This window comes from Nicotiana attenuata, unplaced genomic scaffold, assembly GCF_001879085.1.
Source record: "Nicotiana attenuata strain UT unplaced genomic scaffold, NIATTr2, whole genome shotgun sequence".
Lineage (NCBI taxonomy): Eukaryota > Viridiplantae > Streptophyta > Magnoliopsida > Solanales > Solanaceae > Nicotiana > Nicotiana attenuata.
The window spans coordinates 159,613-215,708 of NW_017672135.1; the positions used below are offsets into that span (position 1 = coordinate 159,613).

At 39.7% G+C, this 56,096-nt stretch overlaps 2 protein-coding genes across 2 annotated transcripts; one reads left to right on the forward strand and one right to left on the reverse strand.

Annotated features, from left to right (window-relative positions):
• Positions 1 to 16,884: 16,884 nt before the first annotated feature.
• On the forward strand, positions 16,885 to 21,628 carry LOC109211998 (U6 snRNA phosphodiesterase). Its single transcript, XM_019375602.1, has 6 exons — positions 16,885 to 17,230; positions 17,345 to 17,437; positions 17,627 to 17,876; positions 17,976 to 18,072; positions 21,084 to 21,149; positions 21,258 to 21,628. Exons 1-6 carry the CDS (start codon positions 17,065 to 17,067, stop codon positions 21,456 to 21,458), a joined length of 873 nt encoding a protein of 290 aa, XP_019231147.1. The 5' UTR covers positions 16,885 to 17,064; the 3' UTR covers positions 21,459 to 21,628.
• A 2,738-nt stretch (positions 21,629 to 24,366) lies between these two features.
• LOC109211993 (transcription factor WER-like) lies at positions 24,367 to 25,977 on the reverse strand. The gene is made up of 4 exons (XM_019375593.1): positions 25,827 to 25,977; positions 25,594 to 25,723; positions 25,015 to 25,494; positions 24,367 to 24,370 (listed from the first exon to the last, which is right to left on the reverse strand). Exons 1-4 carry the CDS (start codon positions 25,975 to 25,977, stop codon positions 24,367 to 24,369), a joined length of 765 nt encoding a protein of 254 aa, XP_019231138.1.
• Positions 25,978 to 56,096: the final 30,119 nt, after the last annotated feature.

The window sequence follows — 56,096 nt, forward strand, 5'->3', positions numbered from 1 at the left end:
TTTCATTAGTGTAGATAATCTGTTATTTGATCTTGCTTGAGCTTTGTTTGGTTTTGTTTTGGTTAACTGTTAATCTTGTATTAGTTGATTGGTTAGCTTAGTTTAGTTAGTAATCAGTATCTAGTTTAGTTAGTTTGTTCAGGTTTAGTTGAACTTGTGAATTCCTTTTAGTGTTTAATCCTAATTGCTGACTGAGGTAAAGGGATTGGGTCATTTGGTAAATTTTAGTCTAGATAAAGGATAGTTTGGATATTTAGGGTTGGGTAGTAATTTCAGGGAGCAAATAAGGGTAGTTTAGGCATGGAAAAGGGTAGTTTTGTTAAGGATAGTATTTTCAAAACAAAAGAAAGGGTAGTATAGACATTGTGTGGGTAGCAGAACACCCTAGGGCCTTCTAGAATAGGACTTTAGTGTAGGATTCAGTAAACTTAGGGCAGTAACTTGAGAAACAAGTCAGAAATTGAAGGACTAATGGGTGAAATCCGAAATTAAAAAAAGGAAAACTGTGTGAGTGCCATCTAGAACATTCTACCCTATTTGTTGCCTATAAAAGGCAACCCCAATGCATTCATTTAGAGGTTTTTTGGCCACCAAAATTTCCCCCAAAAACAATACTCTTCCAGTTTCAGATCTGGAATTCAAATTTTAGATTCAAATCTTCTTTTAGTTCTTAGTTCTAAAAAAATACAAAAACAAACAAAATCCAGTAAAAAAAAACTGTTTCATTCAATTTTCTAGCTGAATTTTAGTTTCGGTAGCTGAATTACATTCCTGAGTTCATTTTTGGTAATTTGAAGATTCAGAGAGTTTTCTGTTGGATTTCGAGTAATTTTGGGAGTTCATTCAATCTGTTCTGGCCAGTTTAATTGGGTTTTCTGATTGCTGAAGTTGTCTCTGGAGTATACTGTTGTGATTTCGAATAGTTATAGGCATAATTGAACTGGTTTTGTTGAAGTTTTGGGCTACTGAAAGTTGTAGAGGGTGCTGGTTCATTTGTGTTGATTTTGGTGCTGTTTTGGTTGATTAGCTGTTTGTGTTTGGTTTTGAATCCTTCCTGAGCTGTTGAATTTTCTGGTCTGCTCCTGATTTCTACTGATACTGCCGCTGACTTCCTCTTCTTCTTCTGAATTTTGCATCTCAGGTACACATTCTTGAATTCATTTCCATGTAACTGTGAATTGAAGTTGGAATAGAGAAATGCATCAGATCTATATGCGAAGATGATTTTCTGTTGTTTATAGTTAATTAGCTGCTTGTTAATTAGCTGTTTTGAGGTCATTTAGTCAGCCTGTGTTGGCATTACGTGCAGAGGGTATTAGGCCGCATAATTAAAACTGTTTTAGTTTGGTTTGGACTGTAATTAAGTGATTTGGACTGTTATTAGAACCTTCAGTTTGTAGTCATGGGTCAAACTCTATAGTTGTGTAGTCATTGAGATTCGAATATTTTGAAGTGTTTTACAAATTGTATTCATTAGACTGTGAGCTATAGTTGTATAATCCCTATCAGTGTATTTGTTAATCTGAGCATTGTTCGGAGGCCAGCTAGAATGAGCATTGACTTAGGATTTAATCAAATGTGTGCATATTTTTAGGGTCAATCAAAGTTTAGTTTACCTGTGGAAATCAGAACAACATACTAATGTAATAAGTTTGCGTCTCCCGCTTCAATAAACGTTGATCACGCTGATTAGTTCATTGGATTCAATAATAGATTGTATGAGATATGATTAAATTGAAGGTTGTTGAGTTGATTGAAGTTGGAGCTTCCTTCAGTTGGTACTCAAATTATGCATCTAATTGCGCAGACTCAGCCATGAGTACTAGGCTGACCCCAAAAGTTCTAAGCCTAAAACCCCACCCGGATGTTCTGGTGTCATTGATGCCCGGGCTGCCTGTGCCTCTGCTGTACCGCTCGACTTGGGCTATTAGGCTGGACTTGAGAACAAATACACTAAAGACTTTCACTCCTTTAAATCATGATTTAGTCCAAGCTTTGGGCTTGTTAATTAAGACTCTTTAGAGATAATCCCTTAACAAATAATGCTTCAATAAATGAGATGAGCCTCGCTAAACAAAACTCATAAATTGCGGGGCCCTCATCCAGTGTTTATACAAAATACTTAGACTTCGGGACGGGCCGTTTAGAAAATTTCACGGCCTTCCCCAAATAATAACGCGTTAGTCTCTTTAGGCGCGTATTTTAATAATATTACTTTCCTAAATTCGGGTGCACATTTATGTGACCCAAATTCAAATCTCAACGAAGTCGAAATGTGTTAACAATCACGGCTGCACTGGTGCGACGTGGTTCGAGACGCATTTTCACGACGTTGCAATTCTTATTAAACATAAAAATAAAAGCGGTTTACTAATAAAAACACATAAATTAGAACATGTTTTAAAATCAGATAATTTAAGCCGAATATGACAGTTGAGCGACCGTGCTAGAACCACGGAACCCGGGAATGCCTAACACCTTCTCCCGGGTTAACAGAATTCCTTACTCAGATTTCTGGTTCGCAGACCGTTAACAGAGTCATAGTTTCCTCGGTTCGGGATTCAACTGGTGACTTGGGACACCATTAAATCTCCCAAGTCGCGACTCTGAAATCTTAATAATAAATCCCATTCCGATTGTCCTTTAATTAGAAAAACTCCTTTACGCCCTTGCGGGTGTGGTGAAAAAGGAGGTGTGACACTCACCATGGTATTTGCCTCTATCACTTTGAGAAAAATTTAAAGCAAAGACATGCAAAAGACACGGTAATAAATATTTTTCAAAGTGCTGCAAGGTCATACAAACATTAAGATTTTAATCAGTTAATGTCTCAACTCAAAAGTATTGACAAGAAAACATACAATTACATAATGGAAGAGCCTCCCGAGAGATGGGCTCGATCGTGGTTCCCACGGCGACGTTATGATATGCTAACAACAAACATGGTAGAATCAATGAATTCCGCTTTACTAAAAGGGAGAGAATTGCCGATTTTAAGAATGTTAGATTTCATCCAAGAAAAGTTGGGAGAGTGGTTTTACGAACGGAGAAAAAAGGCAAATGAAACTTTTAACAGAGTATCAATATGGGCAGAAGAAGAGATGACTAAGAAGATGGACTTGGCTTGCAAAATGTTTGTGAGTATATTTATTAACTTCAGCTTTTTATATCTGTTGCACTGATTTACTGCTTACATTTAAAAAATTTCATACTTTTTCTTTTTGAAGCAAAACTACACTAATATAGCTTGTCTTAATTTTTTATTCCTTGTTAGGTGTTCAACCTTGACTCAATGTTGTTTAGAATAAATAGTGCAGGAATCGAATTCATTGTGGACTTAAAGAAGAGAACTTGTGACTGCCTGGAATTCCAACTTGATGAATTACCCTGTCCACATGCAATTGGTGCTATTAATTAGAGATATTTGCAGAAATCTGATTACTGCTCAAATTGGTATTCAAGGGAAACATGGTTGAAAACATATGAAGGACATGTGAATACCGCGGGAGATCAAAAATTATGGGAAATACCACAAAATGTACAATCTGAGATCACAAAACCTCTCGATGTAGAGATTTTACAAGGAAGAAGACAAAAGAAGAGGCATATACCTGCGACTGAATCATCAGTACCATTCAAGTCTACCAAATGCAGTCGATGTAAACAAGTTGGGCATAACAGAACAACTTGCTTGTCTTCTCCAGCACCTCATCCATATTCTAAGAAACACGCTGAAAAATACTCCAAGATTCAATAATCCTTGGTCTGAATTTAGACTTTCTTTATTATATGACGTAATTGAAATGTGATTTTTTTCATAGGAATAAAAAAAATAACTCTTGGATAATTTTATATACTGCTAAAGTACAAATCACTCATTTTTGTTGCGCAGGCTTACAGGTTTGGTTGCATATTAAAAAAGTACGCAATGACTTCTGCGAGAAAAAACTTCAGTTTACAGTATGTGAAATACATATCCTTAAACAAACACACACACACACACACACACATATGCGTATAGCACACAAAAAGAAACGCATGCACAAACAAAAGCTGTAGCATCTCTAAGCAACTAAGAAGTATAAAGCAAATATCAACAAAGAGGGTGACAATTACATTGATACAAAAAGATGTCAGAACAACACACATATTACAAACAAAACTTCAGCTCTCTGGGCTGAAGTTATACAAAATTAACCTAAAAAACTTCAGCTCTATGGGCTGAAGTAAACAAAAAGCATAGCATTGGAACATAAAAAAAGGATTACAAACACTAACAATCATCACCACCACCACCACCACCACCACCACCACCACCATCATCATCATCATCATCACAGTACTCCTCAATTTCTCTAAATATCTCACCATCATAACTATCGGAGATAACTATAGGGTAGTGGGGCAAAAGACCACTGAATCCAAGAAGATCAATCTTCAACTTGTTGAATTCATCACGCAGCTGACTTTGTTCGACGATTACTCTGTCCACAAGAGGAAGAAGAGTCTTCAGGTTGTTTTGCAGCTTGGAATAGTCGTTCCAGCTGGGAAACTGAAAACTATCAAACTGCTGCACAACCTTGTCGAACGAGGTTGAATTATCTCTACAACTACGTTCCATGTTAAGCCTGTTCTGGAATGATTGATTGGCACAAAGCTTTGGTCTGGTTCTCTCCCAATCAGCCTTTATTTCATCCCACAAAAGCATAAGATTAGCCATCGATTGTTATTGTACCACTCACACTTCAAACTCTGCCACTTCATCATAATTTCATCCATATTAGGCTTCCCACTTCCGCTTGCACCACACATTTTTTCTTTAAACAAAAGACTAAGGATGAATATAAATTTAAAGAAATATGATAGAAGTCTATGAATGACTATGAAATTTTCAAGTGAAGAGATTGTTAATATGGACAAAGAGTTCACCTAATAAATTTAATATCTATAAATGTAAAAGTAACTTTTCAGCTGTTTTTATTGTTTTACGTTCAGAGAAATTGAATGTAACAAGATAAGTAGGTGGTAAAAACAAGTATGTTGTAAATGCAAAAAGAAATGTAACTTCAGCCCCACAATTTTTTTATAGTAAAAAGAAATGTAACTTAAATGAAAGATGAAGTAGTTGATAGTAAATGCAAAAAAGTAGATAGTAAATGCAAAAAAGATAAGTATCAACTTAAAAAAATACCAAAACATGCTAAAGTTTTTGTCTTAAAGCTTTTTCAAGAAACTTCGGCCAATTTGCTGAAGTTTTGTAGTACATTTCCAAAAACTTCAGCACATGCTAAGCTGAAGTTTTTCTATTGGATTCAATAGTTTTTGTCTTAAGCTTTTTCAGACAACTTCGGCCCAATGTGCTGAAGTTTTTTAGTATATTTCCAAACACTTCAGCACTTGATCAGCTGAAGTTTTTTGTTGGATTCAATAGTTTTTGTCTTAAAGTTTTTTCAAAAATCTTCGGCTCAATGTGCTGAAGTTATTTAGTACATTTCTAAAAACTTCTGCACTTGTTAAGCTGAAGTTTCTGTCCTGCACTCGATAGTTTTTGTCGTAAAAGAATTTTCAAATAACTTACGCAGATACTGCGAGCTGAAGTTTTTGTCCTACATTTCACACTTTAGTTATGACTTTTAACCAAAACTTCAGCTTATAAAGCAAAAGTTATTTACTTCATGCTCAAGTTTAGCATACTGAATTTCAACAAAAATATACTTGAAATTCATGAAAAAAGACATAAACATATTTGAATCAATCCAAGTCACATAATTCACACAAAATAATGTATATTCACAAAATACAATTTTGTTTTCACTTACATCCTTGGAAAAAAAAATTAATTCTTTATTTACAAGTTATTCTCTATTCTAAAAATTCACAGAGAGTCTTCATATTCTCCATAGTAAAGTCCTAGTTGCTCTTCTTGGTTTTCTTCACCACATTCCATGAAACTTCACTATGTCTTCCACCAAAGCGTTTTCTGTCAGACACAGGTTGACGAAGTTTAGTACTATAATTTTTTTAGCAACTACCGTCTACTTTCATAAGAAAAAAACAAGAAAAGGTTGGCCAAAGACATGCTTACTGGTGTGCATATGGGAATTCGTGGGAAGCAAAGATAGTGAAGTAGAAGTCCAAAATACTTCATATGTGACGGAGACTGGCCACATCAAAAACTCGAGCACCAGGAAATTTGCTCTTTTTCCTAAAAGTTAGATTTATCAACTAGTAAAAAGAGCAAATTGTCTTGTGCTCGAGTGTTTGATCTGGCCACTCCCCTTCACATATGAAGTATTTCGACTTCTCCTTCACTATCTTTGCTTCCCACAAACTCCCTGCTACACCCAATAAGCATGTCTTAGCCAACATTTTCTTGTTTTTCTTTGAATACAAATTTAAAGAAATATGATAGAAGTCTATGGATGACTAGGAAATTTTCAAGTGAAGAGATTCCTAATATAGCCAAAGAATGCAGCTAATCAATTTAATATCTATAAATGCTGAAGAGATTGTTACCAATTTTTTGTTCAGAGAAATTGAATGTAAGAACATAAGTAGTTGGCAAAAGAAGTAAGTGGTAAATTCTAGTAGTTGGTAAATACAATAAAAAAAATAGTAAAAAATAAGGCCACAAAAAATTGTTGATATACGTGAGAAATCACAAAAGTAGCTAGAAAATGCAAAAAACTTCGGCCCAACGTGCTGAAGCTTTTTAGTATATTTCTAAAAACTTCGGCACCTGAGAAGCTGAAGTTTGTGTGATGGATTCAATAGTTTTTGTCCTAAAGCTTTTCCAAAAAACTTCGGCCTAAATGTGCTGAAGTTTTTAAGTATATTTCTAAAAAACTTCGGCACCTAAAAAGCTGAAGTTTGTGTGATGGATTCAATAGTTTTTGTACTAAAGTTTTTTCAAAAAACTTCGGCCCAATGTGCTGAAGTTTTTTAGTATATTTCCAAAAACTTCGGCACCTCAGAAGCTGAAGTTTTTGTGATGCATTCAATAGTTTTGTCCTAAAGCTTTTTCAAAAAACTTCGGCCCAATGAGCTGAAGTTTTTTAGTATATTTCCAAAAACTTCAGCACCTGATAAGCAGAAGTTTTTGTGTTGGATTTAGTAGTTTTTGTGTTAAAGCTTTTTCAAGAAACTTTAGCCGAATGTCCTGAAGTTGTTTACCATATTTCCAAAAACTTCAGCTTAAAAGCAGAAGTCATGCTTAAGTTTTTTCAAACAAAAAATGTACTTAAAATTCTAGATAAAGGACACAAACATATTTGTATGACACAAAAGTGAATTAAAAAAATAATTAATGTATATTCACAAAATCCAAATTATGTACAACGAATCCTCTAATCAAAAAATTCACACACAGTCTCTTCAAAATCTCCATAATCATGTCCTTCTCGTTCTTCTGGAGTTTCATAGCGGCTATCTTTTTTCCACTTTCCATGAGCCCAAAGATTGGCAGCCAATTCTCTCCTGAATGCAAATGTTTGACTTTGATTGAAATTGAAGACATCTTCTCTCTTCAATCGCAAATCAATAAACTTAAGAGCAAATATACCACAATCAACACTGCAAAAAACACATGAAAAAGAAATTAAAGAATAGTTAACACAAGGTCAAAAAATAATAAATATAAGATGCATGGTAAAACATATGCGAAATACATACCTGTTAGTTTGTTCCGGGGTGTTCATCCACATAATATTGAATTTTTCCACAGGACTTTGCCCATAATATTTATTATGTTCCCCAAAATTCAAGCATTTGAGACAGTGTGGGATCAACCGGGCATAAATTCTGACATGTTCAATCGCACGATCATATGTTACACTGCCCATGGAATCATACACAGATATAGTTTTATCTTCGAAGTCTAGAATTCCAAAAAAGTAGTGCGTAGATTTCTGGCCCTCCCTTGGCTTAAGTCGAAATGGAAAGAATACTTTTTTGGCAGATGCCCATGAGATACCACAGGAAAGGTCGAGGCCTTTTACGTAGTTCGCCACCTTTTCATTCGTTGATTCTTCCTCATACCAACTATAGTCCGTAAGTGGCTTAATAACCGCTTCTTCTTCTTCTTTTTCAATCTATTCTTTGGATATCCTCTTTCTCTTTGATTTGCTCTTAAGAACCTCCATTCTCTTTTGCTTCCTTTTGTTAATTATCTTCATCTTTTCTTCTGAAGGATGAATACTATCCAGGATAGTCATATAGATCGCAAAGCAAATCTGTTACTGCACATCTTGATTTTGAATAACGTGGAAGGTGATAGCAATATTTTTTGCGCAAGTAATATACGCCCACATCAATATGCTGCAAATGAACAATGACAAATGATAACATGTGAAATTACCACTATGAAGTTTAGAAAAAATAGCATGACAAAAACTTAAGCATATTCAGTTTGAAGTGTTAGGCTGAAGTTTTAGAAAATAAGCTAAAAATCTTCAGCAGTTTACTTTGAATAAAGCTATACTATAACAAATAAGCTGAACTTTTGGGAAATACAGTTGAAAACCAATTCAAAAAGACAAACTTAATAACTTACTTCATCCGCAAGATCAGAGTTATGATCCATAAGCTCGGTAAAGAATGATTTTGGAATATCAAGTCCAGCTAATCTGAAAGGATTGGGATCATATTCACTGGCATCCATCTCCAACCACTCTTTAAATCTTTGCATTAATCCACTGTCTTGATTAACATAATGGAAGGGACACCTTCTTCTATTCTTTCCTACTTTCCAATCTTGCCCCCTTTGCTTTTTCTTATAAACTACATAAGGAGATCTCAACCAAATACTCTCAATACGAATCCTTTTCCCTTTTTTATCTGGTGTTCCTTTTGGTTGCTCTTCCTGCTGTTCCGTCACAACTAACTGCTGTTGTTCAGCAGCAGGGGGGAAAACTACAGCCATCGTGGCAGATGCTTGATCAATTCCCTGTTGTTCACAACGTTCTTTTGTCTCTTCATGAACAACAACAGCAGTAGAATTACCTTCTGAATCAGCCCCTTGTGTACTACCAAGTAAAAATGAACATAAATTGAAGTTGGGGATATCGCTGGTGTCACACATAGGAGAACTAGAAATCTTCCTTCTCTTAGGTTTTGGAAGAAGTTCCGAGGCATCAGATGAGATCTGCAAAAGCAAGGAAAATATAAACATAAATAAAACTGATAGAGAACACACATTAGGCAAAAAAACAGTTGTAATTGAATTGCAGAAAATAACTACCTGGTCTAAGTGTTGCGACACAGATGGTGTTTGCATTCCAACAGATCCTGTATCTTCATGCAAAAAAAAATAATACTGACTAAATTTTATAAAATAAAACCAACACACTTCACACCTGTCTGTGAGTTAACAGGTGTGAATATATGTATTTCTCCTTTTTGATATTGCTGCATAATCTCACCAAATTCTTTTTGAGCTGCCTCCAGTCTTTCTGAAAAATCATTCAAAAACACAAAAAAGAAAATAAAATATGTAAAATTTCAAACTGTAAAAAATATACTTCAATCAAATATAATAAACTCAAGATCTATAGAATACCTTGACGTTTGTCTTCAGCTGTGGCTTCCCCAGGCTGCATGTCTTTCTCAATATCAACATTTCAAGCATCATTCAATTTTGAACCAATGTCAAGTACCATTGCAGTATTCTCTGGAAGGTTTTTCTCAACTCTACCTTCATTCAATTGAGCATCATCAGAGAGTTTTTGAGTTGAACCACAACTAGTTTCAACTTCCACTGCATATTCATAAAACAGGGGGAATAGATCAACTAGTTTTTCTATATATAAAACATAGAAAAAATTTATACCTGTAGTGAAAATTTCACTACAGAATATTATAAAAAAAATAGTTAAAACTTCAACTCTAAGAAGGCTGAAGTAGCCAGTCACAAACAAAAACTTCGACAGTTACAAAAAAAAACTTCAGCTCTAGAGCTGAAGTTCGACAGTTATAGAAAAAAACTTCAGCTTTAAAACTGAAGTTCGAAAGTTATAAAAAAAAACTTCAGCTCTAGAGCTGAAGTTCGACAGTTATAAAAAAAATTTCAGCTTTAAAGCTGAAGTTCGACAGTTATGAAAAAAAACTTCAGCTCTAGAGCTGAAGTTCGACAGTTATAAAAAAAAACTTCAGCTTTAAAGCTGAAGTTCGACAGTTATAGAAAAAAAATTCAGCTTTAAAGCTGAAGTTCGACGGTTATAAAAAAAACTTCAGCTTTAAAGCTGAAGTTTTTACAAAACATTCACCAAAAACACATGCTGTAATTTTTACAAAAAACACAAACACATGAAACAAAACTTCAGCTCCTATCTAAGGTATAATTGAAATATTATAAACTTCATAATTTGTACCTGTAGTAACAATTTCCTGTGTATCACCAGCTACAAGTTCTTTGCAAATAGCTAGTGCTCCTGCATATCGATCGTCTTTCCCAAAACATTCATGAACAGGTGCTTGATCTTCAATGCCAACAACTTCATCATCTGCACCTTTCTCTCCACCTTTACTCTGTCTACAAACACTGGATTGTTCCTCTCCACCTTGTTGTTGAACATGTTCAACGCCTTCAACAGCCGCTTCATGAGCAGTATGTTCTTCAGTATCAACAACTTGATTATCTGCACCTTGCATGCTTCCAATATTCTCAGTTGATAAATGTGCTTCATCATTTACATCTCTACTCAATCTATTAGCACTTGAACATCGCTCTTCAAATTCTTCTTGACCATGTTCATCGCCTTCAAAAGCCGATGGAGTTTTGTAACAGTCATTCATCCTGTCATATCCTCGATGCTTACTCAAATCATTTGATTTGTTGACAATCGTAAACAACTGTTCAAACTTCTCATCGAAATATTCCAAGAAAAAGAATTACTAACAATGATTAATCTGAATAACATCAGCACAAATAAAAAGACTTCTCTATAAATTAGCTTACCTTCACTTTTACAAAAACCGCATCCACAATAGCAGTTCGCTCCTCCTTTTTAAACTTATAAAAAACTTCATTCACGATCGCGCTTCTTTCTTTTTCTGCATGCTGTTGAACCTCTATCGTTAACCTCTAGAATAGATACAGAACAAAAATTCAGATTTAGAAGAAAACTTCAGCTCAAAAAACAGGTTGTACTTTTACAAAAACAAACCCAAAAAACTTCAGATCAAAACTTACAGAGCATATTGTGTTAACTAATTCATTGTCATCAAAGTCAGATGTAGACGAGGTAGAACGACTCTTTGTACGAGATGCTTCGCCAATAAAAGGAGTTGGATTCGGTTCTTTTGGTTGATTCCGACTACGTGGTGATTCACCAATGACATGAGTTTGTTTTGGTTCTTTTGATCGACTCAGAGTAGGTGGTGATTTACCAATGACAGGAGTTGGATTTGATTCTTTTGATCGACTCAGAGTACGTGGTGATTCACCAGTTGAAGGAACTGTATTAACTACATTTGAACGAATCCGGTTGCACGGTAATTTCCCAGTTAAAGGCATTGAATTCAATTCCTCTTCTGTAGGAATTATATTTAATACCCTAAAGTCGCGATATCTCTGTTTAATACAAAAAAGTATATTATGAGGAGAAAAAAACTAATACATCAGCATATTAACACAAAGACAAAAAAAAATAAAAGTAACTTACTTCATGAGTTTTGAACATATAATAAATTTCGAGAAATTTAGGCTCTCCCACGCATACATAACGTAACATCCTGGGGACTTGAGGGGCATCAAGGTACTCATCATCTCTTATATACTTCTCCCAAACATCTGGGAAGCGCTCATAGAACCAAACACATAACGGATATAGAAATCCACCAAGTTTATACTCAGTTGTATGGTGTTTGTTCTGCTTGTCCAATGCATGTTTCAGGCAATAAATGAGCTTCTCATAAGCCACATTACCCCAAGGATATTCAGCGCAAACCTTATCATCTTCAAAAATAGATGTATACTCCTCCGCCACACATAACTCAGTATTTTTCCCAAACAGAATAGACTCTACAACAAGAATTTCCATAAGCTTAACTGCATCATTATCACTCTAGCATACATGTACATGATTCACAACATTCTTTGGAATTTCATTGCGAGTCGTAAAACTTCGAATACGTCACGACCCCAGTTCACTCTCCATGAACATGTCATGATGGCACCTAGTCCCTATAACTAGGTAAGCCTAACAATGCGAAAATAACAACCTAACTTGCGGAATAATTAATTAAAACTGATCATATTAAAATAATAACTGCATATAAGGTCGGCCTATACAACTCAAAAGAAATGCGGAAGTCTACAACTCAATCCCAAAACCCGGAAACTCACGGGAACCACAGGCTAACAGAAAACATAGTACGCTGCTCTAACTCCAGAATATCTAAACAACTGAGAGAAAAGGGGATAAACTAAATACTGAAGCTGGAACAGAATAGAGACTCTTGGTCTGCGGACGCGGCAGATATACCTCGAAGTCTCCGTGTATCTCCTCGCCTCAAGGATAGTGCGCCTGAGTAGAGGTACCTGGATCTGCACATGAAAAGCATGCGCAAGAAGGGCATGAGTACACCACAGCGGTACTCAGTAAGTGCCAAGCCTAACCTCGGTTGGGTAGTGACGAAGAAGGTCAGGGCCCTACTGAGGTTAAAGAATATAATATAAATCAACAGTATGAGAATAGGCAGTAACAGTGAGTGCAGCAGTGGAATAAGACAGACTAAACAAAACAATAACATATACGCAAGGAATGGAGCAAACACAAAATAAGTACAGCTCAATACCAATGGTAACAATGAGGATCCCCCAGGATACCGTCTCGTAGTCCAGCTATCAATGTGCAGGGGGATCTATCGGGAATCTAACCCGCAGTCCCAAAGTAAATGTGCAGGGGGATCTATCGGGAATCTAACCCGCAGTCCCAAAGTAAATATGCAGGGGGATCTATCGGGAATCGAACCCGCAGTCCCAAAGTAAGCAAACAAGGGGGGGGAGCTACCGGAATCCCACATCCGTAGTTCCAATGTAAATGCGCAACCACAACCAGAAGATATTCAGAAATGAAGTACAAAAGACAAACATCAGGTAGTACTAGCCTAGCATGCTTCACGTAGTACAGTCAAGGCAACTTAAACAATCAGGCAAGTTAAATCAACTAAACATGCTTTTCTAATATAACACAGGTTATAACTGCAAGTAAAACAAGGCAAATATGAAGGAAACTCAGTCTCAATATCTTAAGTAAAAACCGGATTTTTCAACAATTAGCTCAAGTACGCGCTCGTCACCTCACGTACAAGGCACTCGATTACCACATATCATATCCTAAGGGGAAAAGTCCCCCACACAAGGTTAGACAAGCCACTTACCTCGAACCGGCACAAAATCAACTAGAAACCACGCCTTTGCCATGAGTATCCGACTCCAAATGGCCCAAATCTATTCAATACAATTACATATCGTAAAGAACATTGCAAAGCAACTGATTATACTATTTAATTCAAAGCTAAGGCGCGAAAATAGGTAAAATGACCAAAACGTCCCTCAGGCCAAAGTCTCGGAATCGGATAATTTTCACATTTTCAGAACCCTCGTACTCTCACGAGTCTAAGCATATAAAAATCTCCCAAATCGGAGGTCAAATGCTCACCCAAAACTCGATGGTTTAGTCTAAGAAGTTTTTCTCCCATTTTGATGCCAAATTCGAAATTAGATGATGGATTAAGCTATATATTGATGGAATACAACTAAAAGGGATTAAGAAAACGTTACACAATGATCTTCACTTCAAAACCCACTCAAAATCGCCCTCTCCCGAGCTCTCAATTGATTTTTCCAACTTTTGAAACCCAACCCTCGAAATTCCCTTTTCTGAATAGGTGTTTCCGCTTCCGCGGACAAGGGACCACTTCTGCGGTCCCGTTTATGCGGAAAGTGAGCCGCTTCTGCGACTCTCACTAAAACATCCACATCCGCTTCTGCGGTCCAGTCAACCGCTTATGCGGTTCCGCTTGTGCGGATTATCCACCGCTTCTGCGGTTCCAAACAAAAGCCAAATGGCCGCATCTGCGGCTATTTTCTCACAGATGCGAGGCCGCTCCTGCGGAATTTTCTCCGTATCTGCGACGCCTGGAAACTCTGCCCAAACCGCTTCTGCAATGATCCAGCCGCTTATGCGGCTCCTCTTCTACGGTTCCCAAGCCGCAGAAGAAAAAATACCAGAAGATGAAAAAACCAGCTGCTGCAACACTTCAATAATCTCCCCGTTAACCACCCGAAATCATCCCGAGGCCCCCGGGACCTCAACCAAAAGCACCAATACCACCTAATACCTTATTCGAACTTGTACTAATCTTAAAAACACCTAAAACAACGCTGAAAACCAGAATTAATCAAAGATTCAAGTAAGAACTTCAAATTCCAACAAAACACGCTTTCGATCAAAACCTAACCAAACCTCGTCCGAATGACCTAAAATTTTGCACACACATCCCAAATGACATGACGGAGCTACTGCAACTTCCGGAATTCCAATCCGACCCTCGGGTCAAAAACTCACTATCGGACCGGAAACTTCAAAAATTCAAACTTCGGCATTTCAAGCCTAAATGAGCTACGGACTTCCAAAATACATTCCGAACACGCTCTCAACCCCAAAATCACCTAACGGAGCTAACGGAACCATTGAATTTCCATTCCGAGGTCGTCTTCATATTGTTCCAACTACGGATCACTTTTCAACACTTAAGCTCTCATTTAGGGACTAAGTGTCCCAAAATTCTCCGAAACTCAACACCGAATGTCCCGGCAAACCAAAATAGCAGAAATGAACTTAGGGTAAGCAGTTAATAGGGGATCGGGGCGTAAATTCTTAAGACGACCGGCCGGGTCGTCACAAAATATTCTTCAAAGTCACACCTTTGGACTTACCAAAATACCGCTTCAGAAGATTGCTCTCTCAATTAATTGGTCTTTCAACATTGTGTGCTATGATCCGCAAACCACACATAATGTGAAAGTCTTCAAGGGTGAAGGAGACATCATGCCCAAAAATCTTGAAACTAATGGAGTCTCGGTCATTCGTGAATATTCGAGAAAGACACAGACAATGCACCAACTTCATGCTGCATTGCAAATTCTCCATAGCCATAATGTATCTAAATGTACCATTATTAAGCTTATGCTATTGAGTAGGAGTCAAGAAACTTGCAATGAACTTCTTCAAATCATGGTTCCCCTTCCAGGAACCCTTAGAGTTAAACCAATCTTCAAACTCATAATATCTTTGTCCTGGTTTTGTAGGTGGAGCAGAGGGGATATAAGGACCTTAGGCTATTACAGGTAGTTTAGGTGCTTTAGGGGCTTTGCCTTTTTTAGCTGCATTGGGATCTTTAGGTGCTTTAGGAGCCATCTGTTCAAAAAAAGTAAAAGATACAAAAAATAACATCAGGACATTATCAAAAAGATCAGTTAAAAGTTCAATACATAGGAAGGCTGAAGTTCGACGGGTATAAAACAAAATCTTCAGCTATAGAGCTGAAGTTCGACAGGTATAAATAAAAACTTCAGCTATAGAGCTGAAGTTTGACAGGTATAAAACAAAAACTTCAGCTATAGAGCTGAAGTTCGACAGGTATAAAACAAAAACTTCAGCTCTAGAGATGGACTTCACCAGTAACAAACACAAAAACTTCAGCTCCTAAAGCTGGACTTCACAAGTTACAAACACAAAAACTTCAGCTCCTAAAGCAGAACTTCACCAGTTACAAGCACAAAACATTCAGCAAAAAAACATGCTGTAATTTTTTACAAAAAACAAAACACAAATTCAAATCCAAAAATAATGCCAAAACATGAAAAAAAGTTCAGCTCATATCTAATATATCATTGAACTATAGTATCATCTGTTTAACTCTCAAAAAATTTCAAAATTTGAACGTCTAATCACAGAAGAAATTATAGAATTTTCATTAACAATATAAACACTCGTTCAAAAAACCTAAAAACACATGACTATCAAACTAAACCCTAAGAAAATATTTTATCATAAATACATGACTATCAAAACCAAAATCAGAAATTAAATCGTAAAATAAAACCCAGAAAGTTAATGCAATGTACCTGTGATTAAATCGTAATGTGGGAACAACGACGACTAGCAGTTGAAAAATAAAAAACAACGACGAAAACCGTTTGATTTCAGAGAAGAACTTCAAAAAACGCGAATAACGGAAGAGAGAGACAGAGAAAGTAGAGGACTAGCGAATACTTGGAGAGAAAGTAGTCTTTTTAATAAGGAAGGGCAAAATGGTCTTTTCAAATGGCTTTTAACAAAAAAACGGGTACGGGTGCAAACAGAAAGACAAAGCGGCTACAGGTTAAAAAGGAGCGCCAAAATAGGGCGCCCCGTGCAATTTTTACGTTTGTAGAGTCGGGTAATTTTTTCATGTAGGGCCGAGTCTTCATTAGATTTAAAAAAGAGTTTAGATATGAAATGTGTCGATCGAATGATTTATACTAGCAAATAGAGAAATGTTATTTTTAGTCACTCCAAAAAATAGTAACTAATAAATATATTTTTTGTATATATGTGTATTATATACTTTTTGGGTAGCGACATAATTTAATTTTGACTGACTGGCAAATTTTGTATTTTGCCCAAAAAAATATGTTAATATACCGAAAGGTTATATTTCTAGTCATTGTGACTTTTCTGAAACATTGATGGGAGTATTGTGATTTTTATATGATAAAATAAAGTTACGTAACTTTGATAAAAAATAGATAATTTAGTGACTATTTATGAAATTTATCCTAGTTGCAACACCTATACACACGAGTCTATTGCTTCTGTTTAATTGTATCATCAGCTACTTATAAATGCAGTGGAAAATAATTTTATAAAAACTAAGTACAGTAATTAATTTCTTATTAATAGGATGAATTAAAAAAGAAATTTAAAGGGAAAGAAGTTGGAAGTCTGGACAAGATTGATCAGTGACGGTTGAGGCTGCGGGATTAATCGACTGAGGCCGAACCAAAAGGAGTGCTATATGGAAGCGCTGAGAGCCTCATATGCAGGCGATTCTTCCGATTCCGACTCTGAGTCCAATCCCACTCCTCCACAGCCGTCAGCTTCCGCATCCATTACCGAAGAGATAACAGTGGCCCCTCTGCCTCCACCTCCTATTGCACTCCTTCACCCGCCCAGCTCTCTTGGTAACTTTTCTTTTGCATTACTATCAAAGTTTACTTAAAAGCAGGAAAATACTGATACAAGACGTTTGTTTGAGAATTTATGCTCACCAAGTGTTTGATCTTTTGCTTGTGAAGTCCCTTTGGACTCCTTGTCAAGCAGTCAAGTCAATCGCGTTCGAAGCTTTCCTCACGTTGAAGGCAATTATGCTTTACATGTCTACATCCCCGGTAATTTCATCTACTTTCCGAGTCTAGGGAGCATTTCAGCTTCCTCTAATCTTATTTTTTTGAATTGAGCAAAGAGCAGAATAACCCAATAATGCAATTTCCATTCATCTCTTTTTGCCATATTGATATTGGTTAGTCTATTGGTAGGTTGATATACACTTATTTTCTTAATTTTTCTTTACATTCTAGTTCATGTACCACCTACAACAAGGAAGGAGCTGGCCCGTTTTCTAAAGAAGGTCACAGCACTTGTACCTAGTCTACATGCTGTTGATGTCGATATACCATTAAGTGGTTTGTTGAGAGATGAGACCCTGCTTGAACAAGTGGTGTTGGGTAGAGAGTTTCACATTAGTTTGGGGAGAACTGTCCCAATCCGTGTGCATCAGATTAATTCAATGGTCTACATGCTACGCCAGAAGCTTCAGTTTCAGAGGAGGTTAGGAGGCATTAGTGAAGCCATTCATGCTATGCTCTGGTTTTATTTTGGGTAAAACCTGTAGTTTTTTTGGTAACCGTTGTCTAATAATGGACATAGGTATTTGATAGATTTTAACAAATGGGAGATCTTTGTCAATGATGATTCAACTCGCACATTCATGTCACTGGAAGTTGTAGCAGGAGGCTTAGCCCAGGTATGGAAAATGACATTTCTTTAGTAGTTGTTGTTGGAAAAATGTTTTACTGTTTTTGGATGTCTCCACTTCTAGCTGAGCACCCGAGAATGCTTGAAGTCATAAGTTTGCTCCTTGTATAGAAGTTTGTTGCTGGTACATCTTTTAGGCTCCTTATTATACGATAGATATCTGAGGCACATGCTTGTGTTTCCAAAATTCAAATTTAGAGTTAATGAAAGGTAACATAACTTGAGAAAAAACGACTCAGTAGAATGGAAAAAGACTACCTAACTGACCAGCATAACCCTACTCTTTCCCAACTGACCAGCATAACCCTTTTCTTTCCTTGTTACTGAGGTGGTTATAAGGATATCTAAGAGAAAAAAAATACAACAGGCTTCATAATTTTAGTTGGATCAACTAACTTGCATTCATGTATTTAATGGTGTAGATAAATAGTCCATGAGTGTGTTCTGAATAATATGACCTGTATGATTATTTTTTGTTTTCATTAAGATATATCAATGTGGTTGAAAGCTGCCTCTAGGGTCTACTGTGATACTAGGACTGGTAATTTTGAAATCATGACTAGTCTAAGTAAAGATAAACTAGAAGTACAGTCATATAACTAAGAAAGGTTATTTCCCTCTGACCGGGAAATTGTATAGAAGTTGCTGCTTATTTGTATTGTCCAGCCCTCCTCTTCCCAGTTCCCACTGCCGCAGCCATCTGCTACATAGAAGGTTCTGTATATGGTAGTACCTTTTTCTCTTAGGGCCAGTATTTCCATAAACTTCTTTTACTGATAGGGTTTCGAATAGATTTTATGAAAATGTTCACAACTGATATTGTTTGTTGTCTTCATAAACATTGATAAACTGAAACTAAAAGTAACATCTATGAAAAATTTAGCCTATATGAAAATGTCAAAAGTAGATTAAGGGGATTGTTTTTGATGAACGAGAAATCCATTTGGGGCCAACCTTAGGACCAATCGCAGCCTTCGAAACTCTTGGATAGTGGGCCCGCCCCTCTACCTTCTCCACTTAAATACCAAGCTTAGCTTGCACGGCGCAGGGCTAGAATATGGGGATAATAACACCTAGAATTCCAAGAGATCACAATACTATTAAATCTCGGCACAAACTTGATGAAGCTTCAAGGCTTTGTCCTTTCCATTTACTTTAGGAACATGCTTTAAGTGAATCTGGAGAAACTGAATATTGATTCAACCAGAAATGCACAGTAACAGAAAGAATGAAGAAGTAAAGGTCAACCATCAGTTAGAAGATTTAGTTGAGCTAAGGTATGCTTGGTATTTTTGTCGAATAAAGCTATTCAAAACAACATCAATAATATGGAAAGCAAAATGAAGAGTGCCTATACTCGTGTCAATTGCAATGTTATTAACCAAAGTTTCTTTAACTGGATTTATAGTAATTCAGAAAAGAAATGGATGATAAAGTTTCTTTTTACCAATGGATTTATGGTAGAGATCTATGTTGCTCGGACTCTCCGAAAATTTTGCCGCGTGCAGTGTTTTTGAGAGCGGAGAAGCGCAAAAAAAGCGACAGGGGCTCGCCTCGCTTCAAAAGCGAAGCCCACGCTTCATTGAAGTGAAGCGCAATTCGAACTTTGAGACATTTTTAAATCCCTATTAAGATATAAGAAAACACATAATCAAATAAACTGAATATATATATATATATATATAAACTGAAATACACATTAAAAATATCAAGTAAACTGAAAATATAAACTAAGATAAAACTGAAAATATAAACTAAGATACATATTAAAATTTATAAATAAGAAGAATAAAAGGGGGAAAAAAACCAGCACCTTCCCTAGATGTGCAGACGACTGGACGAGAAAAACTGAAAAAGAGAAGAGAAAAGGAGAAGGAGAAGAAGAAGAAGAAAGAAGAATAAAAGAAGAAAAATTACCTGGAGGCTGGAACCCTAGCTGGCTGCTCCTTGGGAAGAAGAAAAAGAATGGTCTTTTCACTTTGGGTCTGTTTTGTATAGTAAAAACAAGAACCCAAACCTTTTATTTTATTTTAAAATGACCTCGCTGAACAGAAGCGATCGCTTCTGCGCTTCTCGCTTCTGGGTCGCTTCGCGCTTTCTTGGCTGAAGCGATCGCTTCTGCTGGTCGTGTCGCCTCAGTTAGGAAAAAGCGACGGCTTCTCGCTTCGCCTCGCTTCTCGCTTAAAGCGACGAGGCGCTCACTTTTCAAAACACTGGCCGGGTGTGTGTCGGATCCTTCCAAAATAGTGTATTTTTGGAGGATCCGACACGGGTGCGGCATCTTTTTGGAGAGTCCGCGCAATATAGGTGGAGATTGAGATAAGAAATGGATGATGTCTTTATGGCAGCAGCCAATTATAATTGGTCGGCCTCAAGTTTAGGAAGGAGGATGACAAATGCTTGATGTCTTTATAAAAGTCATAATAATAGGTTGACCAACAAGTTTGGGAGGACAATACATTAACTTTTTGATAAGGGAGGACAATACATTAACTTTTGATATTTTAAATTTTAACCAAAACACAAGGAGCAAAGGGATGCAATCCCAGGTTATGGAGTGAATGGATACATAAAACTATAAATAAACTAGTGAAGAGTGTGCTAAATATGTATTGTTGGCTGAAAGAGGAGAGAGTTTTCAGTAGACTGATCTGCTCGACTAGTTAGATTCTCTGAAATTTTGTATGTAAAACAAGTCCTGCTTGATTTGTGCATGGTACTGCTTTGTGGGGTTTGAGGTTTTCCTGCTTTAGTTTTGGTCAATTAATGCTCTACAGTGGTGAGCTTCTAGCTGGTGTTTGCTTGTTCTGGATGTTCATCTTTTGATGTCTTCAATTATGGAACAATGAGTTTGAACTAAGCTATCTACTATTTTTTCCCTCTGGCATCATTCATGTCAAGTTAGATAAGAGCTTATTGTTCTTCCTCGTCCTCCTATCTCTTGCTAATATAGTTCTTTGAGGCAAGGGGAGGAAACTTACTTTATCTTGTGCGCCTCAGATAAGAAAGCAAATCCAAGCTGTTAATGAAGTCTACAAACTTCACAATCTTCCGGAATTTTACAAGGTCTGGCCACATCTATGTTTATTTTAACTGCCACTTTCACTTTTAGCCAGTGTAATTGATTCTTCCCATGATAGTGGAAATTACAATTTTTCTGGATTTTGATGGCAGGATCCACGCCCTCACATCTCAGTAACTTGGGCATTGGGAGATATCAGGGACACCTTGAAGAGAATGGTGGAAGAAGAGATGACGAAATACAAACTAGTTTCGACTTCAGCCCAGAAGTGTATATTCACAAGCAAATTCAATGGCATTTTGTGCAAAATAGGCAATAAGACGCATGAAATCTGCAAGTTTCAGGAGGAATAGCCGTCATTTATAGAGTGCAGGACAAACGCCTCAAGTTCTCTTGTGAATTTTGATGGCAGTAAGTGCTACTATGCATCATCAACCGCATTCGAAACCCTGCAAATCACTCTTATCATTGACTGCACTTGGATATTATATCTAACTAAAAAATCACATAAAACTGCAGCAAATAACTCTTTGTTCCTTGAGGAAATTAGCTTGGACATGCATCATCAACAACCATGATAACATACCCAGTGTAATCCTGCTAAAATTTGTAAATTTTAAAAAATCATATGAATAACTATTAGCATAAACTTAAATATTTTAACCACACATATAGTCGGTATACAAACAAATGAAAATATAATATGAAAAATAAATACTCCTCCCCTTTCAATTTACATGAAGTAACTTTTTTTTATTATTCCGTTCAAAAAAATAACATATTTTTATATTTGAAAATAATTTAACTTTAAATTTTTTATTTTACGCGTGGCCTCACGAAGCTTTTATTCCATAATATTTTTAGGATCACAAGTTTCAAAAATCTTCTTTTTCGTTCTTAAACTTCATGCCAAGTCAAACTACCTCATCTAAATTGAAACGGAGTGGAGTAATATATGGAGTAACAACTAATAAAAATATTTAATAATATCTTAATTTAAATTATAAAAAATATATTCTATTATTTTCTCAATATAATGACTTCTCACAATAATAAAATTACGTTGTGATAAATTAATATATACATACATAATAATTTATTGACAACCAATATATTCTAACCTTTTGAAAGTTACCAACATATAGAACGATTGGATCATAATTTGCTCAATAATTTTGATGTCAGTTTAATTTTAACCACATAATTAAAGTCACTTTATTTTTAACAATTTAGATGATGCTCTTGTGACATAGTGGGTTGTTCTCATATTTGTAAGTAAGAATATTTGATAAAAATCTTCAATTTTATGGATTCCAATTTTATTTAGCAATTCATTTTATAAGAATTAATATTTTATAATTAACTAAATGTCAATCTGCTTTAAATATTTTTCTTTTGCCATGCACATGTCCTAAAAGAAGATGAGTTCCTAAATGTAATTTTTAACTAAATGAATCTTAGCTTGTAATTTTTGTAATTTACTTTATCTTGTGTAAATAGCAATTCCAAATAGTGCAATTATATTCCTCTATATGTTTACCCTAACCAAATTTATATCATTCTAACATATATAGCGATCCCAAAAGTTGCTTGATCAATTGACTCATACAATTTGAGAGAACATAAATGTAAATATCAACAACGGACTAAGAAGTCATATTCCATACTTGAGCCATTAGAGAATAATCCATCCTCCCTTTTCTATCTATTATAGCATAGCAACTGCTAGCATTAATAAAAAAGTAAAAAACAAAAAAGTGTATGTACTGATTCCAAACAACTGAGATATGAAATAAACTATAAAATGTTGGATAATTTGTTTTACCGTAAGGCAATACAATGATATTTAATTCAGCTACTATCCGTGTAGCTTCGTACTTTAAAACATTATCTCCACAAATATGTATGCCATTAGCTCCTGTGTTCTTGTGTAAATTTATGGATGATTTAACTCCTTTTCAACATTATTGGAGTTGCTTTAAAATGAATCGAATCAAACTGTATTTCCATGACCATTCTTTTTTTAGAATCGCTTTACAAATTCAAACTATATACAACACACATCGTGATTCTCAAAACTCAAATGCTAATTGAGCATGATTTATAGATTTATTTTTAAATTAATTCAAAATATAAATTACTCACACTATCTCTATCGACCCCCCCCCCCCCCCCACCCTTCTATATTTTTTCCTCAACTATGAAGTTTTATATAATTATTTCATTTATATGGAAGTTTGACTTTTAATTTTCTACTTAAATTAACTATATAAGAAATTAAATTATATTTTTTATATTTGTAATTTGTTTCTGGGAATTATGCAATTGTTTATATTTTTTTTAGTTTTATCTTTTATAATGGTTTCAACTACATGTATCTTATCCATGACTTATGTCATAATAATTTTAAAAAAAAATCTCTTCTCAAAGATCAAATAAATCTTATTCTTCAATATACCTCTACTATTGAAATTATTTATTTATATTTTTTTATTCTTTGTTTATGTTATTGCATTATACATAACTTAGAATTATTCATATTATTGTCCGCTACTCCTATTAATAGATGAATTTAGTTTTTTCTTTTTCTTGTAATAAAAAATATTATTCACTGCTCAGATTAATATTTATATTTATTAATAATATTTTTGAGCATTATTTATTTATTATTTTTATTTTATATTTTAGCTGAATGGATTAGTGGTACTCGTAGTATGTGTTGATAATATCTCCATCTTTACCTTTATAATTAGTTAAGATAGGTGTGCTGTTTTTATCTTTCAATTAGTTTTTTTTCTGAAAAAACCTTATTAGTTAAGATAGGTAGTTGGCTATATCATTAAAAACTATTATCTTTCTTTCTATTTAGACTTAAAAAGAATTTTATTTACTTTCTTTCCGTTAAAATTTAAAAAATTATTTTATCTTCCAATTTTTAAATAAAATAAAATATTATTATAGATATTATTCTCAATTGCCAAGTGACTTTATAGTAGCGTGCCACGACGACTTAACTTAATCACAATTTTAATTTTATTACTTATATATATATATATATATATATTGGTGAAGAAAGTGTTTCATCACCAAATAAAATTTTCACTTATTAATCAACATACAAGTACAAGTTGATACTTCAATTTATATTGTCACTCTTTGTTATCACTACTAATATCATATAAATCTTAATTTCACATTTGCTATACTTTAAATTTATTGAATTAACGTCTTAGGGGCACACGGAGAAGTAAACACTATTAATCACCTAAGATAGTTATGAAAGTTAGTGTTAATCCAACAACTCGGTGATTATAATTATGGGTTCAAACCAAATTTTTTTAGTCTTATTTATCATAACAAACACTTTTTTCCTTTTTTCAGTTGTTCTTTATTTTGACTCAAATTTCAAAAAAAAAAAAAAAAAAAAAAAAAAAAAAAAACATTTCTCACTATTTAGAACAATTCGCCTCACTCATTCGGCCTCTCATTTGAATTGAAACATTTGTGTTAATTAGCTTTCCTAATTAATCAATCAATTTAAACTTAACTTTCTTTCCATTCAGAATCAAAAGAATCTTATTTAATATCTTTTTTTTTAAATTAAAACATCTTATCTTTCAATTTAAATTAAATGTGTATAACAAATATCATTGTCCTAAATTGCCAAGCAGCTTTATATTAGCTTGCCACTTGACTTAACCACGATGCAAACTTTCTTCCTTTAATATATATATATATATATATATAGATATAGATTTTCTTTTCATGTTTAACGAACATATAGGATTATGGCTTTGTAAAAGGAAAGATAAACAAAAACTAGGACTTGACATGGATATTTCTATGTTGTTACAAATAAAATGATCTAAACCCCTAATTATATCAAGCCAGAAGGAATTCATATCGAACTGATCGGTAGAGCTTGTATCAATATCAGAAATGGAACATGCATGGGAGTACTGATCAAACTGATGACAAAGTTGATCAGAGTCATCAACACCTATATTTTCATCTATTTCCGGGTTGCTCTCAAAGATAACTGTGTTTTCGACGTTAATATCTGATTGATCGTGAAGTGAACTAACGCTGTAACAATTCAGGTACGTTTGTGAGAAATTCACAACATCCATCATTTGGTTTTCTTCACATGTTATAGTGCTGCTGCAGGGTGAAGAAACATCAGGTGATAGTAAACTGGTGTTGACAAGTCTTTTGTGAGCTTTGATCGTATTTGTCTTCTCATTTCCTTTGGCTTTCTTCACTACTCTTTTATTGCTTCTTGCCCTAGTACTCTTTTTAACTCCCAAATGCTTCTTTAAGTGTGTGTGGAACAAGTTTTTAACTTCGTTGTCTGTTCTTCCTGGCAATCTTGCAGCTATGGCTGACCATCTGTATAGAACAAGGAAATTCTCTTAGATACTTCTACTTACCATTAATTTAATGCTCTGTTGTGTCATGTGTGGGGAAAATTAATAAATTAATTCTCACCTGTTTCCAACTTCCTGATACATTTTGACGACTCTTTCGACTTCTTCCATGCTAAAGGGTCCTCTTTTAACATCAGGACTAAGATAGTTCACCCATCGGAGTCTACAACTTTTCCCAGTTCTTGAAATCCCTGCAAATTTGAAATCGGAGAAGGAACCATTAAAAAGTATATACTGATATAAATGATTTGAAATGAAATATGATATGAATCAATTATGTTTTAGTTCTAAGACCTGCAAATTTGGGCATTTGACTCCAATTCCAAATGCCATATTTCATGATATAAGCTCTCAGTTTTTGGTCTTCTTCAGGAGACCATGCCCCCTTCTTTATCTCCTCCATATTTGTACTTTTCTGCTGCTGTTGCGGTGGTACTCTTGGCATGATTGCAGAGAAGTTGTACTCCAACTCAGTGCTTAGAATTGTTTCAACTTTCTTTTAGAAATACTTTGGGGTTATTTATATTGGAATTTGCCATCCATTATATGAATTCTTTAATCAAAGCCTTCCTTCTTAAAAAGAGTCTTCGCAACGACTTCACAGTTTTGTCTCTTAGTGTTTCTTTTCTTTTGATGGTATTTTCCCTATTTTTATTCTTATTTCAATTCTTTGAAGGATGAGTTTATTTTCGAATGACTGACAGTGGGTTAAAGTTGTCAACAGTACCTAGCAAGTGTCAAGCCTAAACTCGATAGAGTAGTGATGAGGTCAGGTCAATGCCCTGTTGGAGATAATAAGAAAATAAGGTAGAGGATATAATAATATGATGGTAATTACAAACAATAAATAATTTACGAGAAGATAACAACATGGAATCAAGAAATCTAATACAACACGAAAGGAAGACAAGAGTGTTACATGTTAAGTAACAACAACAAACCAGTGCAGCAAATAGAGAAGATCAACAGGAGCACTCCCGAGGTACCGCCTAGTAGTCCCAAATTATAAAAATAACTCATAGTCTTTCCTTGTATCACCGCGGGAGCCTTTATATTTTTTTGTTTGAAAATCATTTTCCCGAAATAGCATCCCGCGTTTCACCCACCTTATCACACCACATGGCTTCTAGTAGTTCCCCTACTAGCCACGCGTATCAAGCCCACCTTATGTTACTGCATGCGTTTCAACACCCAGACCTTATACCACCGCATGCATATCAATAATCACAATGGCACGGCAGAAACCTCGTGCAAATAGTAACAACCGCACGGTAGAAACCTCGTGCAAATAATAACAACAGAATGACAGAAACCTCGTGCACACAACCAAACAATCACCTCAACAATAACACAATGCCAAGACATAACAACTAAATAAAGCAATATTTCACAACTTGCACCTTGCCTCAAGCGAACCCACGACCTTTACAACTCAACACCAAACTCAACAGCAAGATATTTCCAGGATAACAATTTCAAGTAAAGAATCCCACAGTTAAATCATGAACACTGAACTAAGAAAAAGCAAGTAATTCAACTAAACAAGTAGAACAAGTTGCAAATAGAGATAAGACAAGTAGACATATGAAATTAGACTAAACATGGTGACTATAACATGCTAAGTAACTCAATTAAGGCATGAAATGGAAACTACGTTGTTAAAATCGAAATTTCAATATTTAGCCGTGTACGCACTCGTCATCTTGTGTCCACGGCCTTCACATATCACAATTTATCACAACAACACCAAACCTAAGGGGAATTTTTCCCACACAAGGTTAGATAAATCACTTACCTCAATCCACACTAAATCAATCAATTAGAAGGCCTTTCTCTCGATTTTCCAACTCCGAACTGCTCGAATCTAGCCAAAACAATTTCATACTATAAATATAACTATAGAAAATTAATTTAAATAAAGAAATTATGATTTTAGAAAAGAATTGAAAAATCGCTCCAAAAAGTCACCCAGACCCGCGTCTCGGGACCCGACCAAAATTATAAAAACGAACACCCATTTGATATTGAGTCCAACCATACAAGAATTATTCAAATCCGACCTCAATTCGCCTTTCAAAACTCGAAAATTTAGTCTAAGAACTTCTATACTTTTCCCCCAAAATTTAAACTCCAAAACACTAATTAGAAGATGCAATTAACAGTAGATTCATGTGAATTATCACAAACGAGTCAAGAATCCTTACCCCAACAATTCCATTGAACAACCCTCTGAATTTTGCCTCCGAGCTCTCAAAATCCCAAAATAAATTATGAAATCAAACCCTCAAAAATCCCCTTTTTCGCCCAGCGACTACCGCTTCTGCGGCCTTTGGGTCGCTTCTGTGACGCTGCACCTGCGAAAAATCCTTCGCAGGTGCAGATTCTACTTAAGTCTGAGGGTTCCGCTTCTGCAGTCCATGGCTCGCACTTGAGAACCCGCTTCTGCGGAGAAAGAGACCGCACCTGCTGTACTGTCCCAGGCCCCCTCCTCAAATTTTGCTTCTGCGGAGAAAAGGGTCGCGCCTGCGCTCAGAAGCCCGCACCTGCAAACCCAGGCCTGGGTTGGCTCCTCCACTTCTGCGATGACCAAGGCGCACCTGCGAGACCACACCTGCGGCCAGACCCTCCGCAGGTGCGAAGACACCAAAACAACAGCACTTCAGCAATTCCCTAAGTCCAAAAATGATCCAATTTCTATCCGATTCACACCCGGGGCCCCTCGAGACCCCGTCCGAATATACCAACAAGTTCCAAAACACAGAACGGACCTACTCGAGGCCACAAATCACATCAAACAATACAAATTCTATGAATCGCAACCCAAATTCAAGCCCATGAACTATGAACTTCCGAATTTCGAAACCGACGTCGATTCATATCAAAACAATTCCGATTGACACCAAATTTAGCACACAAGTCATAAATGACATTACGGATCTATTCCAACTTCCGAAATCGGTCCGACCCCGTTATCATTAAAGTTCACTCCCGGTCAAACTTCCCAAATTCCTCCAATTTCCAACTTCCGCCAAATCACGTCAAAACGACCTACGAACCTCTAAATCAACATCCGGACGCGATCTCAAGATAAAAATCACCATACGGAGCTATTGGAACTGTCAAAACTCCATTCTGGCGTAATCTTCACACAAGTCAAACTACGGTTAACTTCTACGACTTAAACTTCCAACTTAGTGACTATGTGTCCCATTTCACACAGAAACTCTCCCGAACCAGGCACCAAGCATCCCGGAAAGTTACGTAACCACAATATAACATGGAGGGAGCATAAATTAGGGGATCAGGGCTAAAATACTTAAAACGTCCGGCCGGGTCGTTACACATACTCATATGCAAGATTCTTATATCTTTTAAAGTTGAAATGGTATTTCAATAATTTAAAATTAAACAGAAATTATTATTATATAGGTATCATATTGATTATTATACTTAATTATTATATTCGATTAACCTTGAAAGCGTACATCAACGGAAAATTATTGTTAGACGATAAGAAAATAACTACCATGTGTTACTAAAAAAAATCTCCCATAAAAATATTTAAATATATCATATGTTTGTCAACTTTTTTAATTTTTACTAAACATATATTCACTTGTCAAAACTTTATCTATAACTTTAACAAAGTAAAATTCAAATAATATACTTGTAACCAAAAAATTTAAAAAAAGCCGAAAAATTAGACAAAATCGAACTAATCCAAATCGATAAAGTTGGTTTAGTTTTGATAAGATTCGAACTGATCTGGTCCATGTACACCCCTATGACATTTGTTATGTCATATAATTGAAAAGGAGAGGGAGTATTAATTCGCAAACTCACAAATAAAACCATGAATTGTCAAATTACACTACTAAGAAACAGTGTAATTCCGTCCGCTATTTCCGACCGAATTCAACCGATTTTAATTGGTCGGAAAAATGATGATCGCAAACGTGTACCGACCGAAATCGATCGGAATTCAAAGTGTTGAATGACTGTCAACTTTTATTTCCGACCGAAATCGGTCGGAAAGTAATGTTTTTTTAATTTTTAAATTCCGACTGAATTTGGTCGGATATATATANTATATATATATATATATATATATATATATATATATATATATATATATATATATCGACTGATTTCGGTCGGTTTTTTTTTCCGACCAAATACTATACATTTAGGTAGTGTGATTATGAATTTAGAATAAATCATCGACGAATCCACTTATTCTTAGTGTAATTATCAATTTATATAAGCTAATTATCACTAATACACTTCTACGTAATGTAATTATCAATTTACGATCGAATCGAAAAAAGGACTTATACTTAGTGTAATGTCAATCTATAAACTAATTACAACTAATACACTTACTAATTACTATAGTATAGTATAGTATAGCATATATATTGTGTGTGTGTATATATATATATATATATATATATATATATATATATATATATATATATATATATATATATATATATATACATATTAAGTGTGTGTATAGTATATAAGCTATATTAAGATGTGTGTGTGTGTGTGTATATCTGTGTATGTGTGTGTGTGTGTGTGTGTGTGTGTGTGTAGTATAGTATAGCATATATACTATGTGTATAATATATAAGCTATATTCGATATAACATTAGCTATATTAAGATGTCTATATAGTATATAGTATATCGAATATAGCTTATATATATAAGCTATACTATTTCGAATATAATACTATATTAAGATGTATATATATAGTATAGTATAGTATAGTATAGTATAGTATAGTATAGTATAGTATAGTATAGTATAGTTTAGTTTAGTTTAGTATAGTATAGTATAGTGTATATATATATATATATATATATAAAGCTATATTCGACCAAATATAGTATAGTATAGTATAGAATAGTATAGTATAGTTTAGTAATAGTATAGTATAGTATAGTATAGTTTAGTATAGTATAGTATATACATATATATATATATATATATATATATATATATATATATATATAAAAGTATTAAATATTATTTATTTAAAACCTCTTTATTATTTACACACAAATATTATTAAATTTATATTTTAATTTGTATAAAAGCATTTTTTCGACCGAATTCGGTCGGAAATATTGAATTATAATTAATTCGGTTGGTTAACTTTCCGACCGAATTCGATCGGAAATTTGGAAAATCTTTAATAAATAATTATTTTTGTACATTATATACAAGGTTGACTAAATATTTGTTCAATTTCCGATCGAATTCGGTCGGAAATTCGGTAAATTTTTAATAAATAATTATTTTTGTACATAATATACAAATATGACCAAATATTTGACCAATTTTCGACCGAAATCAGTCGGAAATTTTATTTTTTTTTGCTGATATATGTATTAAACATTGTTTATTTAAAATCTTTTTATTATTTACACACACAAATATTATTAAAATTATATTTTAATTTGTACAAAAGCATTTTTCCTACAGATTTCTGTCGGAAATATTGAATTATAATTATTTCGGTTGGTCAATTAAATATATATAATTTTTTTCTTGGGCGGGAAACAAAAACTTCGAACTTTCCGACCGAATTTGGTCGGAAATTTGGGATTTTTGTAATAAATAATTATTTTTGTAAATTATATACAAGTATGACCAAATATTTGACCAATTTCCGACCGAAATTTGTCGGAAATTGACTGATTTTGGTCGGGTTTTTTTCCAACCGATTTCGGTCGGAAATTCTTGGACGGAAATCACCTGATTTCTAGTAGTGTGAGACCTATGTAACCTAGAGATCTCAGGGATCGGTACGGAGACGTTTGTATTTATCCCCTAGAGGCTACAGAGTTAGGAAAACTTCACATTTGTTCTTTCTTGTCATGCGGTTTGGTTTCTCAATGCTAATTGAAGTTCTACTCTGTTCTTTCGCAGATGATGAGAACACGCGCTTCCTCATCTACCGATCAGCAGCCCGAGCCCCCAGCAGCAGCTCCCACTAGGGGCAGAGGGCGAGGCCGAGGCAGGGGCAGAGCTCAGCCCAGGGCAACAGTACCCGTAGCGGAGCCTCAAGTTGATTTTGATGACGAGGTTCCAGCCCCAGCAGTTCCAGTGGTCCTAGCTTAGGTCCCAGAGGAGTTTATTGCTACCCCAGTTCTTCAGGATGCTCTGGTCCGTCTAGTGGGCCTTATGGAGAGTGTCACCAGGGCAGGTTCGCTCCATGTAGCACCAGCCGTCTCTCAGGCTGGGGGAGGAGCCCAGACTCCTGCTACTCGCACTCCGGAACAGGTAGCTTCCCAGTTTCAGACTCCAGCAGCTCAGCCAGTTAGAGCGGTTCAGCCGGGTGTGGTAGCTCAGACCGACAATGGTGCAGCCATGTCTGCCGATGCTTTGTGGAGATTGGACAGGTTTACCAAGCTCTTCACTACTACCTTCAACGGTGCATCTACTGAGGATCCCCAGGATTATCTAGACAGCTGTCATGAGGTTCTTCGGAACATGGGTATTGTTGAGACCAATGGGGTTGATTTTGCTACATTTCGCTTGTCTGGATCCGCCAAGACTTGGTGGAGGGATTATTGCTTCGCTAGACCAGCAGGATCGCCAGCCTTGACCTGGGAGCAGTTCACACAGCTATTTCTTGAGAAGTTTCTCCCTATTACATAGCGAGAGGCCTATCGGAGGCAGTTCGAGCGCCTTCAGCAGGGATCCATGACTGTCACCCAGTACGAGACCAGATTTATAGATTTGGCTCGCTATGCCCTTATTATACTTCCCACTGAGAGGGAGAGAGAGACGGTTTATTGATGGACTCATTCAGCCGATTCGTCTCCAGATGGCTAGAGAGGCTGGGAGTGAGATATCCTTCCAGGAGGCGGCCAATGTGGCCTGGAGAGTTGAGATGGTACTATCACAGGAGGGTGGTCATGGAGCGGATAAGAGGCCCCGTCATTTAGGGAGATTTAGTGGTACCTCGTCTGGAGGTAGAGATTCATATGGTAGAGGCCATCCTCTTAGGCCCTTTCAGTCAGCCCTTCAGGTTTCTCATGGTGCTTCAGGTGGCCGTGGTTTTCGCATGCAGTATTCTGATCAGCAGCCCTACAGCACCACCAGCTCCCATCAGTGCACCACCGATCCAGAGTTTTCGGGGAGGTCATTCAGGTCGCCAGGGTCAGTCTTAGTTTCCTCAGCCACAGCATTCTGGTGGATGTTATGAGTGTGGTGAGTATGGTTATGTCCGGAGGGCTTGTCCGAGGTTGGTGGGTACTCAGTCGCAGCAGCAGGGTTCCCGTGCTATGATTCAGGCACCAGATGTTCCACAGACCGCTCAGCCAGCTAGGGGCGAGGGTAGAGGTGCTAGAGGTGGAGGTAGAGGATTTAGAGGTGGAGCTCAGACCGCCAGAGGTGGAGGCCAGCAGCTGCAGGCCATCCCAGAGAGGTAGTACAGGGCGGTGGGGCCCAACCCCGATGTTATGCTGTTCCAGCCAGGCTCGAGGCTGAGGCTTCAGATGCAGTTATCACAGGTATTGTTCTGATTTGTGATAGAGATGCTTCAGTGTTATTTGATCCAGGGTATACATACTCTTATGTGTCATCTTATTTTGCACCGTATCTAGTTGTGCCTAGTGATTCTCTGAGTGTCCCTGTATATGTGTCTACACCGGTGGGTGATTCTATCGTGGTATATCGAGTCCATCGTTCTTGTATTGTGGTGATTGGGGCTCTTGAGACTCGTGTAGATTTATTGCTTCTAGACATGGTTGACTTTGATGTTATATTGGGGATGGACTGGTTATCACCTTACCACGCTATCTTGGACTGTCATGCCAAGACTGTGACATTAGTTTTGCCGGGTTTGCCTCGTTTAGAGTGGAGAGGGACTCCTGTTCATTCTACCCGCAGTGTTATCTCGTATGTGAAGGCTCGGCGTATGGTCAAGAAGGGGTGTTTGGCTTATTTGGCATATGTTCGTGATTCTAGTGCTGAGGTCCCTTCTGTTGATTCTGTGCCTGTTGTCCGTGAGTTTCCTGAGGTATTCCCTTCAGACCTGTCTGGTATGCCGCCCAATAAGGATATTGACTTTGCATTGATGTGGCTTCGGGCACTCAGCCCATTTCTATCCCGCCATATCGTATGGCCCCGCCTGAGTTGAAAGAGTTAAAGGAACAGTTGCAAGATTTGCTTGAGAAGGGTTTCATTAGGCCCAGTGTTTCGCCTTGGGGTGCGCCGGTGTTGTTTGTTAGAAAGAAGGATGGGTCAATGAGAATGTGTATTGATTACCGGCAATTGAACAAGGTTACAATCAAGAATAAGTATCCGCTGCCGAGGATTGATGATTTGTTCGATCAGCTTCAGGGTGCCAAGGTATTTTCAAAGATTGACTTGCGATCTGGCTACCATCAGTTGAGGATTAGGGCATCCGATGTCCCTAAGACAGCTTTTCGCACTTGGTACGGGCATTATGAGTTCTTGGTTATGTCATTCGGGTTGACAAATGCCCCAGCAGCTTTTATGGATTTGATGAACCGAGTGTTCAGGCCTTATTTGGATTCGTTCGTGATAGTCTTCCTTGATGATATATTGATATATTACCGCAGCCAGGAGGAGCACGAGCAGCACCTTAGAGTGGTTCTTCAGACTCTGAGGGATAGTCAGTTATATGCAAAGTTCTCGAAGTGTGAGTTCTGGTTGAGTTCAGTTGCATTTCTGGGTCATGTTGTGTCGGCAAAGGGTATTCGGGTTGACCCGAAGAAGATCGAGGCAGTCAAGAACTGGCCTAGACCAGCATCAGCTACAGAGATTCAGAGTTTCGTGGGATTGGCAGGCTACTATCGTCGGTTCGTAGAGGGGTTTTCATCTATTGCAGCCTCGATGACCAGGTTGACCCAGAAGGGTGCCCAGTTCAGGTGGTCGGATGAGTGTGAGGCGAGCTTTCAGAAGCTCAAGACAGCTCTGACTACGACACCAGTGTTGGTTTTGCCCATATGTTCAGGGCCTTATACGGTTTATTGTGATGCTTCTCGTATTGGGCTTGGTACAGTGTTGATGCAGGATGGCAAGGTCATTGCCTATGCTTCACGACAGTTGAAGATTCATGAGAAGAACTATCCGGTTCATGATTTGGAGTTGGCAGCCATAGTTCACGCATTGAAGATTTGGAGGCATTATCTGTATGGTGTGCATGCGAGGTGTTCACGGATCACAAGAGTCTTCAGTATTTGTTCAAGCAAAAGGAGTTGAATTTGAGGCAGAGGAGGTGGTTGGAGTTGTTGAAAGATTAGATATCACCATTTTATATCATCCGGGAAAGGCCAATGTGGTGGCCGATGCTTTGAGTAGGAAGTCAGCCAGTATGGGCAGTCTTGCTTATATTCCGGTCGGTGAGAGACCGCTTGCTTTGGATGTTCAGGCTTTAGCCAATCAGTTCGTGAGACTGGATGTTTCTGAGCCCAGTCGTGTGTTAGCTTACACGGTCACTCGTTCTTCATTATTGGGGCGTATCCGTGATCGGCAGTATGATGATCCCCATTTGTGTGTCCTTAGAGACACGGTGCAGCGCGGAGGTGCCAAGCAGGTTACCTTAGGTGATGATGGAGTTTTGAGATTGCAGGGTCGAGTTTGTGTGCCTAATGTGGATGGGCTCCGAGAGTTGATTTTAGAGGAGGCCCATAGCTCCCGGTACTCTATTCATCCGGGCGCCGCAAAGATGTATCAGGATTTGCGGCAGCATTATTGGTGGCGTAGGATGAAGAAGGATATTGTTGCATATGTAGCTCGGTGTTTGAATTGTCAGCAGGTTAAGTACGAGCATCAGAGGCCTGGTGGTTTATTTCAGAGGATTGAGCTTCCCGAGTGGAAGTGGGAGCGGATCACTATGGACTTCGTTACTGGACTCCCGCAGACTCGGAAGAAGTTCGACGCAGTATGGGTCATTGTTGATAGGCTGACCAAGTCAGCGCATTTCGTTCCTGTGGCAGTCTCCTATTCTTCTGAGAGGTTAGCTGAGATCTATATCCGGGAGATTGTTCGCCTTCATGGTGTGCCCGTGTCTATCATTTCGGACCGAGGTACGCAGTTTACCTCGCGCTTCTGGAGAGCAGTTCAGCGAGAGTTGGGCACGCGGGTTGAGTTGAGCACAACATTTCATCCCCAGACGGACGGACAGTCCGAGCGGACTATTCAGATATTGGAGGATATGCTCCGAGCTTGTGTCATTGACTTTGGAGGCTCGTGGGATCAGTTTTTGCCTTTAGCAGAGTTCGCCTACAACAACAGCTACCAGTCGAGTATCCAGATGGCTCCTTATGAGGCTTTATATGGTAGGCGGTGTCGGTCTCCGGTTGGATGGTTTGATACGGGAGAGGCTCGGTTGTTGGGTACGGATCTGGTTCAGGAGGCCTTGGACAAGGTCAGGATTATTCAGGATAGGCTTCGTACAGCTCAGTCCAGGCAAAAGAGTTATGCAGACCGCAAGGTTCGAGATGTGGCTTTTATGGTCGGTGAGCGGGTATTACTCCGAGTGTCGCCTATGAAGGGCGTGATGAGATTCGGGAAGAAGGGCAAGCTTAGCCCTAGGTTCATTGGTCCATTTGAGATTCTTGATCGAGTGGGAGAGGTGGCTTATAGACTTGGATTACCACCGAGCTTATCAGCCGTGCATCCAGTATTTCATGTGTCCATGCTTCGGAGGTATCACGGCGATCCATCCCACGTGTTAGATTTCAGCACTGTCCAGTTGGACAAGGACTTGTCTTATGAGGAGGAGCCGGTAGCTATTCTAGACCGGCAGGTTCGTCAGTTGAGGTCGAAGAGTTTTCCTTCTGCTCGTGTTCGGTGGAGAGGTCAGCCTGCTGAGGCATCGACCTGGGGGTAAGAGTCCGATATGCGGAGCCGTTATACCCATCTTTTTCCCGACTCAGGTACTTCCTTCTTATGTCCGTTCGAGGACGAACGGTTGTTTTAGAGGTGGAGGATGTGATGACCCAAAAGGTCATCACTTGTTTTTAATTTTAATTCTGTGCTTCCGAGGCCTTGAAAACCTCATTTACCATCACCTCGATTTGTGTGTGCAGTCCGGGCGCGTAGCCAGAAAGCTTAAATATGAAAATCTGTGAAAAATGGTAAAATTTGGTTATAAAATGAGCTAATTTGACTTCAGTCAACGTTTTGGGTAAATGGACCCGGATCCGTGATTTGACGGTCCCGGAGGGTCCGTAGGAAAATATGGGACCTGGGCGAGTGCCCGGAATCGAATTCCGAGGTCCCAAGCCCGAGAAATGAATTTTTAAAGGAAATTATTTTCTGAAATTGTTTAAGGAAATTTGAAATGAAATTTGATTAGAACGTGTTGGTATCGGGCCAGTATTTTGGTTCCGGCGCCCGGTACAGGTCTTATATATGATTTAAGATGTTTCTGTAAAATTTGGTGAAAAACGAACGTCGTTTGACGTGATTCGGACCTAAATTGCTAAATTTGATACTTGATGAAGTTTGAGAAAAAGTTCTTGATTTTGAGGTTTGATTCATTGTTATTGAGGTTATTTTGGTGATTTGATCGCACGGATAGGTTTATATGAGGTTGTTGAGTTAGTAAGTGTGTTTGGTTAGGAGCCCCGAGGGCTCGGGAGTGTTTCAGAGGTGATTCGGGAAGTTTTAGACCTAAGAAAAAATGCAGAAACCACTGTTGTTGCACCAGTTCTGGTGTAACCGCACCTGCAGTCCTTTGGCCGCAGATGCGGACCCGCAGGTGCACACAGTGGGTCGCAGATGCGGTCTTCCTTTGCAGATGCGGATATTTTTCCGCAGAAGCGGACCTTTTCTCACAGGTGCGGCCTCAGCGGGGCCTATCCATTTCCGCAGAAGTGCCCTCTTTTCTGCACGTGCGGTGGAACAGATGCGACCCCTGAACCGCAGATGCGGAAGTCGGGCAGTGAGTCTTTTTAAAAACATAACTTCAGCGATTTTCTTTCAAACTTTCTCAAAAATTAGAAGACTAGGGCGATTTTCTCAAGAGGTTTTCTTCTCAAATCACAAGTAAGCACTTATTAACTGATTTCTTTCAATTATCTAATGTTTTAATCAAATTTTATAAATAATCTTAGGGTTTTAACGGTAGAAAATTGGGGAATTGGGTAGAGTTAGGGCTTTTTAATTATTTGGGAATTTGACCTCGTTTTGGGGTCGGATTTCAAAACAAATGATATATTCGGGCTCGTGGGTGAATGGGTGATCGGGTGTTGGTCCGAACCTCGTGTTTTGACCAAGCGGGCCCGAGGTCAATTTTTGGGTTTTTGGGAAGAATGATTAAATAGCTATAATTGAGCATTGGAATTGGATTGTTTATTATTTATTGATGTTATTAAGTCGATTATGTATAGATACGATTGTGTTGGAGCCAAATTCGAAAGGAAAGGCGGTATTTGAGGCTTGAGTTGGCCGTGGAAGTTTGAGGTAAGTGTTTGGTCTAACCTTAGCTTGAGGGATTAGGAGTTGAGTCCTATTTTCTATGTGGTATTAGTTGTGTACGACGTATAGGCATGGTGACGAGTATCTATACGTTGGTGTCTAGCATGACCGTGAGTCTTTATATTGTGAATATCCTGATTTCGTTGTATTCTTCATGCTTTGGTGATGATTTCTAGTTGTTGTGAAAAGTTTGTGGAAGGAATTGAGACCTTTGAACATCTTGGAGTATTGGCTCGAGTTATATTATGAATTGTGAAAGTATATGAGATTATTGAACCCTTTGGAGCATTGGCTCAAGTGGTAAAGTGAGTTACGAAGTATAAGNATCAGTGCACCATCGCTTCAGAGTTTCCAGGGTCGCCAGCCCCAGCAGTCGAGGGCTTGTTTCACTTGTGGCGACACGAGGCACATTGATAGGTATTGCCCTCGAGCACCGAGTAGCTCTCAGCACCAGGGTTCCCGTGCTATGGTTCAGGAACCAACAGTTCCACAGCCCGCTCAGCCAGCTAGGGGTGGGGGTAGAGGTGCTAGAGGTGGAGGTAGAGGTGCTAGAGGTGGATCTCAGACCGCTAGAGGTGGAGGCCAGCCAGCTGCAGGCCGTCCTAGAGATGTAGTTCAGGGTGGTAGGGCCCAGCCCCGATGTTACCTCATCTATCCAGTCCCGAGGCTGAGGCTTTAGATGCAGTTATTACAGGTATGGTTCTGGTTTGTGATAGAGATGCTTTAGTGTTATTTGATCCAGGGTCTACATACTCGTATGTGTCATCTTATTTTGCACCGTATCTGGTCATGCCTAGTGATTCATTGATTGTTCCTGTTTATGTGTCTACACCGGTGGGTGATTCTATTATGGTAGATCGAGTCCATCGTTCTTGTATTGTGCCGATTGGGGGTCTTGAGACTCGTGTAGATTTGTTGCTTCTAGACATGGTTGATTTTGATGTTATATTGGGGATGGACTGGTTATCACCTTACCATGCTATCTTGGACTCTCATGCCAAGACTGTGACCTTTAGCTTTACTGGGTTTGCCTCGTTTAGATTGGAGAGGGACTCCTGGTCATTCTACTTGTAGTGTTATTTCTTATGTGAAGGCTCGGCGTATGGTCGAGAAGGGGTGTTTGGCCTATTTGGCTTATGTTCGTGATTCTAGTGCCGAGTTTCCTTCTATTGATTCTATGCCCGTTGTTCGGGAGTTTCCTGAGGTATTTCCTTCGAACCTGCCGGGTATGCCACCCGACAGGGATATTGACTTTCGCATTGATTTGGCTCCGGGCACTCAGCCCATTTCCATCCCGGCGTATCGTATGGCCCCGCCTGAGTTGAAAGAGTTAAAGGAGCAATTGCAAGACTTGCTTGAGAAGGGTTTCATTAGACCCAGTGTTTCGCCTTGGGGTGCGTCGGTGTTGTTTGTTAAAAAGAAGGATGGGTCAATGAGAATGTGTATTGATTATCGGCAATTGAACAAGGTTACAATCAAGAATAAGTATCCGCTGTCGAGGATTGATGATTTGTTCGTTCAGCTTCAAGGTGCCAAGGTATTTTCAAAGATTGACCTGCAATTTGGCTACCATCAGTTGAGGATTAGGGCATCCGATGTCCCTAAGACAGCTTTCTGCACTTGGTACGGGCATTATGAGTTCTTGGTTATGTCATTCGGGTTGACAAATGCCCCAGCAGCTTTTATGGATTTGATGAAACGAGTGTTCAGGCCTTATTTGGATTCGTTCGTGATAGTCTTCATTGATGATATATTGATATATTCCCGCAGCCAGGAGGAACACGAGCAACACCTTAGAGTGGTTCTTCAGACTCTGAGGGATAGTCAGTTATATGCAAAGTTCTCGAAGTGTGAGTTCTGGTTGAGTTCAGTTGTATTTCTGGGTCATGTTGTATCAGCAGAGGGTATTCAGGTTGATACGAAGAAGATTGAGGCAGTCAAGAACTAGCCTAGGCCTGCATCAGCCATAGAGATTCGGAGTTTCTTGGGATTGCCAGGCTACTATCGTCGGTTCGTGGAGGGGTTTTCATCTGTTGCAGCCCCGATGACCAGGTTAACCCAGAAGGGTGCCCAGTTCAGATGGTTGGATGAGTGTGAGGCGAGCTTTCAGAAGCTCAAGACAGCTCTGACTAAGACAGCAGTGTTGGTTTTGCCCACAGGTTCAGGGCCTTATACAGTTTATTGTGATGCTTGTCGTATTGGGATTGGTACAGTGTTGATGTAGGATGGCAAGGTCATTGCCTATGCTTCACGACAGTTGAAGATTCATGAGAAGAACTATCCGGTTCATGATTTGGAGTTGGCAGCCATAGTTCACGCATTGAAGATTTGGAGGCATTATCTGTATGGCGTGGCATGCGAGGTGTTCACGGATCACAAGAGTCCTCAGTATTTGTTCAAGCAAAAGGAGTTGAATCTGAGGCAGAGGAGATGGTTGGAGTTGTTGAAGGATTATGATATCACCATTTTATATCATCCGGGAAAGGCCAATGTGGTGGCCGATGCTTTGAGTAGGAAGTCAGCCAGTATGAGCAGTCTTGCTTGTATTCCGGTCGGTGAGAGACCACTTGCTTTGGATGTTCAGGCTTTAGCCAATCAGTTCGTGAGACTGGATGTTTCTGAGCCCAGTCGTGTGTTAGCTTGCATGATCGCTTGTTCTTTATTCTTGGAGCGTATCCGTGATCGGCAGTATGATGATCCCCATTTGTGTGTCCTTAGAGACACGGTGCAGCGCGGAGGTGCCAAGCAGGTTACCTTAGATGTTGATGGAGTTTTGAGATTGCAGGGTCGAGTTTCTGTGCCTAATGTGGATGGGCTCCGAGAGTTGATTTTAGAGGAGGCCCATAGCTCCCGGTACTCTATTCATCCGGGCGCCGCAAAGATGTGTCAGGATTTGCGACAGCATTATTGGTGGCGTAGGATGAAGAAGGATATTGTTGCATATGTAGCTCGGTGTTTGAATTGTCAGCAGGGTAAGTACGAGCATCAGAGGCCTGGTGGTTTATTTCAGAGGATTGAGCTTCCCGAGTGGAAGTGGGAGCGGATCACTATGGACTTTGTTACTGGACTCCCGCAGACTCGAAAGAAGTTCGACGCAGTATGTGTCATTGTTTATAGGCTGACCAAGTCAGCGCATTTCATTCCTGTGGCAGTCTCCTATTCTTCTGAGAGGTTAGCTGAGATCTATATCCGGGAGATTGTTCGCCTTCATGGTGTGCCCGTGTCTATCATTTCGGACCGAGGTACGCAGTTTACCTCGCGCTTGTGGAGAGCAGTTCAACGAGAGTTGGGAACGCGGGTTGAGTTGAGCACAACATTTCATCCCAGACGGATGGGCAGTCCGAGCGGACTATTCAGATATTGGAGGATATGCTCCGAGCTTGTGTCATTGACTTTGGAGGCTCGTGGGATCAGTTTTTGCCTTTAGCAGAGTTCGCCTACGACAACAGCTACCAGTCGAGTATCCAGATGGCTCCTTATGAGGCCTTATATGGTAGGCAGTGTCGGTTTCCGGTTGGATGGTTTGTGCCGGGGGAGGCTCGGTTGTTGGGTACGGATCTGGTTCAGGATGCCTTGGAAAAGGTCAGGATCATTCAGGATAGGCTTCGTTCAGCTCAGTCCAGGCAAAAGAGCTATGCCGATCGCAAGGTTCGAGATTTAGCTTTCATGGTCGGTGAGCGGGTATTGCTCCGAGTGTCGCCTATGAAGGGCGTGATGAGATTCGGGAAGAAGGGAAAGCTTAGCCCTAGGTTCATTGGTCCATTTGAGATTCTTGATCGAGTGGGAGAGGTGGCTTATAGACTTGCATTGCCGCCGAGCTTATCAGTCGTGCACCCAGTGTTTCATGTGTCCATGCTCCGGAAATATCACGGCGATCCATCCCACGTGTTAGATTTCAGCACTGTCCAATTGGACAAGGACTTGTCTTACGAGGAGGAGCCGATGGCTATTCTAGACCGGCAGGTTCGTCAGTTGAGGTCGAAGAGTTTTCCTTCTGCTCGTGTTCAGTGGAGAGGTCAGCCTGCTGAGGCATCGACCTGGGAGTCCGAGTCCGGTATGCGGAGCCGTTATCCCCATCTTTTCCCCGACTCAGGTACTTTCTTCTTATGTCCGTTCGAGGACGAACAATTGTATTAGAGGTAGAGAATGTGATGACCCAAAAGGTCATCACTTGTTTTTAAGCTACATTCTGTGTTTCCGAGGCCCTGAAAACCTTATTTAGCGTCACCTCGATTTGCGTGCGCAGTTCGGGCGCGTAGCTGGAAAGCCTAAATGTGGAAATCTGTGAAAAATGATAAGTTTTGACTATAAAATGAATAAATTTGACTTCGGTCAATGTTTTGGCTAAACGGACCCGAACCCGTGATTTGACGGTCCCGGAGGGTCCGTAGAAAAATATGGGACCTGGGCGTATGTCCGGAATCGAATTCCGAGGTCCCAAGCCCGAGAAATGAATTTTTGAAGGAAATTGTTTAAGGAAATTTGAATGGAAATGTGATTAGAACATGTTAGGATCGGGCCCGTATTTTGGTTCCGGTGCCCGGTACAGGTCTTATATATGATTTAAGATATTTCTGTGTAATTTGGTGAAAAACGGACGTCGTTTGACGTGATTCAGACCTAAATTGCTAAAGTTGATGTTTTATGAAGTTTGAGAAAAATCCTTTGATTTTGAGGTTTAATTCGTTGTTATTGAGGTTATTTTGGCGATTTGATCGCACGAATAAGTTCGTATGATGTTGTTGAGTTAGTACGTATGTTTGGTTAGGAGCCCCGAGGGCTCGGGTGTGTTTCGGATGTGTTTCGGGAAGTTTTGGACTTAAGAAATGTTGCAGATTTTGCTATTCAGTGCACAGGGAAATTGTTCTTCGCGTTCGCGTGGTCCCACACGCGAACGCGTAAGGCAAAATTCCCAAGTGCCAGTTTTCTTCTTCGCAAACGCGAAGGTTGAGACGCGAACGCGAAGCTGAGGGGGGAGACCCTTCGCGAACGCGTCCCTCCACTCGCGAACGCGTAGGGTTCTGGGGAGGGGACACCGAAATTTGTTCATCGCGAACGCGATCCTTGGCACGCGAACGCGAGAGCTTGAGGAGATTTCCTTTCCGCGAACGCGAGCCGCTTAACGCGAATGCGAGGTCTGTGGAACCTGACTCATCGCGACGCGATGTGTCCGATCGCAAACGCGAAGAAGTTTTGCCCATTTTTTTAAAAGACCCAAAACAGTAGCATTTCGGATTCATTCAAAATTTCATAAACTTCTTCATCTTACTCCAAATTGGGCGTTTTTGAAAGAGGAATCCATCACAAAATTCCATAGGTATGTAATCTTAGACTCATTTTTTCAAGTTTCCATTAACACCCATTATATTTCTTAGGCCTAAAACATGAGATTTAAGGTTGTAAAAGGATTAGGGATTTGGTGTAGAGTTAGGGCCTTTTTTGATTAAATTTGTGATTTAGACCTGTTTTGGGGTCGAATTCTGGAAATTAACTTATATTTTTTGGCTCGTGGGTGATTTGATTTTGGTTCCGAACCTCGTGTTTATTTGACCAAGGCGGGCCCGGGGTCGATTTTGGTTTTTGGGAAAGAATGATTAGGAAAGCATATAATTAAGCATTGGAATTGGATTGTTTAGCATTTATTGATGTTAATTGATCAATGCATAGATACGATTGTGTTGGAGCCAAATTCGAAGGAAAGGCGGTATTTGAGGCTTGAGTTTGGCCGTGAAGTTTGAGGTAAGTGTTCGGTCTAACCTTAGCTTGAGGGATTAGGAGTTGAGTCCTATTTAGCTATTTTGCTTTCTTTGAGTACGACGTATAGGCATGGTGACGAGTATCTATACGTTGGCGTTTGAGTCATGAGCCGTGAGTCCTAAAATTGACTTGATGTATTCTTAAATGATCCTACGAATGCTTTAGTGGGTGAATTATTGATAATGAGTAAAGACTTAGTTTATTTTCGTGGAAGTTACTTATGATTGAGAAATGGTGATAACTGAGATGAGTAGGAGTTGAGCTAAGATTGGTTATAGCTGATTCTCCCTTGCCGGGACGTATATACTTGTATTGTTGATCCCTTGCCGGGACTGTTATTATGATCACTGTTGATATTATATATGGATCGGGTTGCGCGCCGCAACATTATTATATATATGTGGATTGGGTTGCACGCCGCAACAGATATTATATTGGATCGGGTTGCACGCCGCAACAGATAATATATTGGATCGGGTTGCACGCCACAACAGATAGTATATTAGATCGGGTTGCACGCCGCAACAGATATTATATTGGATCGGATTGCACGCCGCAACAATGTTAAATGATAAGGGATCGGGTTGCGCGCCGCAACAGTAGTATTATTGCTTTGTTGTAGATATTGAGTTGTCCTTCCATATTTTATTAAATTACTGTTGGATTTGATATGTTTCCCCGAAGCATGTACCCCCTCCCATTTAAACTGTTTATTTCTGTCTATTTTCCGCCATATATTATATAACTGTACAGGTTTATCTGGAGTCTAGTCCTAGCCTCGTCACTACCTCGCCGGGGTTAGGCCAGACACTTACCAACACATGGGGTCGGTTGTGCTGATACTACACTCTGCACTCTGTGCAGATACCGAGGCAGCACTGGGACAGCAGCAGTAGTTCGGGAGCCAGCCTTCAATCCACCGAGACATCGAGGTAGCCCTGCAGGCGTCCGCAGGCCCGGCGTCTCCTCTATCTTTTATTATGTTCTGTTATCTCTTGTATTCGAGACAGACAGTGTTACTTTCTTTCAAACAGTTGTATTAGTAATCTTAGTAGTCCGCGTGAATGATGTGACACCAGTTTCTGGGTAGAGGTATATGTGAATTTCCTTATCATTTTGGTTCATTTTGTCTAAGTCTTCCGCTTAAATCTCATATTCCGTTGTTATTTAAATGTTTATCGCTTGCTAATATATTTTGTAAAAAGGATTAAAACAAAGGAGTTAAGAATTCATAATTTGGTGGCTTGCCTAGCCTTCTACGAGTAGGCGCCATCACGACTTAGTTACAGAAGTCCATGGCTGCATGTGGTCAAAGTTGCATGTTCGTAAAACAATAATTAAACTTTAGTGTTTGTAATATTGTATGTGGCATGTTCGTAAAACAATAATTTGCTTATATAGAAAATTACAACTTTTCACGTAATGGGAACAAAATGGAGACTCTTGTAAAAAATAAAACCAAACCAAGAAGAAAAAAGGCAAATGAAGAAGTTAAAGTAAAGGAAAGATCCAACAAAGAACGAGGAAGAAGTTGAGATAATGAGATTAACAAGAGCCGATGTCACTCCAAGGATTACAGAGATGGATAAATCCTACAATTGTTAATTTGAAATCTCGAATTCCAATCCTGAGATGCTTCCCCATTAATAGATGTTGACGATGCAAATCTAAATCAATGGGGGCCACAAAGCATGTACAAAAAGAAAACAAGAGCTGATGTCAATTAGTTGATGTAAGCTGGCAATAGCCGAATAGTTGAGGAATAATACATACCAACCTCCCTCAACTTTTTTATTTTATTTTTTTAACTACTCACCTAAATTTTGGGGAGATTATATTATCCCATTGAACTATTTCTAATCTTCCATAGAATTATTATATCTTTTTTGTTTAGTTGGGGAAGCAACAAAAACATTCAATTTTCAGCTATTTTCTCTCTCTCCTCACCTTTCACTTTGACTGGCAAAATATAAAACTGGTTGGCTGTTTGAACTGAAAATAATTACATTCGCAAGTCAAAATAGTGCGCATATATGCAAAAATATATATTTTATCCGCTATTAACTCCGGAAGCGACTAAAATATACATTTGTTGCTCTTTAATCGGCCCCAAATAAGGACACTTTCCCTTTGCTCACTTTTTCCTTTTCTGTTCTTTCATCTTCTTTTTAGTCCACCCTTTTCTCCCATTCCAGCTGTGAGCGAAAACTTACATAAACCGCCTCTAAACTTTATAGTCATTTTTAAGATGGAGGAACAAAAAAGGTGAAAATAAAAAATCAAACAAATTAAGACGTGTAGTTGAGAAAACATGACGAGTTGAGGGGTTCCATATCATCCCTTGTCAAAATGTAAGCTGCCCTTTCGTCCTTTTCTTTCCATCAATATTTTAACAACGATAGTTGAAAGTTGTCTATGCTTAAGAAATTTAGGATTGACTTTAATAGCTAGAGTTAATGTAAGGTCATGTATAGGTCAAAATCTGACCATAGTGGTCGACCAAGCTGGGACCTCGTCCGGGTGGCGAAATAGCGAAAAGCACCACGACCGACCTCAGTCAAATCATCGATAATGTATATCAAGTAAAAACAGTACTCGAATAACGACAAAAAAGACCGTCGCGTGGGAGTACGTTGGTCAAAGAACACAGGTAAAAGTTCCAAGAACTATATATAAAAAAAGGGGAATTCTTCTGAAAAGGGGGTTGGACTTTTCCTCTCTGCTCTTTCTCTTACAATTTCTTTTTGTTAAAGATGTAAACTAACTTTTTGTTCAAACAAGAAGAGATTGTAACTGTTGGGGTTTGTTATTAATAAATAATAACAAAAGAGGTGTGAATGAAAAATGGTGGGAAAAGAAATGGAGGGAAGTGAAATTTTGAATGAGTTCATTTCACTTATGCACTTTGTCCCTTATTGGTAGAAGGAAAGAAAATCTTTGTGTATATAAAGAGAAACTCATCTTTTAGCTCTTAAAGAGCTAAGAAGAAGGCAAGCCTCGCGCCGTCGTCGTCGTCGCTCGCTCGGCTTCGGCTTCGGCTTCGGCTTCGGCTTTGGATTTGTCAAAGATTGATTGATTAATCTTTTTGGACAAAATTCTTTTCAAATATTTAATTAATTAATTAAATTAATCAAGAAACTTCAATCCGAAATAACCCATGACCCGCGACCCGGTCCGGTCCGGCCCGTTTTTCTTTCCCGGATTATTTTAAATCCGTTTTATATTTCCCGCAATATTTTGAACAGCCATGGCTGTTCTGAAACAGTGTCACACCTGTTCCAACAGCTATGGCTGTTCTGAAAGGTTGCAAACCTCTTCAAAAACAGCACCAAGTTGGCTATAAATATACCTTCAAATCCCAGAATATTTATTTGTTTTACGACCATCGAGTGGTTCGCCGATCACCAGAGTTTTAGGTACCGATACACTGGTGAGTTAAATCGTTCTATCCTGGGAGGATATATTTTAGAACCTCGGGTACTTGAGGGGAATAATTTTCTTAAGGATACACTGTATATTCAGTGGGCTCGATTTGTTCCTACAACGTTTTCAGAATTTATTTTGAAGAAATTTACTGTTTTTCGGAATTAAATTTCTACTAACTTTCTGTTTATGTTTTTTCAGAAAGATTATTATTTAATTTATTTACAGCAATACAGATTGATAACATTAACATCAATGTATGAGGTCGAATTTGACCGACCACGTCCCTAAGCCAGCACGACCAACCGCTGAACATATGAGAGTCTTGACAGAAGGACGACCTAGGGATAATAAGAGGGACGACTTCATAGTCACGTCGGCCCTTTTATAGCATGTACTTTATTTCTGTCTTTTAATATTTAAAGAAGGACCCCCTACTATATAAAGGGGGTATGAGCTTTGTACTAAAAAAGGAATTCATTTTTTAGAAGGGAAAAACTCTCATGCTCTCTCATCTCTCTAAAATTATCTCTCTCTCCCATCTCTCTAAGACGATCGCTACCCTTCTCTCATATATATATTATTGTTATAAGAGCCGATTATCAAGATCAACCTAGGGTTTATTATTCTCGATTACGATTTACCCCTTCATCTATATTGATTGATTTGCTTAAAAAGTGTAACAACTTTTGAGTCAAACAATTTGGCACCGTCTGTGGGGATTTCGGTAGTCGAAATCATAGTTCACACCTGGGATATCAAAAACAACAATCACTGTCCTTCAGACTCCATAGAAATTAACAATGGCGGGGAAAGAATCAAGGTTGAAGATGATAGCAGATGTCTCGAACAACCTCATAGGCTCCCTCAACGAAGCCGGTAGAGAAAATACCGCGAATGTAACACCTAGTAATGTACCAGAGGGGGAGATCTCACCCTCTTCACTCGAAGATCTAACGATTTTGCATGAAAGGGGGCTTCTACATCTGCAGCAAAGGAAACACCCCCAGTAGTCAAAAAGCTACTAGAGGAATGGCTGACGAGCGCTCTGAGCAACATGCTCGAGAAACCACCTCAGGGAAATATCAAAGACTCGACAATGGCAGAAATCGTTGTTGCCGCCGGTGAACCCAGTGTTGTACGAACAAGTAACGCCCACACCGATACCAACGCAAGTGATGGTGCACTCGCGACCATCCTTAAGAAAATGGAGGAAATGGAGAACGAGAATAAAGCGCTTCGTGATCAAATGAAGGAGCACCAGGAAAGGGTAGACAAGATACCTGGTGCCCCTAAGCTACTGCCGAAACGCGATGTGGGAAGGTTCGTCGAGCAACCGTATAGTGAGGAAGCTGCTCCTCACCCAATCCCTAAAACCTTCAAGATGCCACCATACTTGAAAATATACGACGGAACCACGAATCCGGAAGACCATCTGATCCATTACGTAACCGCGGTAAAGGGCAATGACCTATCAAAAGAACAGGTGCCCTCCGTGTTGCTGAAAAAGTTGGTGAAACTTTGACAGGAGGGGCATTAACGTGGTACTCTCAGCTACCAGCTAGATCGATATCAACGTTCGAAGAGATGGCGAACAAATTCGCCACCGCTCATGCAGGATCAAAGAAGGCCGAAGCTAGGGTCAATGATATCTTCGCCATCAGGCAAACAACATGTGAAGGACTCAGGGACTTCCTGGCCCGATTCAACAGGGTAAGAATGGGACTGCCAAACGTATCAGAAGGAATGGCAGTTGCAGCTTTCCAAAACGGGTTGAACAGAGACGGATCAAAAGCAACCAAGAAGCTACTCAACCGACTCATGAAGTATCCCTCCACCACATGGGAAGAGATTCATAATGCCTACTGTGCCGAAGTAAAAGCGGATGAAGACGATCTTAACGGTCCAACCCAACGACTAACGTCAATACAATCAGAGGTAAGGAGGGATCGACGCAACGACGGGCGACGGGAACAACTCCCACGCTTCAACAGAGAAAGGCATCAGCCCTACGTTAGAACTCCCAATCCACCTCCTCCAAGGCATCCAGACGCCGTGCAGCGACACGCCGGCCCACTTCAGAATGAATGAGGTATGCCCCCATTATTATCTGCTCATAACTTTTGCGTCTCCCCTTCAGAAATAGTGTACGCACTGGAGAAGCTGGGCTCGAAGGTGCAGTGGCCACAAAAAATGAAATCAGACCCTAGCACAAGGAGGTCGAACGTCCTATGCGAGTTCCATCAAGAAAGAGGACACAAGACCGAAGATTGCATAGGTCTACGACAGGAGGTGGTCAGAATGCTGAACCAAGGATACCTGAAGGAGCTGCTCAGCGATAAAGGAAGGGCTAATTTCGCTAGAAGACGCGATCAATCCCAAGGACCACCAAAACCACCTTCTCCAGCACGCACCATACAGATGATCGTCGGTGGCGGTGACAACTCAGCAATCAACCATGTGAAGTTCACCACCACACACAAGTTGAAGCGCACGATCGCTCACGAACAGTATGATGACTTCGAAGACAGTATCACCTTCGATAAGTCTGATACCGACGGTCTGTCTTTCCCCTATTACGATGCTTTAGTTATATCTTTACGCATTGCTGATACTGATGTAAAAAGAATCATGGTAGATGACGGAAGCAGCGCGTGTATTATCCACCCAAGAGTTCTCATGCAAATGAGGCTCGAAGATAGGATAATACCGCGCTGCATAACACTAACGGGTTTTAATAATGCAGTAGAGCGAACCTCCGGAGAGATATCACTGCCAGTCTTGGCAGGGGGAGTCACGCTGGAAACCACATTCCACATCATGAGTCAGGAAACGGCTTATAATGTTATCATAGGGCGTCCATGGATACACGCCATGCGAGCCGTCCCCTCGAGTTTCTATCAAGTAATCGAATTTCCCACCCCATGGGGAATATTCAGCATTCGAGGTGAGCCACGTACCGCCCAGGAATGCTACCGGATTGCCCAAGACTGTACACATACCAAACAACTGAGGGGAGCAAGCGCGGAAGCATAGCAATCAGCCATGTCGGGAACCAAAATCGACCCAATGGCAGAGGTCATTAGGGACCCGGACGTCGTAGAAGCTTGCAAAGTGATAGTCGAGAACCTCGACCCGATCCAGCTGGACGATACCAACAATTCAAAGAAAGCCTATATCGGGCACAACCTCTCCGACCCAGGTAAGTACCACGAATTCTTAACTAACCATGCAGATTTATTTGCCTTCTCTCATTCAGATATGCCGGGGATCCCGAAAGACATCGCCACTCACAAGCTGAACATCGACCTACTTTATCCGCCCGTACGGCAGATGAGGAGGAAATTCAACGCCGCAATCAACGAGGCAGTCAGTGAAGAAGTGGACAAACTACTGGCCAACGGTTCCATCAGAGAATCGAAATACCCCCGATGGGTCGCCAATGTGGTCATGGTTAAAAAGAAAAATGGGAAATGGAGAATGTGCGTAGACTTCACCGATCTGAACAAGGCATGCCCAAAAGATTCCTTCCCATTGCCCCATATCGACCAGCTGATCGATGCAACAGCGGGGCACGAACTGCTTAGTTTCTTGGATACCTATTCCGGCTATAACCAAATCCTGATGGCCGAAGAGGCCAAGAAAAGACAACTTTCTTCACCCACCAAGGGACGTACTGCTATAAAGTGATGCCCTTCGGACTCAAAAACGCGGGTGCAACATACCAAAGGTTGGTCACCAAAATGTTCAAGGAACAGCTCGGTAAGACAATGGAGGTTTATATCGACGATATGTTAGTGAAATCGGCAAAGAAGGAGGACCATATCGATCATTTGAAACAAGCCTTCGAGATACTGAGGCAGTATGGGATGAAGTTGAACCCAGAAAAATGCGCCTTCGGCGTGGCCTCGGGAAAATTTCTAGGCTTTCTCGTATCACAACGAGGTATCGAAGTCAACCCCGACCAGATCAAGGACATAGACACAATACCCAAGGTTCTGAACAGCAAGAAGCAGGTACAGAAACTAACGGGGCGAATAGCCACCTTATCAAGGTTCATCTCACGGTCCTCGGACAGATGCCACAAGTTCTTCAGTGTGCTAAGGAAAGATCATGGGCTACAATGGAACGAGGAGTGCATAGAGGCCCTAAGGAAATTAAAAGCATATATATCTTCGCCGCCACTGCTCGTCAAAGCAGACCCAGGCGAGTGCCTACTTATGTACCTAGCAGTATCCGAAGTCGCTGTCAGCGCTCTTGGTCCGCGAAAACAAAGGTACTCAATCCCCTATTTATCATATCAGCAAAACTTTAATAGATGCCGAGACGAGGTACCCACACCTCGAAAAACTAGCTCTGGCACTGGTCGTAGCTTCACGAAAGCTTAGACCTTATTTTCAATACCATCCCATAAAAGTAATAACAACCTTCCCCCTAAGAGACATCCTACATAAACCCGAACTCTCGGGTAGGCTCACCAAATGGGCCATAGAGCTTAGCGAGCATGACATAACCTACCACCCAAGAACCGCCATCAAGTCGCAGGTACTCGCCGATTTTGTCGCCGACTTCAGTACAGGGATATTGCCAGAGGTAGAACAAGAGGCCCTCCGCACCTCTGCCCACACCGACCTCTGGACCCTCTACACCGACGGCGCTGTGAATGCCTCAGGTCGGGACTGGGACTCGTCCTCGAAGTCCCCACGGGCGAAACAATTCGCCAGTCCATACGATGCCCCGAGATGACTAACAACGAGGCCGAGTATGAGGCTGTGATTGCAGGTATGAAATTAGCCATCAAATACGGGGCCCGTCGACTCATCCTCCACTGCGACTCTCAACTCGTCGTGAATCAAGTCACTGGGACTTACCAAATTAGAGAGCAAAGGCTACAAAAATACCAGTCAGAAATTCATAAGCTGATGCCTGAATTCGACGAATGTCGCTTCGAGCAATCCCCAGGGCACAAATGTCGAGGCAAATAGCCTAGCCAAGCTAGCCGCGGTCACCAAAAATATCAACAAAGAAAATGTGGTCACCCTCCTCCATTCGGCTGTCGTCCACGTCGAGGTATTCTCTTTAAACCTGACTTGGGACTGGCGCAACCAGTTTGTATCATATCTGCAGGACGGAACGCTCCCACGCGACAAAAAAGAAGCCAAGAATCTCCGCGTACAAGCCGCCCGATACAGTCTGATAAATCATGACCTCTACACGAGAACGTTTGGTGGTCCCCTTGCTAAGTGCCTCGAGCCACATCCAAACGAGACAAGTATTAGAAGAGGTGCACGAGGGCCATTGCGACGCCCATACAGGGAACCGCACCCTTGTCCGATGCCCCATCCGCGTCGGTTATTACTGGCCTACCATGAAAAAAGAGGCAGCAGATTATGTCCGAAGATGCGAACAGTGCCAAAAGTACGCCCCCGTGATACACCAGGCGGGGGAGCTCCTCCATTCAGTCACCTTGCCATGGCCCTTCATAAAGTGGGGAATAGATATAATCGGCCCCCTGCCAGCAGGACGAGGAAAGGTATGCTTTCTTTTAGTTTTAACTGACTATTTTTCTAAATGGGTGGAAGCAGGTGCGTACGCACAAATACGCGAGCAAGAAGTCATCGCCTTTATATGGAAAAATATCATATGTCGCTTCGGCATCCCCAAAGAAATTAGCTGTGACAATGGGCCCCAGTTCATCGGTAGGAAAACAACTGAATTCTTCCAGAAATGGCACATCAAACGGATACTCTCCACTCCATATCATCCCGCCGCTAACGGCCAAGCCGAGTCTTCCAACAAAACAATATTGAACATACTGAAAAAGAAGCTCGAGGAAGCTAAAGGGCTATGGCCCGAATTACTACCTGAAGTACTATGGGCATACCGAACTACGCCCAAATCCAGCACGGGAGAAACGCCGTACTCATTGGTCTACAGGACCGATGCAGTCATACCCGTCGAAATCGGGAAAACGAGCCTGAGATATTCCCATACCAGCGGGGCAGATAACGATGAAAGTAGATTGCAAGATCTAGACGAAGTCGAAGAACAAAGAGACATGGCCCATATAAGAATGACAGTCCAAAAACAGCAGGCAGAAAGATATTACAACAAGAAAGCCAAAGTAAGATCGCTCAAAGTCGGCGACTATGTCCTCAAAGCCAAAACACTGGCATCGAAAGACCCGAATGAGGGAAAATTAGGGACCAACTGGGACGGACCATACAAAATAATAGCAGCGGCAAACAAAGGAGCGTTCCAACTAGAGACAATGGAGGGAAAACCGCTCCAAAACAACTGGAACGTCGCCCACCTCAAATATTTCCACTTCTGAAGGGCATCTCCTAAGTCGTACTCGTTTTCCCTGACCCGAGTTTTGTCCTAATTGGGTTTTCTCGGGAAGGTTTTTAACGAGGCGGCAAAGGGGATACCCGGTGGCACCAGAGCGCAGATTCATCATATCGGCCAGTCGACACAGTCCGCAGGCCAGTATAATGAAGGGACTACACTAGTTATTCTCCATTGTACAAAAATCTCCATTGTATGTATAGAATTCTCCATTGAATGAACAAGAGTTAATCTCCATTACACGAACAAGGGTTAATCTCCATTACATGAACAAGGGTTAATCTCCATTACACGAACAAGGTGTGACGACCCGATCCGTCGTCTCATGAGTTGCTGCTCCATTTCCCCCTATTTCTGCTTCTTTATGCTTTGTTATCTATGTTTTCTGTGGTTGAGTTGATTGGGTTGAGTTCGGAGTGAATTTGGTAAGAAATGAGACACTTAGTCTCTTTAAGGAAGGCTTGGTTTGGAAAAAATCAACCGGATGTTGACTTATGCGTTAGAGGGCTCGGATGTGATTTCCGATGATTCTAGCTTCGGGGGATGATTTGTGACTTAGGAGTGTGATCGGAAGTGGTTTTGGAGGCCCGGTGTAGAATTAGGCTTGAATTGGCAAAGTTAGTGTTTTGGCGATTTCTGGTTGATATATGAGATTTTGATCCGAGGGTCGGAATGGAATTCCGAGAGTTGCTATAGCTTCTTTAGGTGATTTGGGACGTGTGCGTAAAATTTCAGGTCATTCGGAGGTGATTTGGTTGGGTTTTTGATCAAATGCGTGTTTCGGAAGTTTTAGAAGAACTTAGGCTTGAATTCGATGTAATTTGACGGTTTTGGTGTTGTTTGAGGTGTTTTGATGATTGGAACAAGTTTGAATGATGTTTTAGGATGTATTGGTACTTTTGGTTGAGGTCCCGGGGGCCTCGGGATGATTTCGGATGGCTAACGGGAAGTTTTAAACTTGGAAAATGTTGCAGAAAATTCAGCAGCTGTTGCAGAGGATTTTGGTCATCGCGATCGTGTGGGTAGGATCGCGATCGCGTAGAAGGGTTTGGGGCAGATCTGAGTTTGTGCTTCGCGTTCGCGACTGAGGGATCGCGTTCGCCGAGTAGGAGCTGCTTGTGCTTCGCGTTCGCAGAAGACAGGTCGCGTTCGCATATAAGGTTTGGAAGTCCTGAGGCAAGTGTCCTTCGCGTTCGCGTGAATTGGGACGCGTTCGCGTAGCTTGAGGAGTCAGAGCATCGCGTTCGCGGGGGAGGACTCGCGTTCGCGTAGGGTAATTTCTGAGAGAAATAAAATGGTGCTTCGCGATCGCGGGGCTGAGGTCGCAATCGCGATGAAGGGGCTACAGGACCTGGGCAGAATGTTTAAAACATTTCCTCCGCGAGCTAGGTCATATGTTCCTCCATTGTTGGATATTTTGAGAGCTATTTGGGAGAAATTTAAGAGGGTTTCGAGGAGGATTGATTAGAGGTACGTCCTATGAGCTAAAAACGTGATTATTATGTGAAATTAACCTTGAAATTCATGGAGACTTGGCTAAAATTGGAAGAACTAGGGCTTGGGATTTTGAGATTTTTAAATTGGGATTTGAAGGGCTATTTGAGCTCGGATTTTAGAGTTCTTGATATGTATAGACTCGTGACGAGATAAGGAACCCGTTAATGCGAAAATTTTTGAGTTTCGAGAAGTGGGCCTGGGGCTCGGGTTTTGCTAATTTCGGGATTTTTGATATTTTTCGATTGTTTTCGCTTGGGTTTTGTTCCCTTAGCCTAATGTAACGTATTCGTTGTGGTTTTGGTCAGATTCAACGCGCGAGGAGGTCGATTAGAGTAGAAAGGGGCATAGCGAGCGTGAGTTTTTGCCGGTTTGAGGTGAGTATGANTGGCACATCAAGCGGATACTCTCCACTCCATATCATCCTGCCGCTAACGGCCAAGCCGAATCCTCCAACAAAACAATATTGAACATACGGAAAAAGAAGGTCGAGGAAGCTAAAGGGCTATGGCCCGAACTACTACCTGAAGTACTATGGGCATACCGGACTACGCCCAAATCCAGCACGGGAGAAACGCCGTACTCACTGGTCTACAGGACCGATGCAGTCATACCCGTCGAAATCGGGGAACCAAGCCTGAGATATTCCCGTACCAGCGGGGCAGACAACGACGAAAGTAGATTGCAAGATCTAGACGTGATGAATATTGTCGTCCCAACATCTAACATTCAGGTAATACAGTCAAATGAGGTTATCTTGACTGATTAGTTGTCAAACCGCGAGTCAAACAAGAAAAGAAAGAAAAAGAAAAGGTTGAAAGCCTCCAAAAGATGAATGTTTATGCTTATATTTCCTCTTAGTTACTAATGCTGCAAAGGAATCTTATTTACTCCCTCTGTTTCAATTTAGATGAGTTAGTTTGATCCGGCACGGAGCTTTAGAAAAAAAAAAGACTTTTGAAATTTGTGGTTTTAAAAGTTAAGGGTAAAAGCTTTGTGGGGCAATGACATTTTTGTGGTTATAAAACTTCTAATTAAAGGTAAAATGTGTAAAATGAAAGAGTTTAAAAT

Coding starts and splice junctions, on each gene's coding strand:
- LOC109211998 (XM_019375602.1), top strand. CDS start 17,065: ATGGAAGCGCTGAGAGCCTCATATGCAGGCGATTCTTCCGATTCCGAC. Junction 17,231..17,344: donor TCACCCGCCCAGCTCTCTTG/GTAACTTTTCTT, acceptor TTGCTTGTGAAG/TCCCTTTGGACTCCTTGTCA. Junction 21,150..21,257: donor ATCTTCCGGAATTTTACAAG/GTCTGGCCACAT, acceptor TTTTGATGGCAG/GATCCACGCCCTCACATCTC.
- LOC109211993 (XM_019375593.1), bottom strand. CDS start 25,977: ATGCCAAGAGTACCACCGCAACAGCAGCAGAAAAGTACAAATATGGAG. Junction 25,724..25,826: donor TCAAATGCCCAAATTTGCAG/GTCTTAGAACTA, acceptor TCAAATTTGCAG/GGATTTCAAGAACTGGGAAA. Junction 25,495..25,593: donor TATCAGGAAGTTGGAAACAG/GTGAGAATTAAT, acceptor TGTTCTATACAG/ATGGTCAGCCATAGCTGCAA.